The sequence below is a fragment of the Tursiops truncatus genome, chromosome 19 (genome assembly GCF_011762595.2).
Source record: "Tursiops truncatus isolate mTurTru1 chromosome 19, mTurTru1.mat.Y, whole genome shotgun sequence".
In the NCBI taxonomy this organism is placed as follows: Eukaryota; Metazoa; Chordata; class Mammalia; order Artiodactyla; family Delphinidae; genus Tursiops; species Tursiops truncatus.
In genome coordinates, this window is record NC_047052.1 from 24,547,531 (window position 1) to 24,619,619 (window position 72,089).

The window sequence follows — 72,089 nt, forward strand, 5'->3', positions numbered from 1 at the left end:
AGAGGAGAAGTAACAACTGACACTGCAGAAATACAAAGGATCATGAGAGATTGCTACAAGAAACTACATGCCAATAAAATGGACAACCTGGAAGAAATGGACAAATTCTTAGAAAAGCACAACCTTCTGAAACTGAAACAGGGAGAAATAGAAAATAAATATAGACCTATCACAAGCATTGAAATTGAAACTGTGATTAAAAATCTTCCAACAAACGAAAGCCCAGGACCAGATGGCTTCACAGGCGAATTCTATCAAACGTTTAGAGAAGAGCTGTCACCTATCCTCAAACTCTCCCAAAATACAGCAGAGGTAGGAACACTCCCAAACTCATTTTATGAGGCCACCATCATCACCCTGATACTAAAACCAGACAAAGATGTCAGAAAAAAAGAAAACTACAGTCCAATATCACTGATGGACATAGATGAAAATATCCTCAACCAAATACTAGCAAACAGAATCCAACAGCACATTAAAAGGATCATACACCATGATCATGTGGGTTTTATCCCAGAAATGCAAGGATACTTCAATATACGCAAATCAATCAATGGGATAAACCATATTAACAAACTGAAGGAGAAAAAACATATGATGATTTCAATAGATGCAGAAAAAGCTTTCAACAAAATTCAACACCCAATTATGACAGAAACCCACAAGTAACTGGACCTAGAGGGAACTTACCTCAACATAATAAAGGCCATATATGACAAACCCACAGCCAACATTATTCTCAGTGGTGAAAAACTGGAACCATTTTCACTATGATCAGGAACAAGACAAGGTTGCCACTCTCACCACTATTATTCAACATAGCTTTGGAAGTTTTAGCCACAGCAATCAGAGAAGGAAAAGTAATAAAAGGAATCCAAACTGGAAAAAAAAGAAGTAAAACTGTCACTCTTTGCAGAGGACATGATACTATACATAGAGAATCCTAAAGATTCTACCAGAAAACTGCTAGAACTGATCAATGAATTTGGTAAAGTAGCAAGATACAAAATTAATGCACAGAAATATCTTGCATTCCTATACACTAATGATGAAAAATCTGAGAGAGAAATTAAGGAAACAGTCCCATTTACCACTGCAAAAAAATGAGTAAAATACAGAGGAATAAACCTACCTAAGGAGACAAAAGACCTGTATGCAGAAAGCTATAAGACACTGATGAAAGAAATTAAAGATGATACAAACAGATGGAGAGATATACCGTGTTCCTGGATCGGAAGAATCAACATTGTAAAAATGACTACACTACCCAAAGCAATGTACAGATTCCAGAAATCCCTATGAAACTACCAATGGCATTTTTCACAGAACTAGAACAAAAAATTTCAAATTTGTATGGAAACACAAAAGACTCCCAATAGTCAAAGCAATCTAGAGAAAGAAAAACAGAGGTGGAGGAATCAGGTTCACTGACTTCCGACTACACTACAAAGCTACAGTAATCAAGACAGTATGGTACTGGCACAAAAACAGAAATATAGGTCAATGGAACAGGATAGAAAGCCCAGAGATAAACCCACGCACATATGGTCACCTTATCTTTGATAAAGGAAGCAAGACGATACAATGTAGAAAAGACAGCCTCTTCAATAAGTGGTGCTGGGGAAACTGGACAGCCACATGTGAAAGAATGAAATTAGAACACTCCATAACACCATCAACAAAAATAAACTCAAAATGGATCAAAGACCTAAATGTAAGGCCAGACACTATAATACTCTTAGAGGAAAACATAGGCAGAACACTCTATGACATACATCACAGCTAGATCCTTTTTGACCCAACTCCTAGAGAAATGGAAATAAAAACAAAAATAAACAAATGGGACCTAACGAAACTTAAAAGCTTTTGCACAGGAAAGGAAACCATAAACAAGATGAAAAGACAACCCTCAGAATGGGAGAGAATATTTGCAAATGACGCAACTGACAAAGGATTAATCTCCAAAATATACAAGCAGCTCATATAGCTCAATATCTAATAGACAAACAACCCAATCCAAAAATGGGCAGAAGACCTAAACAGACATTTCTGCAAAGAAGATACACAGATTGCCAACAAACACATGAAAGGATGTTCAACATCACTAATCATTAGAGAAATGCAAACCAAACTTCAATGAGGTATCACCTCACACCAGTCAGAATGGCCATCATCAAAAAATCTACAAACAATAAATGCTGGAGCGGGTGTGGAGAAAAGGGAACCCTTTTGCACTCTTGTTGGGGTGTAAATAGATACAACTAGTATGGAGAACAGTATGGAGGTTCCTTAAAAAACTAAAAATAGAACTACCATACGACCCAGCAATCCCACTACCGGGCATATACCCTGAGAAAACCATGATTCAAAAAGAGTCATGTACCACAATATTCAATGCAGCTCTATTTACAATAGCCCGGACATGGAAGCAACCTAAGTGTCCACTGGCAGATGAATGGATAAAGAAGATGTGGCACATATATACAATGGAATATTACTCAGCCATAAATAGAAACAAAATTGAGTTATTTGTAGTGAGGTGGATGGACCTAGGGACTGTCATACAGAGTGAAGTGAGTCAGAAAAAGAAAGACAAATACCATATTTGTAGTGAGGTGGATGGACCTAAAGACTGTCATACACAGTGAAGTAAGTCAGAAAGAGAAAGACAAATACCGTATATGGAGTTTTTTTTAAAAAATGGTTGTGAAGAATCTAGGGGTAGGACAGGAATAAATACGCAGACATAGAGAATGGACTTGAGGACACAGGGAGGGGGGAAGGGTAAGATGGGACAAAGTGATAGAGTAGCATTGACATATATACACTTCCAAATGTATAACAGATAGCTAGTGGGAAGCATCCACATAGCACAGGGAGATCAGCTCCGTGCTTTGTTTCTAACTAGAGGGGTGGGATAGGGAGAGTGGGAGGGAGATGCAAGAGGGAGGAGATATGGGAATACATGTATATGTATAGCTGATTCACTTTGTTATACATCAGAAACTAACACACAATTGTAAAGCAATTAAAGTCCAATAAAGATGTTAAAAAAAAAAAAGAAGTCAACCTCCCGGGGTGGGGGATTGGGGGGGGTGGGGAGTATGGCACTTTTAACCAATATAATAGCGAAAAAAATTAGTTTATCAAAAGATAAAGTTGGGTTTTGTTTGCATCTTAGCTCTTGCAGATAGGAAAGGGAAGCATGTCTCATTTCCAGAAAGAATGGTTAGACAACTGTTAAAATTCATAAGAAAGTAATACAAAGGTAAAAATTATTAATTATCATGCAGATACAACATGAATATAATGGTGATAGTTTGATAGAGCTCTATATTTATAGTATTTAAAATTTTTATATAGTCATTTTCATGTGAACTGAATTTCAAAAAGTATCATTTATTATAATAACTTGTGTTAATGCAATCTCTAAATAAATGTTGCTTTAGTTTTGACTTATTTTTAATTTACTTTTCCCACTGAATATTGTTTAACATAGTGGTTCAAACTCTTCCCAAGTATAGTTTTAATAAAAATAGAAAACACTGATGTCTATTTGCAAGTTGGAACAGCTTAAATAGTTTAATCGATTTCAAATACCATTTAAGAAAAAATTAATCAGAAACACGAGAATATTAAGCATAATTTAAAGTGCTTGGCAGGTAATAAAACTATATTTCCATATCATGTTATAGATAATAAACCAAAAATATTTGTAAATTAATACAAATTTTTAAGCTTCTCTTTTTCACCTTAATTGTCTGAAATTGTTGGAATGCTGCTCATTTTTAAACTATTACAATTTCCTTTCAAGATATATACTTAATGCGATAATCTTTTCCACCTACAAATGCAGTAAAATGGCATAAAGAATAAAAAGCACATATTAAGTCCAAATCATTAAGGACATTAAAAGAGGGATCATCTGGAGGGCTGAAAACTATAAGAAAGAGCTTAAATATGCAAAGAAGACAGAAGCAGCCCCAAAATTATTTCAGTATAATGCTGTGAACACTGGAAATGCCACCAAAAACACTTCATTGCTGGATAAGAGTAGGTACTCAAGAAAAAGCAAGCTAACCAACCAACCAACCAACATAACGTTTAGTTAAAGGGTATTGTTTGATAACTGGCTTCAGCAGAGCTCCACGACTCATCTTAGGGTCAGGTTTTAGGAATAGGAGTGTCTGCCCTCATGTGGTAACACTTAAGGATAAAACACAGATTTTAGAGATGGAATGTTAATTAAGGTGAACTGTCAAACTCTGAGCTACCAGAAGCACTTAAATTCAAAAGATTTTACCCTAGTGCCCTAAACCTTTCCCCAGATAACCTGCACAGTAGATACAGTAGAGTATCACAGGAAAAGCCAATAAATTATGTTTATATATATACATATATATATAAATGCAGGATCTTTACAGAGATAATGATAAAACTCTCTGAATGACGTCCATAATAAAAGTCTTGAATAATTGAAATATGTTCATGGATGAAAATCTCAATATGACACTTATGCCAAGTTTATTCAAATTAATCAATAAATTTAATGCAATCCCAATCAAAATTTCATCGAGGTTTCTTAAGGAAATAAATATTGTGATTTCATAATTAATAGAGAACTCTTAGTTTACAAAAACTGTGAAGAAATTTTGAAAAAAAGTGAACATATTCTATCAGATATTAAGACTTTTTTAGCTATAGTAATTAAAATACTGGCTGCATTGTAATGGCAGGTATATCAGGACTTGATATACTCGTGTAGTTAAAGAAATAGAATAATTAAATGTAACATTTCAAATGACTGGGGGGGGAATGCAATGAAAAATAAGAGATGTTGAAATAATTAACAATACATTTATGAAATATTAAAGACAGACCTGTATCTCCCATAGTTCAAAAACTCCAAAAAAACAAGTACAAATGGGAACACATTAAATAATTATATGTAAAATTATATAGAATCTATATTATTATTGTATATATAATATACACAAAATATATATACAATAATAAGGTATAGGCAGAACCACACTGAATTATATATAATACCTATAATACAATGTTATTAACTATATGTATAATTATTCATTGTGCTTCCATCTTCACCTTATTTTTGTGTATATGTATACATATATTCTATGTCTTTATAGGCAAAGAGATATAATCTTGGAGAGAGAGAGAGATACATATATATATATAGAAAGAGAGACAAAGAGACAGAGAGAGAAAAAAACATACTATATAATCTGGTTATACCTTTGTATTAAACAAGGCCTTATTAAACAATACATAAAAAGCGAACATCAAAAAGAGAAAACATATTAAGTTAACAGACTGAATGGTTATGGAGATATAAACAGACACACATGTGCAAACTAAACAGCAGAAAGCATTGGAATCAAAACTATTGAAACAGTCTTCTACAAATTCTTAAGAAACAGATAACCCATTAGAAAAAATTGCAAAGTACTTTAAGATATTCACATTGTTATTACATATAAAATATTTAAATAAAAAATGAACAAGATACTGTTTTTCACTCATTAGACTTGCAGACCTCACAATGGATAATAATATAAAGTTCTGGAAAGAAATGGATAGCCTCATACTCTTAATACAAGTGTAAAGTGGCACCAATTTGTGCAGGGGTATAAGCAATAGTATTAAATGTGTATACCATTTTATTCAGAAACTCTTTTCCAGGTGCATATCTTAAGAATATATTTACACATATATATTAAGAAACATATACAAGAAGGCTAATTAAAGCATTAGCCTAGCAATAAAAAACTTAGAAATAAGCCTCGATGTCCTTATTGCGGCAATAGTTAAATTTAAATTTATTTATATTATATTTAAATGTATATGCATATAGAGTAGTATAAAGCATGAGAATAATTAATATACATGGCTATGAAGTGGTATCCAGGAGATATTAAGAAAAAAACACAAATTGCAAAACAATATATTCTTGATTATATGATTTATGAAAAACAAATAAAACCTATTTTTGAATAAATACATATTTATTTCGAACACCAAATCAGCTGTGTTTAATTTTTGGCAAAAAGTGATGTTGGGAGCCGTGGACAGGAAGGCAAAGAATAAATTTCACTTTGTATTTTTTTTAATAACATAAACATGTTTAACTACCACTTGTGGAGAAAAACTATCCTGTAGCTAATAATCTGTCATTTCAGCCTTTCCTCCCTCCCTGTTAACACTTGACCGTTCCTCCTACTCCGCAAGGGGAAAAATGTCATCTCTGAAGTAGAATTTTGCCCCCCAAGAATAGTTCATGCCCTAGTTTCTGGAACTGTGAATATGATGAGGTATAACACCTGTGAATATGTTACCTTACATAGCAAAGAGACTCTGCAGATGTAATTAAGGTTGCTGATTAGTTGACCTTAAATTAAAGCGATAATCCTGGATTATCTGCATAGGCTAAATGTAATCCCATGAGCCTTAAAAGCAGAGGAGAAAACCAGGGAGATGTGATCCAGTGTGACTGCTGATCAGAGTCAGTGTCTACATGATCTCAAGTCAGACATAAAATGTCAGTCAGTTCAGGGCAATGAGTGCAGCATCTTAATAACTGAATTCTACTGGACTGGTGAAAGAGTATTTTATCAGTGTCAGCTCTCAGATCATTACTGTTCAAATAAACCTGGAGCTGCTCCATAGTTATGACGTGTGGACCTTGTCTGCCAGGTAGTTTTTCACTCTTTGTGGAGATAAGATGAACACAGGTTAAACAATTTAGGAGCAATATCTTATACTGCAAGAACCAGGATTTACATAGTGTGGTACTAGACAGCCTTCATTCAAGTGTGCCACTTTTCCTTGGCTGAATATTTTCCCACACCAACTTTGATTTCTGGTCCTTTATTAACTGCATCTTCTTTGATCCAGGCCTTCTACCTAACCCTATGTGCCTGGTTCACGGTCCTCATCCTGCTCCTGCTCATTACCTGTCAGTGGCTCCCAGTGACACAGAGGGAAAACTCAGTCCTAGGGAAGCCTGTCATCTGGGAGACTTTCTCATCTCTTTTCTGTTTTATTTAATCTCCAAAGAACTCTAGCTTTTGTGTAACCACTGTAGTAACAGTTCATTCTCTCACGAGGTCGTGCGTTCAATTGGTGGGCAGCTCGACCTCTTTTTTCACTCTTTTTTGAGCCTCAGCTATCATGAGACCATGCAATAGTGGCTTTCATAAAGTTATTTTCTGTTTATTTCCACTGTCGATTAGACCTTTGACAAAAATATACCTAAATTAACTTCTACCTCCGCATTTACATTGGATAACAGCATATAAAATATGTGAGGTTTTTATGCCAAAATATACATTAAATCTGTTTGTCTTGACTATTTCTCACTTTAAAAAAAATCACTGCTTCTTTTCTAAGGTCAAAAAATAGATATACATACAGAAATAAACTGAACAAAATAAGCTTTCAAATAAGCCATCAAATGCAAAGGTTTGCAACCTGCCTAATACCAATGTATCCTTTGACTTTTTATGGACAGGAAGAGTGTTATTATTTTTTTTCTCCCCATCCGTGTTTTAAAACTTACCCTATAAACTTAGTCTAGAGCACATGAGGCCTTAGCTTAAACATCACTTCATTGGTGAAGGCTTTTCTAAGCCCCGTAGACTTGCTTATGCTTTCCTTAACACTCACCCATAACACTCTGTTCTTTCCCATCTCAATCTCCAATTTTCATTATATTTTTTTTATTGAACATCTGTCCTCTATGCCGGATTTTCTCTATAACAGAACAATTATCGTATCTGCTTATAATTTCACTATTCCCAGTCCTATCAGGATCTAGTATCTAATAGCAACTCAATATATCTTTGATGAATGAATAAGAACTGGAACTTATTATGGTTTACATGGAAGAACCCATCAGGCATGAAAGCCAAGTTTTATTTTGAAAGCAAAACAGAGAAACAAACAAACATTAAAAAACAAACAAACAAAACCAAAAACCAAAAAAGAAAAAACCCTTGGTAATGTGATTCTCCAATTCTGCACATCAAATTTCATAAGTATTAAAATTAAGGGATTGGAAGAGAGCAGAACTTTCCAGCTCTTGCAACCACATACTTCTTTTTTTTTTTTTTTTTTGCTTTGCATAGAACTTATCAGCTCTAATCCACACAGAGCTTGAAAAAATTAAAATAAAACTATCTGTTTATCATTTTCTACTTTTATGCAAGTAGAAAAAATATCTCCTTACATCCATTGGAAAATTTGTAGGACATAATGGAGGAAGTTAAAGTTAAAAAATTTTCCCTGTTGAACTTCACACTCTCTCTAAATTATATAAATATGAACCTAACAAAAATAGAAAATAAGAAAAAAAAGAAAAAACTACATTATGTATTTTTTAAATATGACTGAGTTTAACATGATTTGAAATGTTAAGGGCATCATTGTTAAATTTTAAAATAAAATGATTTATTTTGTACTCCATATTTCACTCTAAGAAATAGATTTCCTCTTCTGGCTTTTAAGAATGACAATAATTAAAACATTTGTTTTAATAACATATCTTTTGTTAATGTAAAAATGTTCCCTTTAGAATGGTGAATGTGCTTTGTTGTACAATTCCACAGTTGCTATGGGAATCACCAAAATGTCATTTCCTTTTTGTTTATCTTAATCTTCTGAATTAATGTGTATATCTCACAAGCTGACACATTCATACCTGTCCTTAATCAATATTTTTAAGAGGAAGAATAGCTAATTCAAATAAGAGATGTAGAGGATGAAATTTTCCTGTAAGAAAATCAAAAGCCAATAATGCATTTATTAGTATCAATATATAATTAAATACAATAATGTTGTAAGAGAAATGGCCTTGTGTACTTTCTCAAGTGGAGCCAGAATAATTACATTTTCTAGCATTTAAAAAAAAATGAAAAAAAAATGGTATTAAATGATGGACAGATGGGAAAGTCTTGGGCCAGAGGTCATTTACTGTGACTTCTTCAAAATTGGCTACAAATCCATCATACTCTACAGTTGCAGAGCTGCTAATGAGTTCCTAATTAGGAATTAGTCACCCATATTTATAATATGTAACATCCCCCAAGTCTGTCAACAGGGGGGAAAAAACACTCACTATCCTGAATATTAGGGTTTTATTGATGTCTGCCCAAATAGGTGACCTTTGCTATAGTGGATACATTTTCCTTTTGGAAAAGTGGTTCCATTTCCTAAAATTATAGGGAATGATGCTCCAGAAAATCCTGAAAGAAATAAGTCCTAAAATACAGGCAAAGCATTTACTGCCAGTAAAATTTTCCTTTTAAATCTACCCCCTTTTAATTAATCAGTTTTTTATTCTTATTTTTTTTAAAAGATACCCAATGTCATTGGTTAGTGTAAATATGTGTGTATGTAATTATCTATATAATTAGAAAAGGGCAAAAAATTTTCTGATTATTTTGTTTCTGTGAAAGCCATTTCATTAAGTTTCAAATCTGAGATTTTAAGGGGTAAAGATATCACCTTTGGTATTAGTTTAGGATGTATGAACGCCTCAAAAATCAAACCAACGTTAAACAGCAGAACTTAAACATTAATGCTAAATTCAGTAATTGAAAAGAGAGAGATTAGTGTATTTTTCCTTAGCATAAACACATGAAAGAAGCTGAACATTGTGATTCCTATTCACTATTCTCACATTTCCCCAAGTGGAATATTTCACATAGCCTTTCTGAACAACACTGTTAATCATTACAATATAATTTAGACCAACACATATATGGCCAAAATGTTTTGGAGACATAGTCATAGAGTGGCCTCTCGATGACTAGTTATTGTAAAATTTCAAGACATCTGATGACAAAATAGCAAAGAAGTTTGGAAGAAAGAAAAGAAAAAAGGGAATTTGCTTTGATATCAGACAACCAGGAAAGACTGAGTGTATATATTGGATCTGTTCAGTTATTGGCTCAAAACATAAATAGATACAGTTAAAAACACAAGTAGCAAGAGATGTGTGTCTTGGAATGACTCGCCATTTCGAATTATTAAAGTGAACAGTATTCAATGAATATCTTCAGCGATCATTGACTTCTTTGATCAACTTTGAAAAACATGTTTTCAAAAGAATTAAGCTTTATAAGTTTATTTTTACCAAAATATTTTAAGTATTCACCCACACTCTACCTTGAAATTTGTTTTTTAATGAAAACTATGTCCTTAAATAAAACACACACACAATTTTATTAACCTAGCTAGTTTGGGTTTATTTTTTAAGATTTACTTTATATCCATCCAGCAAGTGAAATGATTTTAATGTCAGGCTTTGCAGAGGAAGCTTATAGTCACAAGTACAGTGCAAGAAAAACTATCTAACCATAGAATTTTATTTATGTTGTTTTCCTAGCAGCTGATTTAAAGCAAGCCTACAGGTCTTAGCAAATATCAGATGCTAAGGAGGTTCTAGACATTTCTATTAAGGAAAAGCGTAATTCACTTGTATCCACTCAATCAAAATGAGTTTTTTATGGGAAAAAAATAACAACCCAGCTGTCAGAAGTAAATGGGTAGACAAGCAAGAGGAGAATCTGGAGGAAGGTCTAATCAAATCATGAGCCTGATGATTAAATCCTCCCCTACTACCCTTTTAGGAAGAGGCTTTAGGACTCTCCATGAACTCTAGGAACTATCGCCTAAGATTCCCCAGTTCATTCCTATGGGACTTAGCTCTGCTTCTTACACTCATTCAGTGTAAGATGGTTTTGTCACAGTCGTGGAGGCTAATCTTTTAGTATCTGAACAAAACGTTCATCCTCTATTTTGCTTTCTGATCTTGACAAACCATGAAAGATAGACTGACCACATATTTGACACTTGCAGACAGAAGCTGTCTTCTATCTGCATTGTTGCATTTTCATTTAAAGAACAGCCTGAATTTGGACACTGTAATTAGGAATGAGATAAGAGAGAACTAGTTTTTAAAATTCTCTGCTTTACTTGAGAATTTCAGGGAAAGTTTATTTCACTTTCCTCAAGTATAAAATGAGAATAAGGACAGTCATGCTCAAAGTTGATGGCACATAGTAAGAGCTCAGTCAATAAAGGCATAAAAATATAGTAACATTATTTGTGTCATTCCTCTTTCAAGTGTGCCTTTTCTAAGTGTCCCCTCTAAGGATCAAGCTCCACTTGGGCCTTTCTTCCTTAACCAATTTATTTTAAGGTTTCCTTAGATCCTGATTCTTTCTCAACACTGGAAATTTGCTTTGTTCTCCTTTTTCTCCAAACCCACATATTCCTCAGGCAAACCCACTCTGATTCTTCACTTCTTAGGGATTAGGGGAAAAAAATCATAATAATGTGAAGAAAGGTTTTTCCACAGGAGACGATTCTTGGATCCTCTCCATACTGATTTCTCTCTCTCTCTCTCACACACACACGCGCACACACACACACACACACACAGGAAAGAGAGTGGATCTGAAGGAACAAAGAGATTAGTGAGCACAGTTCTAATTTTAGGTGAAAATATTTCTTCCAGAAATAAAGTTATTACTTTAAAACTTTAAGTGATTAGCAAAATCTGGTATTATCTTAAGGTGACAACAAGAAAAAAAACGTAAGCACTCCTTTGGGTGATGTTATGTTAGACTGTAACTATTAGTGATAATAAAATTAAAATATACATATATATAACCAGTTCATTGAACATGCTATGAAGGAAATTTAAAACAGCAATTGGAATATGTATTGAACATTAAATGTAGTTATGAAAATGTGCTGCATTTTTTAAAATTGTATATGAAGGAAGTTAAAACATGTGAACACAATTAGTGTGACACTATTTTGAATTGAATATTTCAATTGTTTAATTTTTCTTTTTTTTTTTTTTTGCTGTGTTGGGTCTTCGTTTCTGTGCAAGGGCTTTCTCTAGTTGCGGCAAGCGGGGGCCACTCCTCATCGTGGTGCGCGGGCCTCTCACTATCGCGGCCTCTCCTGTTGCAGAGCACAGGTTCCAGACACACAGGCTCAGTAGCTGTGGCTCACGGACCCAGCCGCTCCGTGGCATGTGGGATCCTCCCAGACCAGGGCTCGAACCCGTGTCCCCTGCATTAGCAGGCAGACTCTCAACCACTGCGCCACCAGGGAAGCCCTGTTTAATATTTTAATATCGAATAAATTCTAAGAAGACACCATCTTTTGGCTGTAATAGAACCCTGATCAACCCCTATCTTCTATGTCATTTGCGTTGGCTTCTTAATATTGGTGCACAGGTAGGTGAGGATGGGAATTAGATCAAATCCTAAATTTATTAAGCTATGGAAATACCACTTTTATTTTCTTTAAGAAATTCACTACCCAGGTTAATACTTCTCTAGGTTCAAATCATGAAATGTTTATACTAGACTCCAGTTTCGAGGGGCTATAATGCAAATTGCTTTTAGAAAATAAAAATTTTTCAATGATCATTATTGTTTCAATCAATATTCTCACCAAATATGTTATGTTAAAGTCACTAATCTTAGACTCTTGGATACCTTTAAGCAAGATCACAATACCTGCAGTTGATGGAAATGAATGAGCAACAGCCTATCTAATAACTGTCATACTAATTCCAAACACATGTTCTGATTAGAGATTCTGGGGTGTCATTGGATTTTTTCCTCCATTTTTTAAACATAACAATGAGGAATGAGGGCTTCCCTGGTGGTGCAGTGGTTGAGAGTCCACCTGCCGATGCAGGGGACACAGGTTCGTGCCCCGGTCCAGGAAGATCCCACATGTCGCGGAGCGGCTAGGCCCGTGAGCCATGGCTGCTGAGCCTGTGCGTCTGGAGCCTGTGCTCCGCAACGGGAGAGGCCACAACAGTAAGAGGCCCGCGTACCGCAAAAAAAAAAAAAAAAAAATGAGGAATGAATGCAAATGCCAAAGGAAAAATAAAATATAGTTTGGGTTCTTTAATATAAAAAGAGCAAAACATCAAAAAGGAAGTTGAGAGAATTTCACTGTTTATTATCCAAGCTATATATGAACTTTCCTGACACCCCATAACTGTTTATCTTGCACCAAGTGGAAAATAAATTACAAGCATCCAATATGTATGTATGTACGTATGTATGTACGTATGTATGTATGTATAAATAAATATTTTAAATAAATTTAAAAATAGAAAAAGGAAAAATAAAATATAGGAATTCATTATTAACAATAGAGATCATGTTTACTACAGTCAGGCTGCAGTGCTCTAACAAGAGAAGAGTTTATGATGCATTCCATTCCCCTTCCTCAAGAGAGGTTGCTCAGGGCTAATGGAATAACATGGTTACTGAATCTGGGAAACTCCCTACTATTTTACTCGGTAATAAATGTGTGGACCTTCTTTTCCCTAGTGCTTCCAAACACAGTAATTGACAGTGAGGGCCAACATAATTCTAAAAATGTAGAGGTTTCAAAGTATCTTATATAGGTCATTTTTCAAGAGGTGAGGAAACGTCGGGAGTATAAGAGAGTGGAGGAACACAAAAAGATGGACAAAGAAGCAAACACTTTTGTGATTATGTTGGCTTTGACAAAACTGTTTATACAAATAATATTAAAAACACAGTCAGAAAGGCCCCCAAGAACCATTTTGTTGCGAAGGTATACTTAAATTACACACAAAATAACAGTCAACCGTGACCAACACAAATATTGTCCATTTTATGTTCTCAATTATGTTGAATAGTGACAGTTTATCCTATCTGCAGATGACATACTATCTATAGAAAACCCTAAAGATGACATGAGAAAACTATTACAACTAAAAAATGATTTCAGTAAATTTGCAGGATACAAATTAATACATAGAACTCTGTTTTATTTCTATACACTAACAATGAACTATCAGAAAGAGCAATTAATAAACCAATCACATTTACAATCAAATCAAAAATAATTAAAATACTAAGGAATAAATCTAACTAAGGAGGTAAAAACCTGAACACCTGTACTCAGAGAAGTATAAGACACTGATGAAAGAAATTGAAGATGACACAAATGGAAATATATACCGTGTTCATGGATTGGAAGAATTAATATTGTTAAAATGACCATACTAGCCAAGGCAATCTATAAATTCAATGCAATCCTTATCAAAATACCAATGGCATTTTTTCACAAAACTAAAACAAATAACTCTAAAATTCATATGAAAACACAAAAGACCCAGAATAGCCAAAACAATCCTGAAAAAGAAGAACAATGCTAGAGGTATCACACGCCTTGATTTCAAAACTATGCTACAAAGCTACAGTAATTAAAACAGTATGGCACTGGCACAAAAACACACACACGTAGATCAATGAAACAGAATAGGGAGCTCAGAAATGAACCCACAGTTATATATATAGTCAATTAATCTGTGACAAAGGAGGCAAGAATATACAATGGGGAAAAGACAGCCTCTACAATAAGTTATGTTAGGAAAACTGGACAACTATGCAAAAGAGTCAAACTGGACTACTTTCCACATCTATATAAAAATAAATTCAATATGGATTAAAGACTTAAATGTAAAACCTGAAACCACAAAACTCCTAGAAGAAAATATAGGCAGTATGCTATTTGATATGGGTCCTAGCAATATTTTTTTTTCGATATCTCTCTTCAGACAAGGGAAACAAAAGCAAAGTTAAACAAATGGGACTACATCAAACTAAAAAGCTTTTGCACAGTGAAGAAAACTATCAACAAAATGAAAAAGCCAGCCCTTAAATGGGACAAGATATTTGTAGATGATATATCTATTAAGGGTTTAGTATCCAAAATATGCAAAGAACTTATACAACTCAACATCAAAAAAACAACCCAATTAAAAAATGGGCAGATAACCTGAACAGACATTTAATTTTCCAAAGAAGACATACAGATGGGCAACAGGAGCATGAAAAGATGCTCAACATCACTAGGCACCAGGGGTGATATATAAACCTAGGGAAATTGTATTCTTATCACAATACTCTGCTGCTTTAATTTATGAATTAATGAATGAAGATATTAATGACTAAAACAAGAGAAAACAAATATATGCGGTCTTCAGCACTGCTAAAGATTTGTTGAACAAGAATAACTTATATTCACTGATTTCTTTGGGTGATTGATAGGGTTAGTAAGAGTTGTAAATGTTGAGTAAGAAAGATAATACACTGTAACTTCTGAATAAATGAAGATAGTAGTCATTTATATTTTTAGCAGCCACTGTGCACTACACATTCTGCATATACTACATCAATCAGCTCTCTGTATTCACGAGTTCCCCATCTAGGGATTCAACCAAACTTGGACTCAACCATCCTTGTACTCCATCCACCATGGATCAAAAATATTTGGGAGGAAAAAAAAAAACTCCAGAAAGTTCCAAAAAGCAAAACTTGAATTTTCCATGTGGTGGCAACGATTTACACAGCATTTATACTTTAAGTATTATAAGTAATATAGAAGTGATTTAAAGTATATGGGAGGATGTGTGTAAGTTATATGCAAATACTAAGCCATTTTATATAAGGGACTTGAGAATCCGTAGATTTTGGTAAAGGCCAGGTTCTTGAAACAAAGTCCCTGTGGGTACCAAGAGACAACTGTACTGTGCTTCACCATCCCTTGGTTGTAAGCCATTTTCTGATTTTCCAGATGAAGAAACTGAGATACAGAGATGTGGAACAACTTGCCTCCAACCACAGAGTTTGATGGAGACAGATTTCTAGTCAAGCTTTAATAAATTCCAAAGCCTTTGTGCATTTCTTCTAAGATACATCTGATCCAATGCGCTGACGGTGTGTTACCTGAACACAAGCAGACAAGTCAAGTGGAATCACAGAGGAGGCATGTCTCCATGGCTCCCTTTCACCATTTCTCTGCCTCACTCACTGTTTCTTGTAAAGAAAGAAATAAGGTGATTGTTTAGTGGAGATCTAAAAATTCTCTTTTTGCAGTTACTGAACTAAAATCTCAATCATTCTAACTGGCGTTTAGAGATTTTCAGTTATCTGAGGATAAGGGATTTGGCAAAGTGTGTTCTTCTTTTTGCATTAAAACAAAGCATAAAAAAGTAAGTTGATATTGGCAACAAGTTGAAGAGAACAATTTCTCTTTCCTAACCAAGCTTAAAAAAGAATGTGAGACAATGTGTCCAATATTTTACTTAAGGTCCAAGTGCCTTTGTTGAGTACCAATCCTCTTCCTCTGATGGATGGGCTGCCGAGATGAGTGTGGTGAGGACTGTCTTCACAGACTGCAAGTTTGATCAAAGGGCATTCCTGTTCCACTTAAAAAGGTCTTATTCTCATGTCCATTCCCCATCAACATCCATCACTACATAAGCAGACTGCATGTTATTGTGTTCTATAACTCTCAAGGCACTAACAAGAATATATCAGAACTCTGTGTTAGGTACTCATGAGAGGCATAAAAAATTAAGGCCTCAAAAAATGTCAGTTATTTAAGAGTGGTAGTGTCAAACTTAAATATGACTAATAGATGGGACACATCAGTTAGTAATAAATAGTAATCACAGTGGTAGTAGTAACAGAAGTATAGTAGTAATAGCAATAGGAGTAATGATAAGTAATATTTGCTAAGTGCTTACATTGTGCTTTTGCATGCATTCACTTACTTAATGATCTGTCTATGAAGGGAATAGTGCACTGTGGTAGTCAAGAAACTGTGTCTCACAGACTTCCAACTGCAGGGAAGCTCCAGCTGCTGCACTTTGAAATTAATTGCCACCTTCGTGCTAGGGCTGCTCCCTGTCAATGACTGAGATCTATTCCCAGGAGACTCAGCACTCCTCTGACAGTCAACATTATCTTGAGAACACCCTCATGGCTTTGCTGACCCTTCTTGGACTGAATGGCAATCTGTAACACTTCCATCAAATCTCAATTCCCTCATTCTTTCATGTTGTGCATCACATCTTACAGTCTCTCGGCCTTTTCTTTCTTCTTCCCTGTTTTTCCTCACCTATGCATTTTCTGTAATAAAATCTTTGCCCATTTTATCCACTCTCGGCTTACACTTCTCAGAAGACCTGGACTATCAGATTCTTCTTCTTCTTTTATTAGAGAGAAAGAGACAGACAGACGCTGTAGTTCAACAATGCTTGCCCAAGCCACATATCCATGAAGCTACAGGAATGGGGTTTAATCATAGGTTTCTGATTTCAGAACCCATGTTAGTAACCACTGTAGGGGTTCAAAACAAGCCTCCCCAAGATGTGCCACTTTGGCATGTGGATTATTTTGAGCTAAAGGCAACTGAGACCCTGTGTGCTCAAGAGAAGATATTGCCCCTCCCTTAACTACAAAGAAGAATTTATATCGGGGATTTTTCTAAAAAAGAGTTATTATCAGAGATACATTTTAGCTAGGTGTCCCCACCTATACAGCAGGACAAACATCTAAATACCAAATAACTGCTCTTCTTATCATCCTGTGAATGACCCTCCTGTTCTTGGAAGTCCCTTAGCTATCCTTAGCTCAGGATGGCATACAGACCTCATTTTACCTTTCTGTCTCTGAACCACTCATGTACGTGGGTTCCTGTATGTACAAATCAAATTACATTTGATTTTCTCCTGTTAATCTAGCTCATGTCAATTTAATTCTTAGATGAGCCAGAAGATCCTAAAAGGACAGAGGAAATTCTGTCCTTCCTGACACCACTCCACGACCTGGGAAAGTTATAGTAGGAAGGGAAGCAGACAGAAGAACTATTCAAATCCTGTGTCAGCTACTTACAGGGACTATGGAAAAACCTTAGGCTTCATATTAATAAAAAGGTGGCATGTGGCTTTCATCCTACAATGGCTCCTTCCAAAACTGGGGATTACAGGTGATCCATATCTTTGCAGGTAGATAGATCCTCAAACTTTGTTTGCCTATCCACTATGAGCTCTGCCTCTATTTACATTCCCACGCTTGTATATCCTTTCCTTGGGAACAATACACTGAAAGTACTGAAATAAAGTGCATGCTTTGTTACAACAATGATTTAAAAGTTTACTATATACTAAACCAGTAAACTTATGCTTTGTAAGTCTAATAAACCATCTTTGCCTCATACCACCAAATGATTTATATTTTTTTATAGGAGAACTAGTTGAGATAGGTTATGTATTTGCAAAATCAGTGAAATGTAGAATCCTGAGTCAGCCACTTACCATGACACTTATAGTATTTTATATCTATTCCTCTAAATCCCTAAGCTTAATATTAACGTGGACTGAGTCAAATGAGAAAAGGCCCATCTTGCTTATTCTGTTTTCAGATAATTTTTCACCATTTTTACTAGAACTAACATCTTTCTTTCCTTTTTACCTCCCCCCCTCCTTCCTTCCTCTCTCTCACCCCCACCCCCACCTATAACAAGTATGAATATTATAGTCCTGTGCATGGGCATGACAGATATAGTGACCAAAGAATCTCAAAATAAGGTTATAGATAGCTTAGCATTTTAACATGCAATCAATTTTCACTAGTATTTTTAGTCTACCAAGTTTTGCAACTCTAAAAATACCCATTTTATCTTATAACCCTTCAGTTTTCCCTTTCAATGAGGCAAAGAAAGAGGTTTGGACCCTTAGGTAAGATATTGGATTTATTGTTTTTAAGTTATCTTCTGATACCTTCTTTTTATGAAAAACACTTCAGAAGATATAGTTCAGCACAATGATGGCATAGCTATGATAAAACCACTCCTGTGTTGAAAGTTGCCCCAATCATAGAATGCTATTCACTACTCAGTGAGAACGATAACCTAAAGAGATAAAAAAAAAAAAAAGTATTTAATTCTTCAAGGTCAAGATATATAAAATTTTCAAGCTTACTTTTCCTTTTTAAAGGTCAAGAGGTTAGGTGATTTGGTCACAATTTATCTCACTAATTAAGCCCAAATGCCCTAAACTTCTTAACAAACTGCCTTCCATTCTTCACCTCACTTTGGAGCTGGGACTGATATTTATCCAGATCTCTTTGTGAAGTTCTCACTCGGTTCCATCAATTATGTTCAAATGACTCTTCATTCCACTCCAAGCATACTGAGGGGAATGTCATTTTGGAGCAAGCAAGATCTTTTGATCTATTTGGAGTCATTTGTGCATTTCACCTTTCTGGTGACCCTACCCACATCTCATGTGCACCTTCTCTTTTTTCGTTGACAAAATCTTTACTATCATTTATTTGGGAAGAATAAATATGTTCACTGAGCTGTTTGAACTGCCAGATATTGCTTCTAACACTTGTAAAGATCTACGTTAGTATATTGATGGGAGAAAAAAGGATACTGTATGGTGGCTTGCTAGACAGTTTCAAAGAAGATTAAAAGTTTCATAGAAAAAAAAATCAGCTTTACTCCCCTGCAGTTTCCTTCTTACACATCTTATAACCCTTAATAAAAGGAGAATTGCAATGTTATTTGTCATCAACAATGTTTCACATAAAGAAATGCCCCCATAAAGCAATTACACTACAATAAAGATGTTAACAAAAAAAAAAAGAAATGCCCCAAATTCGAGTATCTGTCATATTACCATAATTACTTATATGACTACTGATTAAGCTGTTTACCGTATTAGTATAGTACGGGAGAGAATCTGCTGGCCTCTTTCAGAAAGTCACTGTTAATTTATTTAGAGTCTAATATACCTAAAGATAAAAACCAATGAGTATGTTGTAAGTCAATTTAGGGGGAAACATAAAAGACAGACTGATTTTTTTTGCAATAATTTTTATTTGTATGGAAATAGTCTTTCCTCTGAATTTTCAATCTACAATTTGCATTTTAAAGGTGTTATTTGAAATGGGCATATTTTAAGCTATACTAATTGGATCATATAAGTGAATAGTCTGTATTGAAGTGTTTTAGTCAAAGAGGTTTTCTGGGAGTAGCCTAAGAGGTTTTAGTTTCGTGCAGCTGAGGGGATGGAGGTAGTTATCGCCTTCCCTCAGATATACAAATTTAAGGGTGGTTAGAGCTCTGGAGACTGGAGTTGAGAACTAATTGCCCTAAAACCAGCCTGATTATCTCAAATGTATTGTGTGCTCTTTCCTCTATCATTAACGCTTGCCTTTTCCTTTTCCTCCCTTTTCTTGTTTCACTCTTAACTTCCCTTGGCTTCTCCTGTTTTCAGACAGTCCAACCTGAATTCTGGTGCCAAAAGACACAGCAGAGATGCACTGCCCACTGTGAACTGGCTCTTCGTATTAGCCAGCCAACTGTACAGAGAAGGATGGAAATCATGTGATATAAATATATTCACCTTGATCTGCTGCCTTTAACATGGGTTAAGATTCAGTAGAATTCTCACAGAATGGAGATAAAGAAAGGGACTGCTGAGCAAAACCAATTCTCACGTAAAAGTCATTTCACATGAAAACTTGTCAATTTTAATATCTGCTTTTATTTTCATGTCTTTTTATTTTTTAAATATTACAAAATAAAACATACAACATTTCCTGCATAATCCTATGGTTTCAGAAGTGAAACACTCAACTTCTAATTACTTTCAAATTTTTTGAAATCATCCCCTGGTATATTTTTTCCTTTCCACTTATTCCTCACCTTCAATTAGTGTTTTCTGCATCTATGCATCTTTCCCTTAAATAGTATAATAGGGAAGAAAATAATAAACTGTCATATGACTGATGCTATTAGGGTTACTTAAGACTGAATAGAGTCTGGTTTTCATAGCTCTATGAAGTAGAACTTCTACTTTCATAGGTGATTAGCTGTTTCAAACAATGTCTAGGTAGTTTAATAAGCTGGAATATGTTTAAAATATTTTATAAATTATAAAATTGTTTTGACTCAATTGAGCTGAGTTTCATAAAAGATAAAGAGTAAAAGAAGAATAATAACAACCAGTGATCTACTGGGAGAAGATCCTTGACAGAATCATAGAAAGTGCAATTTGCACAATAACTTGCCCCAGGAGGGTCTCATTGAATTTTAGACCCAAGGAGTCAATATGGACCAAAAATAACAATTTCTTGCATGCCAATGGTCTCCAGACCAGATTTTTAAGAGGCCTAATGGTCTCTGTATTGTCTTTCGGAAGCAAAATGGAAAGATAAACAATCAGGAAATCAGTGGACAAACACAAGCCAAGATCCAAGAGGTCTGAGAGAAGCTGAATCAGAATGCAGAGAGGCAAAAATTTAATATCACCTCACACCTGTCAGAATGACTATCATCAAGAAGAATACAAATAGCAAATGTTGGCAAGGATGTGGAGGAAAGGAACCCTCGTACAATGTTGGTGGGACTCTAAATTGGTGCAGTCACTGTGGAAAACAGTATGGAGGTTCCTCACAAAACTAAAAATAGAACTATCATATGATCCAGCAATTCCATTCCTGGGTGTATATCCAAAAAAAACAAAAAATACTAATTCAAAAAGATACATGCAACCCAAGGCTCATAGCAGCATTATTTAAAATTGCCAAGATATAAAAGCAACCTACATGTCCAAAGAGATGAATGGATAAAGAAAATGTGATATATATTTACACACACACACATACACACACACAATGGAATATTACTCAGCCTTAAAAAAGAATGAAATTTTGCCATTTGCAACAACACAGATGGACCTGGAGGATATTATGTTTAGTGAAATAGACAGAGAAAGACAAATATGATGTCACTTGTGATGTGAAATCTAAAAAATAAATCAAACTAGTAAATATAGTAAGAAAGAAACAGACTCACAGATTTGGAGAACAAACCAGTGGTTACCAGTGGGGAGGGGCAATATAGGGATAGGAGATTAAGAGGTACAAGCTACTATGTATAAAATAAGCTACAAAGATATACTGTAGAACACAGGGAACATAGCCAGTAGTACTTTATAATAACTATAAATGGAGTATAACCTTTAAAAACTGTGAGTCACTATATTGTACACTGTTAACATATAATATTCTACATCAAATATTTCAATTTAAAAAAGAAAAAAGTTTAAAAAGCATGAGCTAGCTAGGGTATCACTTTGAAATTTATTAATACTCCTACATTGTATAGTATTAATCTCATTTAGTCTTCAAAACCCTCTAATGTAGAAATTATTATCCCTGTTTTAAAAATGAAGAAATGTCTAACCAAAAAAAAAAAAAATAACAGGCTGAAATTTAAGCCCACATACCTAATTATGTAGATGAATTCTATCTTCTTTAAGCTGGAGAATTTGGTTAGATATTTGTGTTAATCTTATATACAGCCCTACACTTGGTAGGTGCTCTATAAATAATTGCAAAGTCATAGGGCTAATTTTAGTATATGAAAAAAATTGTGGTATGACTCAATCTGATGCCAGAACCTGTGTTATTTACCATTATGCTTTATTGTCTCCTGAAAAGATCTCCAACTCCAAGTCAATGGTTTTGGGGGGTTTTGTTTGTTTGCTTGTTTTTTCTTCTGTTACACTATGGTCTTTAAGCCTGCAGTATCCAACAAATACAATGTGAGTCACATATGGAATTTTATATTTTCTAGAAACCACATTAAAACGGTAAACAGAGAGGGCTAAAATACATTTTAATGATATATTTAACTTACATTTAAAATAAAATCATTTCTACATGTAACCAATATAAAATATTAATGAGATGTTACATATTCCTTGTTTTGGACTAAGTCTTTGAAATCCAATTTGTATTTTACACTTATATCCTCCATCCCATCTCAGTTGGGACTACCCATATTTGAAATGATCAGTGGTCACCTGTGATTAGTGGCTACCATATTAGACCATGTAGCTCTAAACTCTGTGTGTGTGTATTTGTGTGTGTGTGTGTGTGTGTGTGTGTGTGTGTGTGTGTGTGTGTGTGTGTGTGTGTGTGTGTGTTTGAGGAGTGAGTCAGTCCTCCCCTCATCTCAAGTATTAACTTGAAAATCCCAGGATTTGGTAAGTACTTATGTTTTTACAAGCATTCAAGGCAGCCAGAGTCAATAAGGCTTTTTTTTTTTTCCTGAGCATGAGTAGGTTTGCATGTACAAAATCTTGTAAACAGCCTTGTCTTGATACTCCATTTCTGCAGTGTTTTAACAGCATACAGACAGAGATGCTTCAAAGTGGTTCTCGTTGCCTGCTTTTACAGCGACGGCTTTTCTCTATGAACCCCCACGGTAGATTAAGGCTCAAAGAAGTTTGGTACCTGATGATAAACTTCACTAAGAATTATTCTCCATGCAGCTCCCTATCAAGCCAACTGCAAGTTTCCTGTTTTAAAATGACTTTGGTCTTCGAGAGGACATTTACTAAAATTTGTGAAATGATGACATTAGGGGTTACTGGATGAAGGCAACAGAGGAACACTGTCTTTGCAAAAAAGTGGACGTCTTATTTTTTCAAGAGAGAATCTATGGCTACTTCAGAATGATATAAGCTATGGTTGTTATGTCATCTGCCAAAATGAGCTAAGCAGGCAAATAAATGAAAACTGAGAAAAATTATTAAAATTATTCATAAAATCTGACTTTCAAAATTTGAATTAAATACCAATCTCAAATCTTTCTTAAACAAATTACTATGTAATGAACTTTTCTCATTACTAATATATTTACGTAAGTTTTTTAAATTAAGCACTGCTTATAGGGGTATAGCTCCTCTGGGGGGACGGAAAGCATGGAACATAGAAGTTGTTAAACCACATAGAGGTTTCCTGTACATCTCATATGCAGCCACCCAAGTAGCTGGGAGGTGTTTGTTTGTTTTTACTTTCTTCATTAGCACTTGGTTACTAAGTTATTTTTTCTTATTAACTACATACCATGTGAGGCAATGGATTTGCTATGGTCAGGGTAGAGCAACAGACTTTATTCTTACGGAATTTGGAATCTAGATGAAAAAAAAAACACTTTAAAATTATTACACAAAAGACTTCAAATGATTACACAAATAATTACAACCTGAGGTTAAGTGTTCTGAAGGGAAAATAATGCATTTTGAGAAGAGCTTATAACTATAATATCCAACCAAGAATAAAGAACCCAGGAAACTATCCCCAAATATCCTCTCTGACATTTGAGAGACATGCATAATGAATACATAGGAATTAACCAGGCAATAGAGAAAAGGATAATAGAGAGAGATAAGGGAGAAGCAATTCCAAGCAGAAGGGAGAGACCTGAGGGTTGAAGATATTTAAAAGTGTGAGAGAAGAAAAGTGAAAATGATGTGACACGAAGGCTGGAGAGTGAAGAGGATGTCAGACCATACATGGAGGCCTGGGAAAATATTAATATTTTTAATTTTATTGTAATACCAATAAATGTATTAAGATTTTCTTTCTTCTTTTCTATTTTTCATTTTTTTAAAAACCTTAAGTGCCTATGAATTTGATTATCTGTCCTGACAAAAAAAGGACTTTAAAAGTTAATCAGATGCATATCCTGATAAGGCTAAGGCAAGGGTTCATTTATTTATTCATCTATTTATCTTAAGTAGCAAATGCTAGAATGCAAGACATGATGCTGAGGACTGGGGAGGCAGGCTTGAAGAAGATGAAGTGCTGGAATTAGCTGAACTGACCTGTAAAAAGGGGCTCTCTGCTCCCTTTGAATGGTGTGTGGTTTGCAAAGCAATGCAGATTATGTTACCATAATACACAGGTGCCAAGTAATAGGCAGTCCATTTTCTCTTTCCTCCAAAATGAAGACAAAACCACTATGATGCACAAAAGGCAGATTTTCCCTTTGACTTTCCCCTATTTTAAAAAGTGTTCTTAAAGAATTACTACATGTATGTGCCTTTATTAAGTGTCAGGTGCTGTGCTACCTGCTTTAAATAGATGGTTTAAAATAAGCCAATTAGTATACAGAGCACTGGCCATTACATAAAGCAAAGCTGTAATATTTTCTAATATTTGACTCAATGATACCCATCGCTACAGTTCCAACTCAAAATTTTTTAAAACAAATCTTCCCCCAGCCTGAAGTCACAGCAAAATTTTGTATCTAGGTTTAAATGTTGCTGAAACCTATGCTGTTTTTTTTGTTGTAACCTGCCTAGGCTGAACCACAAATTGCAAGCAAAGGATAGTGAAAGTGGTAGCATGATATGGTTTAAACTCAAAAGTACACCTGTCAGATATTAACTTTGACATCCTTGGTGATGTTTGGAAAATTTAACTTTTACTCACTCAGACAATGAGGGGGCATCCATTTTGTCGCAAAACCCACTGAAGAATTCAAAGGCAAACAAGATAGTTTTCTGTTTTCCAGGGAAAGTGTGATAATGAAGAAAATTTTCATGAGTCAGTTAAGGAAAATGTCAGAGAAGTAGAATATTTCAGCAAATTCTTAAAGGATGAGGATGAATTTGAAATGAGTTCAGAGAATGGGAGTGGTAAAACAGGAAGGTGTTTCAGCCTCTGCAAACAGCATGGAAGGAAGCATAGGTGTGTGACAAGGCAAGGACTGTTCTTTATGCAAACAGGAGAGTGAGGTGCTACCCCTCAATCAAATAAAACATTTAGTTTTTCAGAAACATATCTTTTCTATGGAATGTGTAAGACTACAGTATGCTTTGAGAAGTTCTGGAGAACTAAAATCAATGTGAAATGTTCTAAATGGAGATTTTTCTACTCAAACCAAGGAAATGTGTCGTAGTTGAGCTGTCCAGCAAAGAGAAAACAGCTTTTAGAGATTTCAGATACTGACTATATTCAAGAAAAGGTGGGTGAAACACCTATGAGAAAACATTCGTACCTACGAAGGATTAGATAACCTAAGAATCCACCCCAGCCTGAAACTTACGCATTTTAATTTTTAAGGCAACTTTTTGGAGAGAGAGATTCTTAAAATATTGCATTGATTTTAAATATAAATGTGTTTTTCCATTGCTTAAATTTTTAATAATCTCCACCATCCAAAGTGTGTGGGAAGCCAGCTGAAGTGGAGAAGTTCTAGAAATAGATATCTGATGTTGCAACCCACTGTGAAAAACCTTGAAAACGGTGCACTTAAGAGTTTTAGAAGCATGCTGCCATATTCCATCATTAAAAGAACAGCACAGACCTGGTGAAATAAAGAGAAATTGTTTTTTGGAGGCTAGTAATGTACTAAAGAGTTTAATTTGATTTATTTTAGCTCAAATGGCTCAAAAATATAGTGGAAACAATGGTGAATGATATTTTCCCATAAGATTTAGTCATTTTACATATATACACTACCAAATGTAAAATAGATAGCTAGTGGGAAGCAGCTGCATAGCACAGGGAGATCATCTCCGTGTTTTGTGACCACCTAGAGGGGTGGGATAGGGAGGGTGGGAGGGAGATGCAAGAGGGAGGGGATATGGGGATATATGTATACATATAGCTGATTCACTTTGTTTTACAGCAGAAACTAATACAACATTGTACAGCAATTATACCCCAATAAAGATGTTAAAAAAAAACTGGATTAAAAAAAAGATTTAGTCATTTTAAATAATATATAATTTTAGATACTATAAATGACAATTTATTTGCACTTACATGCAAGATGTTGAAACATTATGCATTACAGTTAAAATTTAACCATTAAAATCAATCTCATGCTAATACTTGAATAGGGAAACTGCATTTCTCAAAAACTTGTCCTTTCTACATAAACATTAAAGTAATGTAAACAAATTATGAGTTATAGGCTGGAGGAGAAAGCCTATTCTATAACTTATTCCACATAAATATTATTGGGCAAACTGAAGACCAGAGAGGGAATGTGACTTTTCTAATGTCGCACAAGGATTTCACACAAAAGTGAAACAAGGATGGGAATATCAAAATTTGTAGCCCATATTTTTATCTCAACCTTAAAAATGATTACTGTATGTAGAGCCCCAGACTACACACAATTCACGGGAATGATGTTACCCTGCACTGGTTATATTTGATTGATGAAATATAGACTAAATGCTATGCAGTAACAAGAATATGCCATAAAATCCCATTAATTAAAATACCTGGAGTAATAATTCAACAACTACGTATCAAGGACAAATATGTACAAAATAATTTTCAAAGTGCCTTGAAATATAAAATTATGATTAATAACATGCTTCTATGTTTTCAAATATAAGCATCTCACATCAATCAAAAGTATGTATTATCATATATTCGTGAACTATCAAATATCAATTTCAATTACTTAAGATACATTTATGTCAAGGAAATGTTAATTGATATTTTGACAGAGCCTTAACAAAAATTCACAATTTTTGAATCAGTATTCAATTTCTGGGACCTTTTAGAAATGAAAAGGTCCACCATATTACTTATAATAGTGAAAAAATGAGAATAGTCTTTCTATTTAAAATGAGTTAATAGCTAAGTTAATTATAGCACACCTGATATATGCAATTGCATACAACATTTAAAATCATCTTTAGGAACAATTTAATGGCATGGAACGTAATTATTTTAAAATTTAACTTCAAACAAGCTAATTGTTAATAAAACAAATATTGAAATATAATATCGATATTCCATCTAGAAAGAGATGGATGTCATGTCAAATCATGTCAAAAATGGTTGTCTGACTATTCACCATAGCCAAGACACAGCAGCAACCTAAATGCCCATCGACAGATGAATGAATAAAGAAAATGTGGTACATATATACAATGGAATACTATGCAGCCATAAAAAGGAATGAAGTAATGCCATCTGCTGCAACAAGAATGGATTTAGAGATTATACTAAGTGAAGTAAGCCAGAAAGAGAAAGGCAAATACCATATAATATCACTTATTTGTGTAATCTAAAATATGACACAAATGAACCTATCTACAGAACAGAAACAGAATCACAGACATAGAGAGCAGGCTTGTGGTTGCCAAGGGGGAGAGGTGGTGGAGGAGGGGTTGATTGGGAATTTGGGGTTACCAGTTGCAAACTATTATATATAGAATTATATATAATATTATATATATATAACTGAATCACTTTGCTGCACAGCAGAAATTAACACAACATTGTAAATCAACTATACTTCAATTAAAAAAAATGGGTGCCTGAGTGATATAATCTTTATATTTTCTCCTTTTCTAATTTTATCTATTTCCAAAAATTTCAACAAATTATAAAATGAGTGTTTTCAATGTAACAGAGAAAAAAATGTGCTTAGTATATGTGTGTATATATATATATGTAATGTATGTATACATATATATGTATGTGTACACACACACACCATTCTCTTTCCCACAGAGAAAATAGTTTTTTATGGGCTAGGTTTAATGCATAAAGAGTTGGTAATCATTTTATATAGTATCTTATTGTAATTTGTGTTTTTCTTGCACTTAAGGTAGCCCAGAGAGTTTGTTCTTCTAAGCATTTAAAAAATTCTTCCATGCTTGTGAGTCAAAGAAACATGATACTAGACATTACCTGAATCATTAAAATTTATTTCTCAACTTAGTATAAAGTCTGAATTAGTGACAAGCCATTCAATGCTATCAAGTGTAATAAGTAAGGGGAAGAGTGGAGGACAATGGGATTGGACTTCATTGTATTCCATCAGTTACAGTGTAGTAATTGTCTTCATGTCAATAAATGTTTTTATATTTTCATCTAGAGAACATTCTTCAAGTATCTGTGATTAAGTATGTGTATTCCCAATATTTCCCAAAGACACAGAACCTTTAAGAGATATATCTAGATCTATATATAAAATCATGTGAGCCAATGCCTTGACATACATGATGATTAGGAAAGCTGAAATGTCACAAAATCTGTCATCTGCAAACTAGAGACCCAGGAAAGGCCGTGGGCCAGTGTGTAATTTCAGTTCATGCCCAAAGGCCTAAGAACCAAGGGAGCCAAAGGTATAAATCCTAGCCTAAGGGCAGGAGAAAACCAATGTCCCAGATCCAGTAGGCAGCCAAGAAGCAGAATAAAACCTCCTTTCTTGCACTCTTCGTGTTATCCAGGCCCTCAATGGGTTGGATGATGCCCACCCACATTGGGAAGGGAGATATACTTTACTGAGTCCACTGATTCAAATGCTGATCTCATTCAGAAATACTTTTAGAGACACACCCAGAAACAATGTTTAATCTGGACACCCCATGACCCAGTCAACTGGACACATAAAATTAACCATCACAATATGAAAATAAACTTTTTTTAATTCAAGGTTTTCATCCTCCATATAGAAAATAAATCCCAGTTTTAAAGATGGGATGGAAATAATAGTTGTCTCTTAATAAACAGTAGTGGCTATGTGTCCTACACTGTGCTAGGAATTCTCTCTATAGGAACTGAATATTTTCGGTAACACAAGGAGATCAACACAGGTTTCAGAAGGAGAACTGAATTTATATCTCAATGTCCATTCTTTATTCCATATGGTCTCCAAGAGACTTTATTTTCTTACCTGAGAGGTTATAATTGGGCTATGTAAACAAACCAGCTGTACTAATCACAATCAAAATTACTTTCAAAGTTATTTTATGAAATAACATAGTATAGTGAAGAGCAGTAAGTATATATAAAGGAGGTCAAATTGTGAGAGGCATCTATGTGAGGCTGAAGACATTGGCCTCACACAATTCCCACACCACATTGTTCTACTGAATGCTTATACTTTAGAAGATGTTATTAGGTGTTTACTTGTTTCATAGGAAGAAATGTGATTCATTCCATCTTCTCATCGTTCCCTGAGTTTCTTTGTCAAAATCAGTTCCCAAATTTAATCACAAAACAAAGTTGAATGCTTAATTAATATAATTCCATAAACAGTCATTTCTTAAAAGAATGGATACAGTAAATTTGGTGGTTGCCCTTTTCTGTAGGTCAAATTTGTCTGTTTTTCTGCAAATCCCAAGGAGACTATGTATAAATTAAGTGGTCTTAAGCAATCCAGGTAAATTCTTTAACAAAGTGGATTTCTATTTCTTCAGCTTTCAATATGATACAGTTACATATACCTTTAAGGTTTGTAAAAAATAAAAAAGCCTTGAAATAAGGTATAAGAAATGCCTATGATAGTTCCTAGCACACAGTAGGCATTCAAAATTGGTAGCTATGATAATGGTCTATAGACCGTTAAAACAACTAGTTGAAAAAGCCTTCTTACTCCTTATTTTTAATGGAGCAAATATTAATGCATGATTTGGGGAAGTACTTTAAGTTTGGGCATGTGTCAGTAACAGCAATGAACTTATGCATTGCTGATGGGTAAAATTAGTTATGTCTGTGTAATTAGGTTAAAAAAGCTGGTATCTATCAAAATATTTCCTCCATAGCAGCTGAGCATACTGCCCCTTTTTTGCAAACATATACAGTATATCTGCCACGGCAATTAGCATATTTTCAGTATCTAAAAGAAATAAAGACAGAATGTTAGAAAAGGAATCAGGCATCAGCCTTATAAAACAATTTTCAAAACGCTTGCCCTCTTTATTTTTGCTAGGCTTTCATCACAATTTGAATGTGTGACTTAAATAAGTGAAGTGATTATAGGTGTATAGTTGTGCATGAGTAGAAAGAACTTAGGCTTTAGGGAAATTAGCAAGAGTGGATAAATGTTAGGAAGAAAGTAAAACTAAGGAAGAAATATGAGAGAAGGAGAGAGAACGAATCATCCAGTCTAGAGGACAGAGGTTAAAATGAGTCATGACATAAGGTGAATATTGGAGGTAAATTAGGACACACACTGATTTGCTAGATGAAAAACTGACAACAAGGAAAAGAAGTGACTGCTCCAAGCTTATACAGTAAGTTCTGAGATCGGTGACTTAATGGTCAAAATACAAAGTGCTTGTCTGGTGCTCTGGGTACCAGATAATGTGTGGATCTTTTCATTGCCTCACATTCTTCAAGTCTTTAGTCACATATTTTCTTCTTAAGGTGACCATGGTGGTTCTCCATCCCTTTTCTAGATTTCTCTGTAACGCTCCTAACCACATGACATATATATATTTTTCTTATTCTAATTGCCTATCTCCCCTCACCAGGATATAAACTCCATAAAAAATGTATTTTTGTCTGTTCTTATTTTCATTGACGTGTCCTAACAGTCTAGAACAATGTATGGCCCATTGTAAGACCCTAATAAATACTTGTCAAAGGAATAAATAAAAGGCAAAGAATGAAAATAAAAAGGATCTGAGCAGTATAAATACTAATGTCTTTGACCAGCTGTAAAACATTAAGTGAATTACTACCCGCAGCATCTCAGTTGCCTTTCCTATAAAATATAGCTGATGCCATATGCTACAAAGATTGTTACGAAGAAGAAAGAGAGCCCCATTTACCAGCCAGACTGGTCAAATAAAGCAAAAAAATAGAGGCTGATTTTGCTTCTAACCACTTCCTTTGAAGGTAAAATATTGGAGATATATATATATATATATATATATATATATCTCCAACAATATTTCTCTACCTATTACAAGGTGTTTTGCAGAACGCCAAGGTCTACATAATAAAGTAGTAAATATACACAGGGGGAACAATAAGTTAAGGAGAAAATAAAAGACCCGAAGGGTAACAGATTTTACTCATTCAGGGATTATCCTAGGTCAATAAATTTAGAGAATAAATCTTTATGAGATGGCTATACCAAGAACGCTGTCCTTCTTGACATCATTCTCTCTTGTGGACAAAACATGGCTATTTTGTACATATATCAACAGAAAAATGGAAGGAAATCCCAATTAAGAAGGCAAACCATGATAAAGTCTCTATGTGTATGTGTATGTATACATGTGAATTTCTATTATTTTTCAAAAAAACATAAAATGATTCTCAGGACTTCCCTGGTGGTCCAGTGGTTAAGAATCCACCTTCCAATGCAAGGGACGTGGGTTCAATCCTTGGTCGGGGAACTAAGATCCCACATGCCAAGGGGCAACTAAGCCTGCGTGCCACAACTACTGAACTCGCGCGCCTCAACAAGAGAGCCTGGGTGCCACAAACTACAGAGCCCACACACCCTGGAGCCCCCCACAAGAAAGAGACCGTGCGCCGCAAAGAAAGATCCCGCATGTCTCAATGAAGATCCCGCATCCCGCAACTAAGACCCAACGCAGCCAAAAATATATATATATCCTCTGGTTGGAGATATACTTTCTTTGCACTTTATATATGCTACCTACCTCCACAAACAATTTTAGTCATAGATACACTGAAGTGAAAGTTCCATGAGGGTAGCAATAATATTTGCTTTCTCACTTATCATCTTAGTTCTGGAAACAAGACACGTCTTTAACAAAACTGATTGAATGTATAAATGAAATTAAAACTCTGGGTCCTGGAAAGGAAAAGGAAGCATGAACATTAAGATCTAGAGAAAAATAACCTACTGTGACTGAGAACTAAGTTTAGCTTTCAAAGTCTTTGTGTCCAGGCAAGAAAGGTAAAATAATGGATTACATAATTATATTTTTCCAATAGAAGGGAACATGTGTTTTAAATTAGCCTCAACAGTCATGCCTCATACACTGAACACACAGTAAATATTCCATGAGTGCCACAAAAATTCTATGCATCATTTGCGGATCACCTATATAGCTCATACAACCAACTGGATAGTACAGAGATCTTAGTATGTTATTCAAATAGACAACTAAGTCTCAGAGAGGGGGATATAGTTCTGTTAAAGTACCTACTGTCACTTTTTCTTACCATTCTCCCAGCTAACTCTCAGTCAAAATAAGACTCCTTGGTTTAATGTCTGAATTTAACATACAAGTTAGTTCTACTATACTGCCCAAAATGTTTTGTGATAATTGGTAATAGAGCTGGCATTATAAAAAACGGTATATTAGCTGTTTGACCTTGCTGCCTGATATTACATCTCTTTGGTGTTCATTCTATTAGGCTGAGCAATGTGATCGTGCTCTCTCCCCACCGCCCCCACCCAGTGCAAAGCGACACAAATTTTCATTACAAGCAAACAAAATCATCTCTAAATGCTTTTTGCTAAGCTCTTTAAACTTCTCTTTCATTCAATCTTTAGTGAAACAAAGTAAAACTTTTAAAAACATAAGGGGTATATATTGCCCCATTTGTCAGTTGAAAAAATGGGAGAGGAGCAGAAAAACTAAAACTTACCCTCAGTCAATAGGAATAAAAGTCTGAAGTAAATATTTGACTTCATGTATTCCTAACTCAAAGTTCATGTTTTTAAGCCATTCTGCTAAATTAGGAACATTTTCTTCTCAGCTAAAATCAAGGTAAAAGCAAACACAAAGTGGCAGGATGATCTTGGCTGGCAAATGATCATTACAACTCTGATGAGGCTGCTTGTTATAAGCCTGGACTGCACGTAACATGATGTGACAGGAAGCCTCAGAGTATACTGATGTTTTTGAACTGCTTTTCTGTACTGACCTCCAACCTTTTATCCTACTTGGTTTCTGGTACATTCTTTTCCTAATCATTTCTGTATTTTGCTTTTTCAATCTTTAATTAATTGCCTGGCCTCATTCCTGTATTGAAAAAACTCTTAGCACTCTTGTATAACATCTTAATTAGCTCTGTTCTGCATCAAGCCCACTAGGGTGCTATGTGTGTATTATATGTGTTTCAGGGTGGGGTAGGGAAGGTATTTTGCTCATGAGTGCTAACATAAACAAAAATGATTAGGAAGATAATTACAGAGCTATTAGGAAGATATTATGGAGATATTAGGAGGACATGTCTTTGGGATAATACAAGGTCAAATATTTCTGGTACCTTGACATATGCAGGAAAATATGCAGCAATATGCAACTGTAACAGACAATATACAGGGATACATTTTTTTGGAATGCATTATTGGAAAAGTCTAACCAGACATTTGTTAGTTTCTTACTATGTCCTAACCACTGGGTACATAGAGAATTATAAGATCTTGTCCTCAATCTCAAGTCTGGGCAGACAAGTAAGTATTTCATGATTTTTAAAACTAATATAGGGAAACATAAACTGCTAATGTAAATAGCAAGTATTTGGCTTGTGTTTCACCCAACTCCATCCTGTCCACAGCTCTCCTTTCTCCAAATTCAGATGAAGCCTCAGAATCCTTCTTATCATGATGCTCCAGGAAGCTGCTACCAATCAGAGTTGTCACAGAAGATAAAACCTACACTGAGTTAGAGCTATAAGAATACAGTTAATGAAGACTAATTTAAATGACTTAATTTTAAGTAATGGAACTGGTTTCTCTTTAATAAAATATTATATAAAGAGGCAACAGGGACACAGCTATAGGGACCCTGAACCAAGATGGTGAAGTAGAAGGATGTGCTCTCACTCCCTCTTGCAAGAACACCAGAATCACAACTAGCTGCTGGACAATCATTGACAGGAAGACACTAGAACTCACCAAAAAGATACTCCACATCCAAAGACAAAGGAGAAGCCACAATAAGACGGTAGGAGGGGCACAATCACAGTAAAATCAAATCCCATAACTGCTGGGTGTGTGACTCACAGACTGGAGAACACTTATACCACAGAAGTGCACCCACTGAAGTGAAGGTTCAGAGCCACACGTCAGGCTTCCCAAACTGGGGGTCTGGCAACCGGAGGAGGAATTCCTAGAGAATCAGACTTTGAAGGTAGTGGGATTTGATCGCAGGACTTCGACAAGAGAGGAGTAAACAGAGACTCCACTCTTGTAAGGCACACACAAAGTACTGTGCGCATCAGGACACAGGGGAAGGAGCAGTGACCCCATACAAGACTGAACCAGACCTACTTGCTAGTGTCGGAGGGTCTCCTGCAGAGGCGGGGGGTAGCTGTGGCTCACTGTGGGGACAAGGACACTGGCAGCAGAAGTTCTGAGAAGTACTCCTTGGCGTGAGCCCTCCCAGAGTCCACCATTAGCCCAACCAAAGAGCCCTGGTAGGCTCCAGTGCTGGGTTGCCTCAGGCCAAACAACCAACAGGGAAGGAACCCTGCCCCACCCATCAGCAGATAAGTGGATTAAACTTTTACTGAGCTCTGTCCACCAGAACAATAGTCAGCTCTACCCACCACCAGTTCCTCCCATCAGGAAACTTGCACAAGCCTCTTAGATAGCCTCATGCACCAGAGGGCAGACAGCAGAAGCAAGAAGAACTACAATCCTGCAGCCTGTGGAACAAAAACCACATTCACAGAAAGATAGATAAGATGAAAAGGCAGAGGGCTATGTACCAGATGAAGGAACAAGATAAAACCCAAGAAAAACAACTAAATGAAGTGGAGATAGGCAACCTTACAGAAAAAGAATTCAGAATAATGATAGTGAAGATGATCCAGGACCTCAGAAAAAGAATGGAGGCAAAGATTGAGAAGATGCAAGAAATGTTTAACAAACACCTAGAAAAATTAAAGAACAAACACCTAGAAGAATTAAAGAACAAACAAACAGAGATGAACAATACAATAACTGAAATGAAAACTACACTAGAAGGAATCAATAGCAGAATAACTGAGGCAGAACAACAGATAAGTGACCTGGAAGACAGAATGGTGGAATTCACTGTTGCAGAACAGAATAAAGAAAAAAGAATGAAAAGAAATGAAGACAGCCTAAGAGACCTCTGGGACAACATTGAACACAACAACATTCGCATCATAGGGGTCCCAGAAGGAGAAGAGAGAGAGCAAGGACCTGAGAAAATATTTGAAGAGATTATAGTCGAAAACTTCCATAACATGAAAAAGGAAATAGCCACCCAAGTCCAGGAAGCACAGAAGTCCCATACCGGATAAACCCACGGAGAAACACGCTGAGACACGTAGTAATCAAATTGGCAAAAATTAAAGACAAAGAAAAATTATTGAAAGGACCAAGGGAAAAATGACAAATAACATACAAGGCAACTCCCATAAGGTTAACAGCTGATTTCTCAGCAGAAACTCTACAAACCAGAAGGCAGTGGCACAATATACTTAAAGTGATGAAAGGGAAGAACGTACAACCAAGATTACTCTACCTGGCAAGGATCTCATTCAGATTTGATGGAGAAATCAAAAGCTTTACAGACAAGCAAAAGCTAAGAGAATTCAGCACCACCAAACCAGCTCTACAACAAATGCTAAAGGAACTTCTCTAAGTGGGAAACACAAGAGAAGAAAAGGACCTACAAAAACAAACCCAAAACAATTAAGAAAATGGTCATAGGAATATACATATCAATTATTACCTTAAACGTGAATGGATTAAATGCTCCAACGAAAAGACACAGGCTTGCTGAATGGATACAAAAACAAGACCCATATATATGCTGTCAACAAGAGACCCACTTCAGACTTAGGGACACATACATACTGAAAGTGAGAGGATGGAATAGATATTCCATGCAAATGGAAATCAAAAGAAAGCTGGAGTAGCAATACTCACATCAGATAAAATAGACTTTAAAATAAAGAGTGTTACAAGAGTCAAGGAAGGACACTACATAATGATCAAGGGATCAATCCAAGAAGAAGATATAACAATTATAAATATATATGCACCCAACATAGGAGCACCTCAATACATAAGGCAACTGCTAACAGCTCTAAAAGAGGAAATTGACAGTAACACAATAATAGTGGGGGACTTTAACACCTCACTTATACCAATGGACAGATTATCCAAAATGAAAATAAATAAGGAAACAGAAGCTTTAAATGACACAATAGACCAGACGGATTTAATTGATATTTATAGGATATTCCATCCAAAAACAGCAGATTACACTTTCTCCTCAAGTGCACACGGAACATTCTCCAGGATAGATCACATCTTGGGTCACAAATCAAGCCTCACTAAATTTAAGAAAATTGAAATCATATCTTTTCTGACCACAGAGCTATGAGATTAGTAATCAGTTATAGGGAACAAAACGTAAAAAACGCAAACACATGAAGGTTAAACAGTATGTTACTAAATAACCAAGAAATCACTGAAGAAATCAAATTGGAAATCAAAAAATACCTAGATACAAATGACAATGAAAACACGATGATCCAAAACCTATGGGATGCAGTAAAAGCAGTTATAAGAGGGAAGTTTATAGCTATACAAGCCTACCTCAAGAAACAAGAAAAATCTCAAAAAAAAAAATCCAAACTTACACCTAAATGCTCTAGAGAAAGAAGAACAAACAAAACCAAAAGTTAGCAGAAGAAAAGAAATCATAAAGATCAGAGCAGAAATAAATGAAATAGAAATGAAGAAAATAGCAAAGATCAATAAAACTAAAAGCTGGTTCTTTGAGAAGATAAACAAAGTTGATAAAACATTAGCCAGAATCATGAAGAAAAAGAGGGAGAGGACTCAAATCAATAAAATTAGAAATGAAGAAGGAGTTACAACAGACACCGCAGAAATACAAAGCATCCTAAGAGAAAACTACAAGCGACTCTATGCCAATAAAATGGACAACCTGGAAGAATCTGACAAATTCTTGGAAAGGTATAACCTTCCGAAACTGAACCAGGAAGAATTAGAAAATATGAACAGACCAATCGCAAGTAATGAAATTGAAACTATGATTAAAAATCGTCCAAAAAACACAAGCCCAGGACCAGAGGGCTTCACAGGTGAATTCTATCAAACATTTAGAGAAGAGCTAACACCCATCCTTCTCAAACTCTTCCAAAAAATTGCGGAGGAAGGAACACTCCGAAACCCATTCTATGAGGCCACTATCACCCTGATACCAAAACCAGACAAAGATACTACAAAAAAAGAAAATTACAGACCAATATCACTGATGAATACAGATGCAAAAATCCTCAACAAAATACTAGCAAACACAATCCAACAACACATTAAAAGGATCATACACCATGATCGAATGGGGTTTATCCCAGGGATGCAAGGATTCTTCAACATACGTGAATCATCCAATGTGACACACCACACCAACAAACTGAAGAATAAAAACCATATGATCATCTAAATAGATGCAGAAAAAGCTTTTGACAAAATTCAACATCAATTTATGATAAAAACTCTCCAGAAAGTGGGCACAGAGGGAAACTACCTCAACATAATAAAGGCCATATACGACAAACCCACAGCAAACGTCATTCTCAATGGTGAAAAAGTGAAAGCATTTCCTCTAAGATCAAGAACAAGACAAGGATGTCCACTCTCACCACTATTATTCAAAATAGTTTTGGAAGTCCTAGCCACGGAAATCAGAGAAGAAAAAGAAATAAAAGGAATACAAATTGGAAAAGAAGAAGTAAAACTGTCACTGTTTGCAGATGACATGATACTATGCATAGAGAATCCTAAAGGTGCCACCAGAAAACTACTAGAGCTAATCAATGAGTTTGGTAAAGTTGCAGGATACAAAATTAATGCACAGAAATCTCTTGCATTCCTATACACTAAAAATGAAAAATCTGAAAGAGAAATTAAGGAAACACTCCCATTTACCATTGTAACAAAAAGAGTAAAATACTTAGGAACAAACCTACCTAGGGAGACAAAAGACCTGTATGCAGAAAACTATAAGACACTGATGAAAGAAATTAAAGATGATACCAACAGATGGAGAGATATACCATGTTTTTGGACTGGAAAAATCAATATTGTGAAAATGACTAAACTACCCAAAGCAATCTATAGATTCAATGCAATCCCTATCAAATTACCAATGGCATTTTTTACGGAACTTGAACAAAAACTCTTAAAATGTGTATGGAGACACAAAAGACCCCAAGTAGCCTAAGCAGTCTTGAGGGACAAAAACGGATCTGGAGGAATCAGACTTCCTGACTTTAGACTATACTACAAAGCTACAGTAATCAAGACAATATGGTACTGGCACAAAAACAGAAACAGATCAATGGAACAAGATAGAAAGCCCAGAGATAAACCCATGCACCTATGGTCAACTAATCTATGACAAAGGAGGCAAGGATATACAATGGAGAAAAGACAGTCTCTTCAATAAGTGGTGCTGGGAAAACTGGACAGCTACATGTAAAAAAATGAAATCCAAACACTCCCTAACACCATACACAAAGATAGACTCAAAATGGATTAGAGACCTAAATGTAAGACCGGACACCATAAAACTCTTAGAGGAAAACACAGGAAGAACACTCTTTGACATAAATCATAGCAAGATCTTTTTTGATCCACCTCCTAGAGTAATGGAAATAAAAACAAAAATAAACAAATGGGACCTAATGAAACTTCAAAGCTTTTGCACAGCAGAGGAAACCATAAACAAGACGAAAAGACCACCCTCAGAATGGGAGAAAATATTTGCAAATGAATCAATGGACAATGGATTAATCTCCAAAATATATAAATAGCTCATGCAGCTCAATATTAAAAAAAGCAAACAACCCAATCCAAAAATGGGCAGAAGACCTAAATAGACATTTCTCCAAAGAAGACATACAGATGGCCAAGAAGCATATGAAAAGCTGCTCACAATCACTAATTATTAGTGAAATGCAAATCAAAACTACAATGAGGTATCACCTCACACCAGTGAGAATGGGCATCATCAGAAAATCTACAAGCAACAAATGCTGGAGAGGGTGTGGAGAAAAGGGAACCCTCTTGCACTGTTTTTGGGAATGTAAATTGATACAGCCACCATGGAGAACAGTATGGAGTTTCCTTAAGAAACTAAAAAGAGAATTACCATATGATCCAGCAATCCCACTACTGGGCATATACCCAGAGAAAACCATAATTCAAAGAGCCACATGTACCCCAATGTTCAATGCAGCACTATTTACAGTAGCCAGGACATGGAAGCAACCTAAATGCCCATTGACAGACGAATGGATAGAGAAGATATGGTACATATATACAATGGAATATTACTCAGCCATAAAAAGGAACGAAATTGCATCATTTGTTGAGACGTGGATGGATCCAGAGACTGTCATACAGAGTGAAGTAAGTCAGAAAGCGAAAAACAAATATCGTATATTAACGCATATATGTGGAACCTAGACAAATGGTACAGATGAACTGGGCTGCAGGGCAGAGACTGAGACACAGATGTAGAGAACAAACGTATGGACACCAAGGGGGGAAAGCAGCGGGGGGGTGGGGGGGTGTTGTCACAAATTGGGCGATTGGGATTGACATGTATACACTGATGTGGATAAAATTGATGAGTAATAAGAACCTGCTGTATAAAAAAATAAATAAAATAATATTCAAAAATTTAAAAAAAGAAAAAGTGGCAACAGGTATAAGAACACAGAGGATTAGTATGCAATGGAAATATATATTGGTGATACTGCTGAGCTATGGGAAAAGGTTTAAAAAAGAAAGAATGAAGGATCCACACCAAAACTGGAAGATACTATAGTTAACCATCATAGGTTTTATAGATACTTTTGGTGCACCATATACCTGGAACCTTACCACTAAAATTTCCTCCAGCTATTTCCAACTGTCAATACCTATTCTCTCTTTGCTGGAAGCCTTTCCAAATCATGGTAGGCAGGAGTGCCAATGTGCTGTTAAATTAACACTCCCTAGTGGTGGACAATGACAGAAATGAGTTCCTATACAAATATTTCATCTTCCTTACCTTTCAGTTAAGATAACTCTGAGTTAGGTAATTAATACAGTTTCCCAGAGTCTCCCCACAGAATTAAGTATCAGCCACCTGCAGCGTTAGCTAGCTTGATAATGAACCGTCCATTAGTTGTCTTTGCTTCTCTTTGTCATTTCCCACTCATCATTCAGTGTTTTCCTGCAGTTACCTCCAAAGTAAACTACATGAAGTTGAACTTTTGCATCTGAGTTAGCATCTGGAAGAACAGTTCTTCCAATGAACTCAAGTTTTAATCCTCCCTTTGCTTACCCTCTCCCCTACACACACATACATGTATACACAAACCCTATCAAGTCCACACAATTCCACGTCAGAATTAACTCTTAAGCCTCACTTCAGATCCCCTACCTTGCCTCATATCTCTCACAGATTAACTTCAATAAAACAGAGTTTATGATATTACTTACCTGCGTACAACTTTTAATCCTCTGCTTCCTATAAAGTGAAGCCTACTTATGCCTGGCACTAAACATTCATCATTTTTAATCTGGCTCTGAACTGGGACTTACAGCTTCACCTTCCATGAATACTGCTGTCTCATGGACAGATTAACCGTGCCTTGTACATGCCAGGAACTTTCAGGATTTACTGCAATTACTTCTCTCCACAGGGAATTCAATCCCCTCTCTTTGCCTTTCCTGGAAACTTCAAGGATTTCTTCAAAACTTATCTCCAACTTCCTCACATTGGTGTAGATAGGCACTTAGTGTCCCATGTTCTCACAGCTTTCTGTTCACATCCTTAAAATTGTATTTCCTGCATTGTAAGGCCATTTACAAGCTTTCGACCTTATCTGGTTCACTGGATTGTCATCTCTTGTGGGCAGTGACCATTTTCTATTGATTTTGAATCCACTGTATTAGTACCATCTCATCACAGAGGTGTTATCAAGAAATGCAAAAACTGCAGCATGAGTTTTGCTTCCCTAATACTTTTACATCCAAACATTTCTCAATAAAGAATTCTTGTGAGCATTATATATATATATATATATATATATATATATATATAAAATAGAATCCATAGGACGCATCTGTCACTGGTGGCCATTTCCCTTACATTTCCCCTAGCGAGTAAAGAGCCTTCTTTTTACAAAGGATTATCTCCAGCTTGAAAAATCCATCCTCCTACAATGACCCTCAGAGAAAGCTGAATACAGCTAAAAGCAGTTTAAACTACTTCACAATTTTGCCTCTGGCCAGCCCTGACTGGAAGTACTACCAAATGGGAAAGAATTTGACTTAAATCAATATGAAATCAGGATGTAAATCTGTAGTCTCTATGTTTAACTAAACGTTTGTTGGTTAACATATTAGCACCCACTTCTGAGCTATAAAAAGCTGATTTTATAGGACAATTAAGAGCTTTAGTATAGAGAAGAAAGTGTGAGCACCAAATGCTATAAGATCACAGAACATACTAAGATCAAAATAACCAACTAGATGAAAGTAGACTTGTCAGAAAAGGTGATGGTTATCTAGTTCCAAACTTGCAAAGCCTATTAAAGTATTTGCACATGTGATATCAGTATAAAATGTCATTCAGAGTTCAGAAACAATGTAATGTTTTTGTGTTACCCATTCTGTAGGACTGAAATTGGAATTATGGCAATAACAAAATAAAAGCCCTTCAGAAAGTTTCAATTCATTCCAAGTCAAACCTGGTCAAATTGCTGAAATTTCAAAGCTGAGAGACAAACCTGAACTCATGGCTTTAATTAATACCATGGACCTCTGTGGAGTGGAGATACTGCCACCTAATTAAAATGAGTCTTTATTCATTTTTTTCCTAGACAGCTGAGATTTAGATTTTAGAAGCAAATTCTGAAGACTCTCTGACCTTTGGCAAAACATTCATTCAGTTTTGAACTCTGAGCTTCCAGGTGAGCTGAAATGATTATGGGATTTTGAGGTCATCTACAAAGCAGGCTGACTGCCCAGTATAGTCTGCTTCACAGAGTTCACTTTTTAAGGAATTTCTCCCTGAGTGGCAGTATCACTGCATTCCAAACCTACAGGGCTGGGACAACTTTGCCATCATTACCCTCAACGGAAACTTTTGGAAAGTAACATGAAGAGTGAAACCAATTACCTACATTTTTACTCTTTGCTTACAGACAACTTTGCAAACAAGTATTTTCCTTAAATTAGCAATATCACAGTGAAGTGAAAGTACATATTCTATCTTAGGTAGCTTTCAGTTCATTCTTTGCACAGCAGACAATTAATGATTGTGTACTATATTGCAAATCCTGGGGTGGAAACACAAATAGTAACACTTCCTGATATCAAGGCGCTTCATTACAGTACAGGAGAGGACTATGCATGGGCTAAGGCCTGTAATAAAGTATATATGTAGGCTGCATGAGTATGTAAGGCATCCTGAGTTGTGTGTATGAATTCCTGAGACTGATTCAAGGGGAATGTTACAGTCAAACCTGGCTTTAGATCACAAGTTTACAGTTGGAGAAGGACAGTGGTGTAGACACACACAGGATGTTAATTTGTAAAAGAGAACAAGATGTTTTCAAAAATGGTTAGTGATTTTACTAAAGCTCTGAGGAAAGTGTTCGGAGCAAGAATGAGAAGAATCTGTCACAATAAGGCAAACAGTGACAATTCGGCAACAGTGAAGTGTTGTAACAATGAGGAACACTTGATTATATCAGTGTAAATTTACAAAGATTAATTCATTTCTGGAATGGGGAAATGGGAAGAATGGTAAGGAATCCAGAATAAAGCTAGTAATTTAGGAGGACATTGAAACACTCCAAGTGAAAGAAAGGTAAGCTTAAAAAGTTACAGAAACCTAAGGAAGGAAAGAGGAACAGTGTGAGAGAATTTGTAAAGCAGGATGAGTCTGAAGATATTCCTTTAAGGTAGATGGGAACATAAATAATAATTAAACCAGTTTCTTAAAAATGCAGTAGCCATGACCCCCAAAAAAGTGAGAGGCCCTTTGATTTATTTAGTTACAGGTCATGGTAAATATTTCATCTTTATTTATTGGTTAAAAATTTGATCAAATTGTCCAGCAGAGCCAGGATTAAAATTCAGGATTTTCTTACCTCAAATCTCACTCTCAAGCCACCACACTGCCTTCTGGTTTTAAAATAGGTTGATTTTAAAATCAACATGTGATAGTTTTGCCATTGGGTATTTAGGGCTCAAGATAATTAAATTAGCATAACTTTTCTCTCTACATCCAACAAGTCACTTCACTTGTCAGGCAGAGAATGTAGATTTTTAATAGAGCACTGCATTTCGCTTAGAAAAGTTTGCATCTTGACTCAAGTGACCTAGTAATTATCTCCAAATGTCTCCCAAATCTCTGAGCCTAGATAGTTCTTTCATGTAATAAGAAAATAACCTGGATCTCTTCTTACTCTATTTTTGACACTATTCAATGAAATGGCAAACAATGCCTTATGAATCTGTGGAAAATTAAAAGGCATTGAAATCAAGCTTCCCAATTTAAAACTCAAAAATGCACCTAGCAATTTGTGATATAAAGTATTACAAATACATGCAAGAAATGTTTGCATATGGTGGTACATAATTTCAAATACGGTTTCATAGAAATATATTAAAAATACAAGTACACACATTTTTGGATTTTTTAATAAAATAACTATTTTTCAGTTTTTCCCTGTCATCATACAAATATTTCCTGAGGATTAGCCAGCCTAGGCAATATTATTATTTTTAAATATGCTCCATTTCTTAAGATACTCCAATTTCATCCTTTTATTAAAAAAGAACCAGAGAATGCTATACCTAAACTCACCCACTCCTTTCATTCTGCCCCTATTTGCCATTCTGGGAAATGCCAGTTAAGGTTTTGGTTTGACATTATGTTTTGGGTGACCACAAAGATTAAGAAAATAATCTTTATATTTTGGGCAAATCTAGTAATCTAGGGGATCAATTATTACCTTGGTCAGTGATCCTTACATGAACATTCTCAGAACAAATTCTTTTTCTGAAAAGGAATGTTACTCTCCCTTGGTGAACTCATAAACTTCACTCTTAGTAGAAAATGGAAAACATAAAGATTGAATCTTGACTCTAAGATAACATATATCAGTTTCTAATTATTATTTAACCTGTTATCTTAAATTTCTCTCTTTTTCTATCTCTATTTCTCTCTATAATTATTTTCCTTTTCAACTCTACATATTGCTATTATTCAGAGGCCATATGACTGTGGTTCATGTTCCCTCAATTATTACCTGTAGCCTCTTTTGGGAAGCAAAAGTAATAAGAATTTCACTTCAATTTATAATAGGCTAAGAAAAGTAAGCTTTATAAAAAATAGCCTGAACTCTATATATCTTGTTTTATACTTACATCCAGTAGATATGTGGAAGCCTTTGTCTTAAGGATAGGAGACAATGTTTCAGAAAGTTTAAGACAACTCTTTGTCTTGGAGTTTTGCTGTGGTCATCAGTCAATGTCTAGGTATGGGTTTATCTTTATTCATGTTCCACAGAATAGGGTATAGTTCTTCAAGCTAAGTTTATATTTCTGTTCTTAAAATGTTGTAAAGTTCTTACCTATTTTCTTTTCTGTTATTGCCTCTCCTATATTACCTTTTCCCTATATATGAAGTCCTATGTAAGACTATGCAGGGGAGGAAGAATAATTTTCTTTCTACCCTTCTAGGTACTTGGCTGAGACCAGCCTTGTAATTAAAAGACAGATTAGCAAAGGAGAAACAAGCAGTGGCTTTAAAGCAGGTATACCTCCTGTATTCATGGGAGACACCCAGGATAACTGAATAGCTCTCTGAAATAGTCCCAGCCATCACCTTAAATACCATCTCCAGCTAAAGACAGCAGAAGATGTTGGGAGAATGTGAGGGAGTCAGTTACAGAAGGTTACCTACCAGGAAAAGCACAGTCAATAAGGGTAAGGTTGTTATGCAAATTTAAGTTGCTGCTTTCTCCTTAGGAGTTTCTAGGATTTAGTCATCCTGCTCTTCCTATTACAGAGAGGGAAGATTTCCCTTTTACATGTAAATGTCCCCTTACAAAAGAGTAACTTCTTCAGTTTTCAGAGCTTCTCTTATGTCTACTGTTTCTTAAAAATAACTAACCTAAAATAATCTTTATGCCAAAGAGGCTTATTTTGGTGTGGCAAATTCTGCTCCCCTTCAATTATTTCATTCTCTTTCCCATTTCCCAATTTCTATTTTATGATTCTACATTTCTATCTCTTTCCTTCTTTTGAGTGATTTCTTCAAGTCTAACAGACAACTCATTAACTCTCACTTTATTTATCTTTAATCTAGTGTTTAATGCTGCTCTTGATTTTTTCCAGTAGCCATTTCCATTTCTAAAAAAATTTCTACACATTAAAATGCATTTTATCCTTCAGAGAAATCTGTTCTTGCCTCAAGAATTCTGCTTCTTTTTAGGGAAAAAAAAAAAAGTTGAATATTCAAAAAAATAAAATCTCTTTCAGGTTGTTGAATCATCATTAATTTGGAGGTATGAATTTCACTTATTATTCCAGTAACTAGTCATTTTTGGCTATAAGTTTTCAGAACTACTTCCTTGGGAATCCATTTATCTGAGTTATTATGGATGCATTCCTATAGAGTGGTTTCACATTTGTCACTGTAAGAGTTTTCACATCCTAAAATAAATTTTATATTTATTTTCAACTTGAGATCCTCAATGCCACATTTCACTCCCAGTTAATGGGAATGAAAAATCCACAACCTCTTATGGAGCAAGCTTAGATTCTTTTTCCTAAACATTGATCTCTTTTTCCATCTACAGCACTAGGTAATATCTAGTTTCTTTGCCACAAGCATGACCAATGTGTGAGTTCTTCAGAAGTAGAAACCATATCATTGTTTCCTAAACAAGCCTTAATATTTTCAATAAGATAATGATATTTTACAATAAACCATCTTAATTATGAATGTGATTTGAAAACATGTCTATGTTTCTAACTTTAGATATTGGGGATATATGTGTCCCTTTGAAATAATCTTCTTTCATGACAATTAAAGTCTCTCTTCTAGATTTTTTCTCCACAATAGACTCTAACATAACTCCTATCTCATCACGTCTTCATATGCCATTTTCCAAAATAGTCATCTTTTCTTTTTTATATTATATATATTTATTTTAATATATATTATATATATTTATTTTAATATATATTTTATATTATATTATGTATATGAGAAAAATGGGCAAATGTTTTAAATTTGAATCTGATCAATATCAAATATGATCAAAAGATTAATTTCCTACTTTTGAATGCCATTTCACATTACTTTTACCTTCAAGGGTACCCAAAGAAACATCTGGTTTCTAAGTTCCTCCAACACCTGAAAATGTTATACTGCATCATACCATCATTGCTTTCCTCTATACATTCTGTGGATCCATTCTCTAAGTATATGCCCCAACCAGACTGAATTTCATGAATTCTTCAAAAGGCCATACAACTTATGTATCTTTAAATCAAGATTTGGAATGAGTCACACCATTTCTACCATTCATTAGTTCTTTGAACTGAGATATTCTTTACCTCTATAAGCTTAGTTTCATTTAGCTATGAAACAGAAATATTGCTATCTCCTTCATATGATTTTTTTTGTGAAAATATATGAGTAAGTTAAAATTCCTAGCTCAGTGCCTTATACCTGTTATGTATTCTATAAATTAGCTGTGTCCCTCCTTTACCCCTTTTATTCATGTTTTTCAACTGTTTGCCAGCTCTTCTAACTCAGGCCAGGCATGTTTGGAATAGTATCTTAAAGATTCCGTTGTTGCTCACAGACCCCATAGCAATGCCCCCAACAATCCATTCCACGTCCATGGCTGAATTATTGACTTCATATCCCAAATCATTTCAAGAATCCCAATCATGTATTTAACTGGGTAACTGTGTGGGATTTCTTTGTTGTCTATAAAAAGGAGAAGCATGTGAGGTGGGAATAATAATGGTAACGACAATGATAATAATATAATAATAGCTACCATTTTTAGGTTTAATACTTAAACCACCATATCAAGAAAGCACTATTCTTATTCCCATTTTAGAGACAGAACACTGAGCCTCTGAAAAGCTGACTTGCCTGGGGTTACAAGAGCTATTAAGAGATGGAACAAGGATTTCAAATTCAGGTCTGTTATACCCTAGGTGCTTTGCTTCTTAACCATTACTCCACACGGTAAAAATGAATGTAGTTATGAATTTTTCACTGATGTACTAACACTAAAGCTGTCACTAATCATATTTATGACTTTTTCAATAAAATCTTTAAAAATTTTTCTAGAGTTAAGTGATATTCCGACACATCAGAAAACACAAATTTGAGAGATGACTGTAGCCATCACTGGATCAGATATAAATTATGCCTAATTACTAGAGTCTAGAAGATGGAGATGCAGACCTGCAGGATGATAATGGGATTCAGTAGACATACGTTCTGGGCTCTAGAGAATGGGTGATAGGTGGCAATTATCATTAGTGACTTTTGAATAAAGATGTTAGAGTCTTCTCACTCATTAGACCAAACAGTTTGATGGTCATTAGAAGTGGCTGTAAAAGGCATTGAAATGCCATCAGAAAAGGGGTAATGCTTATTACTGTAGCAACCTATTATTTCCATAATGGCGGTGTGATTAAGAAATCAACATCAGACTTTTTATTTCATCAGCCGTGGCTTTTAAAAGCTGGTGGCAGTGGTCACAAATCAAACTTGGAACAGTTTCTATACCTTTGGTGGAACTCACATGGCAAATACCACATTCTTTTCTAACTGTGACATTAATTTGAATATTATCAGGGGCAGGTCAAAACAGATCTGCCATAAATCACTTCAAAAGTTTGGTCAGAGTTGGAGGCATACACACAGCTTTCACTATGAAAAGGAGACTGCTGTTTTACATTCACGGTTTGTTACAAATCTCTTAGGAACAAGAACACAGAGGCAGTTGTCACTTTTTTTTCCTATGCACTGGTTGTAAATACAAGATGTGGGGCTCTGTTGAAGAGTTATACAACACATCATGAGAAAATCACCACCCAGATTCTACGCTAGGAGAGGGAAGTGTATAGACTACACAGTAAATTAAAAGATGTAAAAACCATACTAGAGGACATTATGCTTAAGGAAACAAATTCTCATTATTTTGAATAAGACTTTGAATTCTTAAAGTCTGACCTAAATGACAATAATAATTGGATATTTACAATGAAAAATATGTAGAAAACCTACAAGCAATAAGTCAATGATTATACACTTGCTAAAAACATGTGTTCGGCATTTTTTTAATTCCCTAATTAAATCCTAATTAGAATGAGCACTGGAGTGTTCATTTTTGCTATACCTCTGGGGCATTTTTTACACCTTCAGGAGCCTAGGCTTATTCAGATATGTAAGAGATAATTATCAATAAAAAGGACCAAAGCGTTGTTGGCTCAGAGAGTTGCTTATGTGTGGTTTTTGCCTCTGTCTAAACAGCCCAGGGGACCTGTGTGTGACTGTGAACTGTAACAGTTTCCTCACCTGCCCAATAGGTAAAGTATGATTTTTTCTACATCCTCCAGCCATGGCTTGTCTTCCAAAAAAAGAGAAGTCTGTGTAGATGCTCAAAAAATCTGAATACAAGGTGAATAGACAAATAGGAGTATTCAAACGCTGGTCCCACTTAACAACTTAGAGTGCTAACATTAAATCAGTTGATTCAGTCTCAGAATCCATGAAGTCCACTTTAACTTGATGTTCTATGCATTAAAATTAAATGATGAGTTCTGTGTTGAGAGTTGGGCATTATCCTTCTTAACTGATCTCCTAAGATTCTCTTGGAAAAGCTTTCCAACACCCTTTTTTTTTCTTTATTGTCAACTCATATTTAGACTTTCTTTCCTAACTATCATCCAAGCTGTGAAAATTTTTGGTCACCTTATATATTAAGATCCTACATAAGGTACTGAGTGAGACAGGCATAAAAACATGCATAAAGAAAATCAATGCTCCATGCTCAAGATGTCTGCAGTCTAGAAAGAGAAACAGTCACAATCAGAATAATGATAATATTATACTATTAATAACATTGGCAATAACAGTAATAACCAGCAATTATTTCATTCTTGCTGTATTCTAGACATTCTATGGTCTTACATATAGGCTCTCATACCATCCCCTCCAATAACTTTCAGATCCAAAGTAGGCAATTTCTATAGAGTTTATTTATATGGAAATGAAAATCAGGAAAGTGAAGGAAACTATGTCTAGAAGTAGCAGAGTCAGGATACCTCATTCCTTGTTCTTTTTTTGGACAAAGACAGGTGTATGACCTGAATGAGGAGACATCTAATAGCCATAATATGTGTAAGTGGTTGAGAGAATTTGAAGTAAGAAGCCTGGGTGGGAGAGGATTATGAGTATGGGGCAGGTAGTGGTGGTGGTGATGAAGAAGGACATAGAATAGGGTATCTAAAAAGCTGCCATATGAAAGAGGAAGAAAGAAACAAGAATGATGGGCTCATGGTCCACGCAGGTAATTTCTAGCTAAGGAAGATTTTACCAGTAACAACTTTTCATTAACATTTATGGATTTTTTTTTTGAATCTTGACTTTTTCTGCCTAAAAATTTTGAGTATGAGACTAGACAATTATTTGCAGAGATTAGAAGTTCATCCTTCCTCGTGGTTTGCTATCCATATCTCATTCATTCGTTTTAAACCGTGGCCATCATGCATAGACTTTCTAACACTACTTGATTGATTTAATTCCTTACTACTTGTCTCTTTCTTTTGCCTTCAAAAATCATGTTCTATTTGTAATACTGGGCTCCTTTCAAAATGTTTCAAGTACATCTACTTTGTTCAAGTTCACTTTTGCCTACCCCAAATCCCGAGCTTAGTTACCTTAAATCTGTTTGCCAAGTTTTGCTCTAAGCTAGAATATGTGCTGTTTGAGATGGCATGCAGCACAATTCTGGGATTCAGAGAATGAATAAATAACCTCTCCTTATAAGCACCAGAAGCAATGTTATATACCATAAGGATTTCAGAGTCTTTGGTCTTGATAGACAAGCCTTTACTGTGGACCTGGCTTTGGAAAATTGCAATACTGACTGCTCAAAAGTGAATACTCAGGACTTCTCTGGTGGCACAGGGGTTAAGAATCGGCCTGCCAATGCAGGGGACACGGGTTCGATCCCTGGTGTGGGATGATTCCCACATGCTGCGGAGCAACTAAGCCCATGTGCCACAACTACTGAGCCCATGCATCACAAATACTGAAGCCCGGGTGCCACAACTACTGAGCCCGTGCATCACAAATACTGAAGCCCATGTGCCTAGAGCCCGTGCTCCGCAACAAGAGAAGCCACCGCAATGAGAAGCCCACACACCGCAACGAAGAGTAGCCCCCACTCTCTGCAACTAAAGAAAGCCCACAGGCAGCAATAAGGACCCAAAGGCAGCCAAGAATAAATAAATAAATACATTAAAAAAATGCTTTCAAAAAAAAGTGAATACTCAAGGAATCTCTGAATTAGGTAGATCATTTTGTTCCACCCTCTCAATGACTTGGCTCAGGACTTAACTAGTGTTGGAAATCTTTGGGAACAGTCACCTTCGCTGACTTAACCTGGAGCCAGTCTGATTTTGGATAATGTTCTTAATAATGTGGTAGGTGGCAATCTGTCAAAGACAATACTCTCTAATTATGAAGCATATGAAGATGCCAAGATGGGAAGCATTCTGAGATGTGTTTTCCCAAACATTGGGGCATATGACAAAAAAGTAACTCATATACCTATTCAGTTGAAGCATTTTTATAGTAATTCTCTTTGACTTTTCAACAAAAATCAGTGAGTAGTTATATCTCAATTTTATAGATGGGGATTCTTAAGCTCATAGATGTTAAGGGACTTACCCAAGGACCCTTAGCTAGTAACTAATAGAGCCAGGATTTTAATTTAATTATGAATCTGAATCATGTTCTTGAAAAATCTAAATCCATTTTTACCAATCTCATTTATCCAATGTAAAAGATAGTAAGAGAGTACTTCGCAGATGATACTTTATACTTTTATGCATTTCATGTCTATTCATAATTTTAATAAATCCTTCAGTATACTCATTTTAAAAATCATACTCTCTTCTCATTTTGCTCTCTGTGATAACAGGGTAAAACAACTGTCAACAGATGTGATAGTTTACAGATCATTAAATTCTCCTCTACAACACATCCTCAGAAATGCTCTGGTGTCAAAGGACCTCCTCTTTCCCATCTGAATAGATTGGTTTTAAAACAGTTTTGCTCAAAAATACTAACTTAGTCAATTTCCTCCAATGTGCAATTAACCTGAACAATTCTGGAGATGGGGGGGGGGGGGCACTTTGCAATGAATTACACCTGGGTTCCTCTTTGCATCTGTATCCTATCTTTCCATCTACTGGGCTATCTGCCTTCCCTTATAGACCTTCAGTGGGTCACCTCAAGTCTGTGGGACAGATGGTTCTTCAACAAACTGCATAAGAGAACACATTTTGTTTGGGAAAAATCAAGGGGAAAAATTCCTGCCAGTCCAAATATCTGCCTGTCCCTCGCTCTCTGCTTCACACACACACATGCACACGCGCACACACACACTTTTACAACATGTTATTTGCTCTGTGTGAAATGCACTTCTCTCCATTATTTCTAATTCCAGTGATGGAAAATAATGAATCATCATCCTTAAATCCCTAGATAGTTACCATATTCAAAAGAAATTTCTTCCTGACTTACCCAACAAAATAATCACATTCTATTTGTATTCCATCTGTACCTTATGCATTCCACAAGAGCTACAGGTTAGCACTTTTTATTGTATGGCTTTAATTTTTACACTTCTCTATCCCTTACTTTACTATATGCTCTAAAAAGCAGGGACTGTACAATTACAACCTAAGTATCCCCAACACGTATAGAACAGCGCCTGACACATAGCTGTTGATCAATATTGCTTATTCACTTATTTATCTTTTCAAAAATATATTCAGCATTTACTATGAACCTATAATGGGAAGACTTCTACGATGACCCCCAATGATCCCTGCCTCTTGGAATTTATGTCCTTGTGTTATTCCTTGCTATACCTAGAGATTAACAAATAGAATACAGCAGAAGTGATTAGATGCCTCTTCCATGATTAGATTACACAATACTGAGATTTCCATCTTATTGGCTTCCTCTCTCTCTCTCGCTCTCCCTTTTTTTTTCCCCCTGGCTTTGAGAAAGCAAGGTGCCATGTTGGAGAGACCCATAGAGCAAAGAACTGTTGGCCACATGGCCAAAGGTCTGCAAGGAACTGAATCCTGCCAACAACCATGTGAGTAACCTTGGATCTGGATCTTTCCCCAGTTGAGCCTTCAGGCAAAACCATAACCTTCCTTAATACCTTGATTGCAGCCTTGTGACACTCTGAAACATAAGATCCAGATAAGCTATGCCAGAATTCCTAAATCAAAACAGCTGTGAGACAATAAATGTCAGTTGTATTAAACCACTCAATTAGGAGGTAATTCATTACAGTAATACATAACAAACGCAGCGCTGACATTGTATTAAGTGGTAGCAATGTAGTGATGAGTAACATAGATAAGATCCCTTTGCTAATAGTGTTCACATTCTAATAATCAAGTAAAAATTGTCTCATCTAATTTTAGCTATAGCTCAGTATTCTATTAATGTGAATAGAATACCTTTTCAAATGGTGTCAGTTATCTATTTCCCTGTAACAAACTACTCTAAAACTTAGTTTCTTAAAAATAATAATTGCTGATTATTTCCCATGATATTCTCAGTATGCTTGGTGGTTCCTCTGTTGGTTTTGTCTGATCTTACTTGTGTAGCTACACTCATGTAGCTGGAAGGTCCAAGATGACCTCAGTCAAATGTCTGGCAGTTGATCCTGGCTATCAGCTGGGGTCCCTTGGTTCCTTACACATAAGTCTCTTGTCCCACAGTAAGCTGGACTGGATTTCTTTTTTTTTTTTTTTTTTTTTGCGGTATGCAGGCCTCTCACTGTTGTGGTCTCTCCCGTTGCGGAGCACAGGCTCCAGACGCGCAGGCTCAGCGGCCATGGCTCACTGGGCCCAGCTGCTCCGCAGCATGTGGGATCTTCCCGGACTGGGGCACGAACCCGTGTCCCCTGCATTGGCAGGCGGACTCTCAACCACTGCGCCACCAGGGAAGCCCTGGATTTCTTTTTTTTATTAACTTTTTTTTTTTAATGAAAGAGTCTTTAAATTCTGTATTTTCAAAAGTCTCACACACATGAGTTCATATAATCCCATAATAACCTTTTTTTTAATTCCCTACTCCTATATTGCCCCTCCCCCTTCCCTCTCCCTGCTGGTAACCACTAGTTTATTCTCAATATTTGTGAGTCTCCTTTTTTGTTTTATTCACTAGTTTATTGTACATATAAATCACATCATATAGTATTTGTCTTTCTCTGTCTGACTTATTTCACTTAGCATAATGCCCTCCAGGTCCATCTATGTTGCTGCAAATGGCAAATTTTCATTCTTTTTTTATGGCTGAGTAGTATTTCATTGTGTATATATACCACATCTTCTTTATCCATTCATCTGTTGATGGACACTTAGGTAACACGGCTATGAACATTGGGGCGCATGTATCTTTTCAAACTAGGGTCTGGGGGTACATATACCCAGGAGTTGAACTGCTGGGTCATATGGTACTTCTATTTTTAGTTTTTTTGAGAAATCTCCATACTGCTTTCTACAGTGGCTGCACCCATTTGCATTCCCACCAACAGTGTAGAAGGGTTCCCTTTTCTCCCCATCCTCGCCAACATTTGTTATTTGTGTTTTGTTTGCTTTTTGATGACAGCCACTCTGACAGGTATGAGGTGACACATAAATGCGGCAGCTCTAAGTCAGTGCTCCAAGAAGGCAAGACACATTGCACAACTAACTTTTAAGCCTCTGCTTTCACCATGTTTGCTGACATCCCATTGGCCAAAGAAAGTAATGTGGCCAAGCCTGGAGTGAATGTGAGAGAAGACTATACAAGATTATGGTTACTTGAAGTCATGATTTATTGGAAGACACTGCTAAAAGAATCTACAACAAATGGCACTGGCATTTAGGTTAATAAAGGTGGTCATTAATATCTTAGCTTAAAGGAACCTTAGGAGACATGTAGTTTAATTTCCTCATCATAGAAATAAGAAAACAGATATAATTAGACCAAAACAATTCCCTAAGAACAGAATCAACATTAAAATTCAGATTCTTTTTAATCCGATTCTCTTTGCCCTGCAATGCACATTACTTGATTGCCAGTCTCAAATCAAAGAATCTTACAAAGCATAAGGTCACATCATGCCACTCTGGGTTGCAGAACACAACTTCAAAATACCAGATCCTTCTTTCTTTTGCCAGAGGTTTTTCAGCACAGAAATGTATTAGCACTCTAATATTTAGAAACTCAGTCTATCTCAAACCATACCATAATGTGCCAGGTGTTGGGAGATCATAATGAGTTATCTCCCACTAGAAATCAGAATCTAGCAATTTAAACCATTGTTTTTATACTACTCCACTTTCAATGTAGTTAGCAAAACACTAGTGAGACCATATTCAACTAAACACCTGATTTTTAATCTTCTCCAGGATTATCTGTATTGGGTGAAACTATTATTGCACTGTACTTTCTATGATAAAACAAACCTAGCCAGGCTGGGTGCAGATCAGCACAAAGAATTTTGTTATGCAGGTAAATGTTTCTGGTTTTTTAAGCCTGGATTACTATAATTCTTGTTTTTTGGAGCTTTTGCTCATGATGATCTTGTGGATCCAGCTCCTAGACAATGCAGAAGTTGAAAATCAGGAGAATACACCTGTCTTGGTAGCTTATTCCCATTTTGATATCCATCCACATGATCTTATCTAGTCTCTAAAAATAGGACTCATGTTTAAGAAATAGAGGGAAAGCAGCTTTCTGCTTTTAGCTAATGCTATTCTTTTTTTTTTTATATAGTCTGAATCATCACATCATCCTAGTTGCTGCCTGAGTTTCAGATTTTACTTTCTTAGCTAGAAAAGTCATATCATCATTGAAGAAATTCACCTGACATCTCTATTTGACATTATTTTAAAGAAGCTCACTAATCAACTGCTATTTGTTACTATTAATTCATTTCATTTTAGGACAAACATTTGCTCTGTAAATCACATTCATTCCTGTCTACTCTGTAACACATTTTGTAAATCTTGCAAATTTTCTTTTGAAATATAATATGCTCTTGCAAATCTTTAGTAAGGGAGTATGAGGGATTTAGTCAGAATTATTTTTAAGTACTAATTTATCAGGTCTTTGATTTTGAGCAAACCCTTTTACTTTTTTGAGGCTATACTTGCCTACTTATAGGTAAAATGGGAAATTTACCCAATGGAAAACTCTTTAAAAAAAGGATTAATTTCTCTACATTAAGTAGCTTGCAAATGATAAAATCTCCATCCATGATAGTTGCTTGACATAATATTCCTTTCTAATACTATTTATTGCTCTCTTTTCTGACATTGTTGATTGTCTTCTAAGATTGTCTGTGACATGCTCTCTCATAAGGACTAAATCTTATTAACCCTTGTATTCCTGATAGAGGACATGATATTAAAAGTTTACTAATCTTATGTACATTTTTTTAATTTGATACTTAAGAGAAAATTCTGATGAGATAGACAAACATTATTACTTTTCTCAAATTAAGAAACTAGATCTCAGAAAAGTGAGGAATCCAAGATTGTAAAGTGAGTAAATCTTTAAAAGAGGAGTTGAAGCCATGTCATCAACTCTCAGACTATTTTTCACCACAGTACTTCTTGGTATTTACTTCTGCCAAAGTATCCCTACCAGAGAGGGGTGAGACATACATCCACAAAAGTTACGAAGGGTGAAGTCTGAAATGTCTTGGTCAGGTAAGAAAACTGATGATTATCCTTTAAATATGTAAAACTGCTAGACCAAAATGTAGATTGGGGACATATACCTGATTTATCTGAAATACTAATAAAACAGTGATAAACATAGTTTTAATGGCTTAATACTCAAAAATGATGAGAACAAAGTGGGGTGGGTTCTAAAGGCATACTGGATGGCTTCTTGCCTCCTTAACCTAATGGAATATCTTTCTGTTGACTAGCTTGTCTCAAATAACAGGTACTATGTTCTGTTCTCACCCCTAAACATCAAAAAACTTCCCCAGGGCTTGCCAGACATTTATTGCAGAGTAACAATATTTTTTTATAAAAGTCAAGATCTATATACAAACGAGTCTCTATGTTGTAGCCTCAAAATTTTTTTTTCCTCCCTATTTTGGTACGGTATTACCTATGTCTTTAATATAATGCATCTATAAAGTAAGAATAAAATGTTATGAAAAGTAACAAAGAAGTCTTAAAAATTAAAATTACTAAAAATTAAGATAAAAGTAAAGTTGAAAGACAAAGGCAGTAAAATCTTTTGATTTCATCATAGAGATAAAAATTCTGAGAACAAAAAACAGAGGTATAATTCAAGATATACAACACCTTATAATCATCCCAAAAGGAAAGAAAAAGGAAAACAATGGATTCAAAAGAATTTTTTTAAGACAGAAGGGATTTAAACTCTCACAGTTAAAGAACATCAGTCATCAGTAAAAGGCCTGCCTAGTAACTGAAATGCTTCATGCCTAGACACCACTGCATAATTTCAGAATAACAGGGAATAAAGTGAATGTTTTGAAGTGACGGTCAATGTGGAGTGGAACAGTATTAGGTCACTTACAAATAAACTAGAATACTAGAACAGACGAGAAAAGGTGTCAAATGTTTTGGGGATTAAGTGATGCTCAACTTAGAACTGTATACTGAGTTAAACTGTCAAACATATAAGAAAAAATACATCTTCGTATATACGAGGACTTATGCACTCAGCTATCTCCACTAATATACCATTCCTTAGGAGGTAATTTGAGAATATAGTCTAGTAAATAAAAAAGAGAGAAAGACTATATGGAATCTAAGAAATAATAGCTCCAGCCACAAAAATCAATGAAAAAACTCCCAGAATGAAGACTGTAGGGCATACATAAAGAGTTATCAAGCCAGAGTAAAGCAGAAGTTTGTAGAGACTTAACAAGAATTTATACTGGATGGTATTTAAAATAAGACTGCATATATTTGATAGTATTATTTATTAATTTTCAACTTACCTATAAGCAAGTTGCTCAGGGATTAAATATGTTACAGAAGAGTCTATAAATATAACATGTAATGTTATATACAGTGAAGTAAATTAAATTATAAAAGTAGACATGCAAAGGCAGAAGATGGAATGTAAAAAGAATAGAGGAGAATTGTGGGAGATGGTAGGCGGGTCCTGATATCTTCAACTTATAAAGAGAACTTTCAAAACATACTACCCATAGAAGACAAATAGGATGTGTATTATTTAAAATATTCAAGGCTAAGCAACACAGGGACAAATATTATGATGAATTTTTGAAGCACAAGAAAATAATTGGAGGCTATGACATGAGTTCAATCCTTATTTTGAGGGCAGAATAATCAATTATGAAAAATATTGAACATCAAGATATTTAGTATAAATGTACTGGAGTGGACATTGCCAGCACCTTTGCTATATCCCTTTGGACTTTACTGTTTCCCTGTGCTCCAGATAACTGCCACCGGCAAGCCTGTGCCTCAGGACTTTTTCCAGAAGGTGGCTCTGCTTGCTGCTGGGGTAGGTCAGAAGTGTGAAGAAATTAACAACCACCCAGAGCAGAACTTGACCACTGCCTGATGGAAAAGGTATATAAATATCCCAGCTCTTTCCACCAACAAGTGGGATATTTTTGAGTTACGTGTTGTATACGTTTTCCTAGATTTTTTTCTGTAGGATTAATCTCTACTCACTCATCATGGTGAACTGATTTATCAATATACCCTAGATTAGCTGCCTTTCCTTCCCTGTGTCTCTTCCTTACGCCCTGCACCTTTCAAATAAACTACCTGCATCTCACACCATGTCTCAGGATCTGCTTCTGGGAGAAATCTAAATCAAGACATATTTGCAGATAAGAAATCAACCAACAGATATTAAAATGGTTTAGCCACTGAGGATGAGAAGTAAAGGTAAGAAAGAAAAAACCTTTGCATTGTTAAGTCCTTACTATTTGATTAATAAATGTTCCTATTTTGATATATAGACATATTGATAGATGATACAGATATATCAATCAATAGATGATAGATAGACAGATAGATAAACAGCTCTGTTGTCCCAGTTGTTAATCTAGCCAATTTAATATAAAAGTCATAGTTTTTAAAATTTTTTTAATTTTTGGAGGTTTCATATAATTTACTGTAAACCACAAAAGAGGCATTTTAAAAGTGAAAGTATACACTGAAAAGGTACATTTATATAACAAAGCACTGACCACATAATAGCTGCAAATATATTTGCTGGAATGTGTACATCTACCCTAAATATTAAACCCAAACTAATTTTTGTATCTAAACAAAAACACAGAAATATTAACCTCCTATCAGTAGTGATAGATATTTTGTACATTTTCCAAAAAAAGAAGCCCACAGTTGACCAATACAATGTTTCCTCCAAATACCAATGCCAGAGCAGATGAGACTATCCATTCACTATGTTTAGTTTTCCTATACTTGTGGTGCCCATGCCAGTGGGAGGAATAACAGCAGAAATGACGCTAAACAAATTTTTGAGCTCACAACCCAGTTTATCCTGTAGATCTACCCTTCAAAGTGTTTCTTATTAACGAGCAGTTATGTTCTCAGTACAGGCTCCTGCCAAAATCCAGCTCAGTTCCTCTAACTTACATGTGGTGCCAAGAAAATCAAAACCGTAGAGTCTTCCCCTATCATACTTACACTTCTAAATTTCTTGCTGACCGAGACATGCACAGCTTGCTGACTGAGTCATATTTGCCTAATTCTACTGATTTAGTGTATTTCACTTGTACTAATGTAATGCGAAGTATTTCCAAACGCACAGAACTGCATGATGGTATATTTTCCTCTGGAAACACTTTAACCAAGCACGTTTTATGTACTGATACTTCTCACTTAACCTAATATATTTCTATACTTCAGAACAAGTTTTCTCTTCTAATCAATATAAAAACTATATTTTTCCCATATCACAGGTTAAAAGTGATTCTCCAAGAAGATGAGCCAGCTCTTAGGGTCCTTTGCGGCTCTCATACCTGTAGTATGCAACAATATATCTCCATAGGGGCACTGTAACCCAGTTTGAAAACTATAGATCATACTGTCCTTATGCAAAAATAGCCCCTGTTCTTTTGAGTAAGACTTGAGATGTTGTAAACCTTATGCCTTATACTGGTTCAAGTTGTTAGAAATACATGGAACTTTCCAGAGATTGATGAAGGCAATGTATTTTGGTGTCCCCTGAATGAATGTTCTGTTGGTCCATAAAGACTGAATTTTTCCATGAGATCATCTTTAGGGTAAGCCTTTTAACTTTTTACTCAACTTACTTTTTGAGTGACACAGCAAAGAGATGACCCCATCAGTAGCCTAGCTTGGGATCAAAAATGATATCCCTAACTTGATTATAGACTCATTTGATGATAAATTCTAGAAAGGGGAATGTTTTCTGCTTACGGAACATATGTTTCTTAATGCCATGCCCCCCCAATTTTTTTTATAGTGTTTATTTATTTTTACTTGTTGACAGTTTTGATTTATTTATTTATTTATGGCTGTGTTGGGTCTTCGTTTCTGTGCGAGGGTTTTCTCTAGTTGTGGCAAGCGGGGGCCACTCTTCATCGCGATGCACGGGCCTCTCACTATTACGGTCTCTCTCGTTGCGGAGCACAGGCTCCAGAAGCTCAGGCTCAGTAATTGTGGTTCACGGGCCCAGTCACTCCGCGGCATGTGGGATCCTCCCAGACCAGGGCTCGAACCCATGTCCCCTGCATTGGCAGGCAGATTCTCAACCACTGCGCCACCAGGGAAGCCCCCCCAAATTTTTACTGAAGCTGAGAAGAAGACATTAGGGTTGGTGATCAGGACAGACATAGATCCAGTCTTGAGCTTACAGAACTAAGCACATAGACTAAAAATAATTAATAAGAAAAAAATATGATCCTGACATGTATGTGTATACAATTATGGCATGCAACAATATTGGTCTAGAAGATCAGGGAAAGTTTTCCTGAGACATGAAGCATGAATAGGAACTACCGAACTGAAGTGGAGGGTGCTGCTGATGGTAGGAACAATATTTCAAACGAGAAAAACATGGGCAAAGGTCCTGAGACAGAGACCAGATGCCTCTAGAAAAGAGATAATAAACCAGAGAGTGAAGACTACAACCAGCAAGCAAACATATTTTGTTTTTACAGCACAGTATTTTGATGCTTTTTCTTTTCTATTAGCCATTAGCCAACATTTAAATGCCAGGAGACAACACAGAAGACTCTGCACATCTTTCAAATGGACAATAAGAAGAAGGGGCAATATTAGAGCCACATCCCTGCATGCACAGATTAGCTGAATAGTACCAATCTCCTTGAGGTGGGTTATTGTTTCTCCCTCTTGCCACAGTCTGCATATCTATTGTATATTCATTTTATGAACTTACTTGCCTAGGCAACTGCACTGGTAACCACTGCTCTAGTATATGAGTGCTCTAAAAGTGGGATCTTTAGTAATCCTTTCTCCACTGTGTTGCCATTAGAGAACCTGGAACACGGTATGAGCTCAAAAACTATACTCAAATTTGAGAGACAAACGTAGGCTCGTGTGGCTAGATACAGAAGGCAAGAGGGAAGAACCACAGGAGAAGAGACTGAGGATAAATCGGGCGTAAAGGATGTTTACTTCATCTTAGGGAAAGAGAAAAACCATGAAAATACGTTAAGCTAGGGAATGAAGATGAGATTTCCAAAGTAAGGATTCCAATCTACTGGAGGGGAACGAGATATTACCTTTGGTGTACACTTCATAGTTTATAAAGTAATTCCCCACGTATCTTTTTTTAGTTTTTAATAAAAAACGGTATCAGTTGAGATATCTCATTTCTATCCAGATGGAGAAACTGAGACTCTAGAATAGTGTCCTTCCCTCAACCACAGGTCTGATACATTTAAGAGTTAAACAAAATTTTTATCCCTTGACTACCTATGCCCTCCCCACAACAGAGAGTATGGAGATAAGCTCTTTTCACAGTCACTCTATTTATTTAAGATAAGACCTGCACTTATGCATTTGCATAAGAATGACTAATAAGGTCTAACAGAATCTCAATAAACACTTGTTCATCATAGTTGAGTAGGAAGATAAAAAGACCTTGATATCTGTTTCCTTTTGGTGAATATGTGCTGATCAATATTTAAACAGACATCTTTAAGAAAAGCATGACAGTCTCTGCCACTAGAACCTTAAAAGCCTTATTTGAAAATTAAATCCAAAGCTCTACCTACAGATACGTGCATTTTCACGTGTGCGACTCTGCACACCTTTTTAACATGGTCAAAATGAGGTTTTCTACTCTAAAAATACTGCATTTTAAAGAAAAATGTGGTAGAACAAAAAGCAATGAGTTACCACTAAATAAGCATCAAAATAAATGTTTGTTTTTATCTTTCCAGTAATAACAAAGACCAAAAAATCTTTGTATGTGTTTTAAAGTATGATTCTTAAAGATATGTCAATGATCCATTTGATCTTGGGATCAAATAGATTCTTTGATCTGCTGAAATCATGGACTTATTTATAATATTTGCAAAATATATCCTGCTTTGAAAATAAATCATAAAATAACAATTGTATGGTACACCAATTTATTAACTATGGAGGAAAAATGAAATGCCTATATTACATACATAAAACTTATAAAGTACTTCCAAATCATAGAAACGTTATGCTTTTCCATTCACATTTTAAAATAAAACTATAACTACATTACTTCAACCATATTTTTGAATAAATTAATTTGCTGTAAAGTATATTAACAAATGCTAATATTAAATTTTATATAACCTATAGTTATTCCTATTTTGTGTGTCTTTGGTCATCTTTTTCTGTGCAGCTGGAGTAATATTTTCAAAACAATCACCAGAATTTGTTATTCTCCTGGTAAAGCCTTTTCAATAAACACCTGTCACTCTTAGAACAAGTCTGGACACTCCATCATGGCCATAATACTCTGGTTGCAGTCTGTTTACAGCCTCTCCCTAAGCACACACCCACATCCCCCTACAAACTGCTCCAGCTACATTGGGTACCTTTCAGCTCATCACATGCATCTGGTCTTTTTCTGACACCTGGAGTCTGTACTTGCTGTTTCCTCAACCTGCAATGTTTTTGAAAGGTGTTCACAAGTCTAGTTTGTTATTATCTTTAATATCTCAGCTAAAATGTCATCTCTAGGTTTCAGGAATGCAACTCAAACTGAATGACAATATGAATTCTCTGGGTCACTGTGCCAAACGCTGGCATGTCTGCTATGAGAAGCCCTGCTTTTTTCCTGCCTTGCTACATGTCACAGGGAGGTATAGTTTTGATGGCTGTGTTTTCCGACTTCCCAGGTCAACTGGCTCTGACTGGGTTTGGGTAATAGAAGGTAATGATAGAATTGGATGGCAAAGGAAAGAGATGACACGCATACCACTTCTGGACAGCACCTTCAGACATGCCTACAAGGCTTCAGCTTCCACGCAGTTCCTCTTTTGTGTGTCCTTAGTCACCCTTTATTCTTGTTTCTGGTAACAAAGCCTACGTTCCTCTGTCTCTCCCAAAACCCAATTTCTTAACTGTCAAACCTGCTCAATTTTAATTTGTTGCTTGTTTTAAATTCTCCACCTTTGAAGGTGGTGAGCTTGTGTCCCAAGAATCTTCTCTTCTGAAATTTCTAATTAATAATTACTCTTGTCTTGTTAAGGCAGAAAAGTAAATGCATTGCATTTTCCACTGATGGCTTTTCAAAATATTTGAAGACCACAGCTGTGTAACCAGAGTGCTCTTTTCTTCCACCTAAACTGGTCTATTTCCTAAAAGAAAGGTTCTTCACAGGTTATTTCTAAGATCATTTCCGGTATTAAGAATCATACGAGGCTTCCCTGGTGGCACAGTGATTGAGAATCTGCCTGCCAATGCAGGGGACACAGGTTCGAGCCCTGGTCTGGGAAGATCCCACATGCCGCGGAGCAACTAGGCCCGTGTGCCGCAACTACTGAGCCTGTGCGTCTGGAGCCTGTGCTCCGCAACAAGAGAGGCCACGACAGTGAGAGGCCTGCACACCGCGATGAAGAGTGGCCCCTGCTCGCCGCAACTAGAGAAAGCCCACGCACAGAAACGAAGACCCAACACAGCCAAAAATAAATAAATAAATAAATAAATAAAATTAAAGAAGAAATGAATCATACAGTTAAAGCATCTAACTTTGGCTTTTGTTCAAAAATGTGATTAAGAACTAGCTAATTGATATCTTCATCCTGTGGTTATCCTTAGGAAATAAAAACTTCAGGAGCAAATTGTGCACATGTTAAAAAAAAAGAACTCATTTTCCTAATGATTTTTTTGGGATATGTCCAACTCTGGTGCACTGCTCAGTCTTCCTCTATCAAGATTTGGATTTCAAATATTGAGGCTTCGTTAATTTGTTTTGATTGTTTACTCCATGTCCTGATCCTAATTGTCCAGAGACATTTGTAATGTAGTTACAACCTTTAGATTAATTTGCAAACATTTCGTTACCTTCTAGATTCTTGGCATCTGTAATACTAAATGCCAATATTTTGACAGCTACTGTTGAATAAAGGCTTAATTTAAGAATTTAGTGGGAGCAGTTAATATAAAAGTATAAAGTATCTTATAATTTTGATAGAGGGATATCTTTAATATGCAAAATATATAAGGTGAAAATACTTTTGAAATTAATTTGGAGAGTGACGGGAGATACAGCTCAATGTGAGTTGAGGGAAAAGCCTCCTCCCTTTTCTTTCTTTGCTTCTATATTTTGCTTTACTGAAATCACAATTTACTTTGGTTCTGTCTTAAACAAATTCCTGACCTGCTCCAGCCCAGAGTCCAAGACTAATTACAGCATCTGTCTAGACTTTTGGGTCACTACTAGAATTGTCCACACCTCTTCAAGAAAGGAGTCAGATACTGAATATAGGTAGAACCATACTTTTCTGCAAAACCAGAGTGCAGGAGGGAATGGAAGTTTTCAGATACCACTGGAGGAGGCTCAACATCACTTCCTGAAATCCTATAGCACATCAAGACTTCCTGAGTACAAGCTGGTGCCAACCAGTGGGCACTGAGCCAAATGTATATACGTATGTACGTCATGGTAAATTATATTTTCCAAAAATGTCCATACCAATATATATATCACATCCCATATACTCTTTACAGTGTAATGTTGACTTTCTTTCATTGACAAATGGGGGTTATAGTCTGTTCTCCTTGAACTGAGTAGACCTTTGTGAAACTGCCTCAACCCACAGAGTGTGGTAGAAGTGATCCTGAGTGACTTCCAAGGCTAGTTCATAAAAGGTGATATGGCTTCTACCAGCTCTGTTGATACACTTGCTTTGAGCTGTCCTGGGCTGACAGGTAAGAAGGCTGGCTGCCCTGAGCCACCTTGCTTGTGGGACCACGTAGGAAGACCACGTAGAGATAGACAGAGATGCCACAAGGAATCATATTGTGAGAGCCTCCAGCTGATTGAACCTGCCCAGCTCACTCATGAGATATAAGTAGACATACCGGCAGGTGATTCCAGCCCCCAGCTTCCTGGCCACCCTGTGAAAGTAGAACAGAAAGGAGCTGGCCCTACTGAGCCTTACCTAAATTGCTTTTTCATAAGCATAATGAACATTGTTGCTGAAAACTACTAAATGTGGAGTTGGTTTGTTATTAAGTCATATTATCTTGGAGAAGAAAGTTCTTTGGTGATCTCAATGAGGCTACATTTTCAAGTTTTCCACATTCCCCACCACTACCCAACAACTTAATCACCTATATTTTCTTCCTAGTCATGTTGGCATTTATTTTCTTAATTATTTTATTTTATTGAAGTATAGTTGATTTATAATGTTGTGTTTAATTTCTGCTGTACAGAAAAGTGACTCAGTTATACATATTCTTTTTCATATTCTTTTCTATTATGGTTTATCACAGGATACTGAAATATAGTTCCCTGTGCCATACAGTAGGACCTTGTTGTTTATGCATTCTATTTATAATAGTTTGCATCTGCTAACCCCCAAATTCCCAATCCTTCCCTCCCCTAACTCCACCTCCCCCTTGGCAACCACAAGTCTGTTCTCTATATGTGTGAGTCTGGTTTTGTTTCATAGATATGTTCATTTGTGTAGTATTTTGGATTCCACACATAAGTGACATCGTATGGTATTTGTCTTTCTTTTTCTGAGTTACTTTGCTTAGTACGATAATCTCTAGGTCCATCCATGTTGTTGCAAATGGCATTGTTTCATTCTTTTTAATGGCTGAGTAATATTCCATTGTATATATATATACCACATCTTCTTTATCCATTTATCTGTCCATGGACATTTAGGTTGTTTCCATGCCTTGCCTATTGTAAATAGTGCTGCTATGAAATGCTGGCATTTAAAATTGGAGCTCTGAAATGGGGTAATCCTCCTTCTTCCACTTCTCATAAAAATTAAAGGCAACAATATAGGCAATTATCCTAGGACACAGATGCAGATACTGGACAATGACATAATTAAATGTTTAACCTACAGGGGGTGCTTAGCTAGTACTGAAATTTACATTTAAAGAGGGATTTTGGTTTAAGTCTGTTCATTTTTGTAGCCACAACAAGCTAGTAGTAAGTAGGCAGTTAAAAAATAGCTATGTTTAGTAAACCGAGGCTACCAGAAGCTGCAGGGATAATAAGCCTCCCAGCCTTGTTATATACAAGGAGTACTATATTTACTATATGTCTCATTAATTCCTCCTGTATTTCCTGGTGCTGTGTATATGCCCCTCTGTGGCTACCATGTATATTAATTTTATTTCATTAATCTGATTGACTAGGTTTGGCCAAAGTCCCTTCTTCCCTTCACGATGGTTTCAGGCATAAGTTATCAGTTTGTCTGATTTCTACTCTTCTAGAAAAGTAGATTCTTAGAACAGCTCTGGCCTGGGGAAATGTCTCAGTAATCTAGGTCACAGTAGCACTGGGAAATGGAAGGGCCACGTGCCATCTGAGAAAATATCGCAGAGAGAAGAAAAACGTTTGAAAAAGAAGAAAGAAGAAAGAAAAGAAACAGCCACACAGTCCAGTCCACTTGATCATTGTTCCACAGATGGAAAGGGAGACTAGTAAGACATTAGAAAGAAGCAGTCCCACCAGGTTCGTCTGAAGAACTAAGCAGGAGGCAGATCTGGAGAAACACCTGGGAGATGAGAGATAATCCTATATGATGTTTCTACACATCTTGGAACAGTTTATGTCTTCAATTACCTTTTCTATGATATTTGTATGCGACAACCTTGGAAGATAAAGGTGTTATCAGAGCAGAGGGAAGATCTGATTCCTAACCAACACAATTAAGATGTCTCCCTCTACGTCAAAAGTTGAGCAGGTTTAGCAGAGCCCCCTTACAAGACTGGGGGTTTCTAAAGCTTCAGTTACTTCCGCTGTGCACAAGCTGTGCACAAGTATACACTACCCAAGCACATACTTGGATACTCCCAAGTATGTGCTACCCAAGCCACTCCACATCACCCCCACAGGACTTGTAGGAAAAGGGGAACTGATATGAACACGAAGCTCATGCAGCCAGCTGTGCTGTGAGTGATAAAGGTCTTGATCTCTGACCCAGGAGTCTTATTTCTTCTGCCAGTATCTACGAAACTGTGGTAGGTTCACTTGTTAGCTTGCAAGTAGGGGAGATCACAGCAGCAGCATGCAAGAGTATTTCCTGTGGTCATAAAAGCATAATCCAGGATATTGCCCCACTCTAAAGGGATATTTTTTGAGAAAGAGCTAATAAGAGTTGGTACAACTTTTATCTCTTACAACAGGAGAAGCAAAGGGTTTCTGGGTGGCTACAGTCCTCTTTAGTATCTACTCCACACCCCACCACAAATCACACTCTCAGGTGCACTGACTGTATGTCAACACGCTGAGGTCTGCATTTTGGATTCAAAGCTGAATGTGGACTCTTTTTTTGCCTCCACTGGCTTCAAATCTAGTGCACAAGAATATAACATTTGCATATCCTCATTGCAAGCAATGAAACATACTACAGCGTGGTGCAGAGAGGAGAAGAAATTTGAGTGGAGGTCTCTGGAAAGTGTATTGGAAGGAAGACTGTTCTGGGCATCAGAAAATGAAGCAGGTGTTTGACAGTCAGGTGTCTGAGGGAATTCTAGGCAGAGGAAATAGCTTAAGGCAAGTCCAAGAGGCTTGAGACCAAAAGGTGACTTTTTCATGAAAGTCAATTGAGAAATGAAGTTCTTCACAAAATCCGTGAAGGCAAGAATGGCAGAAGCTCCTCAGATCTTATCCAAAGGTTCTCAGCTGTGCTTCATAGAATTCTGGCTCCTTGGTGGGGAAAGGAGGGTAGGAGGCTAGTTTCCAGATCCTTTCCAAATTAATTTCAGTAGAAACGTGTTTCTGTTCCAGCTGTAGTCAGGCCCCTTTATTTATATCGGAGAAAACAGAGATGCAAAGAGAGAGACCAATACCTTTCTGAAGATTACATGGCCAATAAATGGCAGAACTAGTTTTCAAACTGGGTGTTACGGACCCCCCTTCTTAAATCCATATATTAAAGCCCTAATCCCCAGTGTGACTGTAATACACTGGGGTTTCCATTTCTATGCTCACAGCTTTTCACTACACCAAACTGCCTTTCCTGATGATGCCAAGATGTCTTCAAATATAACGACATTCAAATCCATCAAAAAGTCACTCTCGTCTGCATTTGAGTTTTGCAGGGAAAAGGATACAAGTCACCCATGGACTTTTTTTTTGCAGGTTATTTTCCTTATTTACTGCTGGATAATGAAATGATAAAAGTGCTCAAAGCACTTTTTAGTTGGTTATGAAGAGAAATCAATACTGCTTTGTGTTTCAAAAAGGAAAGGCATGTAAGAGGTATTAAACACAAATGGATTGAACACTTATTTGTGAGGGGTTGCTAACAATTGAATTACTATTTTAATGTCATAACATGGTAGCACTCAAGATTACCTTTCACATCTAATCATACCATTTACATGGAAGTGGGAAAATGCTTCTGAAGCGGCCAAATGCTGTTCACTGAATGGATCACAATAACACTAGAAATTGCTCCGGAGGAAAAATAATCAGATTCTTCGCCAAGCTCTGGGGAAAGGTTAATGTCTCTTCATTTGAAAACACATACACACACACACACACATATATGCACACATACACATGCACACAAAGAACTTAAAAAAAAAAAGGGCAACTTATGGCAAAAAAACCCCAACACCATGGATTTGGGCATTGGTTCTTGGCTCCAATCCTGACTTTAACACTTGAGGGTTACCTGTCCTTGGTTTCATCACTGGTAAGACTGGAGTTATATTCAAAATCATATACAGAAGAACACTGTGCCCCCAAAATTTACATGAATTTTTATGCTATTACATCTTCACAAAACCCTTTGAATTAGGTGCTATCTTCACCATCCTCATTTTATAGGTGACAGTTTTGAGACAGAAAGAGTGTGTAATTTGCCCACAGTTGAGAAGTGGCAGAACAAGAATTCAAGAACAAGTCTAGCTGTATGGAAAGGTAATACGCTGCTGTCACCAAGAATACTACGTACCTCAAAGAAACTTCATGAGAGACGGAGGGTATATCTCTAGTGGGGCAACTGTCTCCTTGCTCAGGCCCCAGGCTACTTCCGTGGCCTACATTCACCACTCCCAAGCCCTCCTCCAATTCCTCTAATTATATCAAATGTACATTCATCAAACACACTAGACTTTTTTTGATGTCTTTTTCCCTTTGATTTTCTTAGAATGCCTTTTTATTTGTTCCACTCTTGCGACACACGTAGCTCATATGTTACACCCTCCAGGATTCCTTTCTGAACTCCCTCAAAGAGTCTGCTCTTTCTCCTTCACTCCCAATAACATTCTGCTGAATCTCTCTCAGGGAATGTGCATTGGGACATGATTATCTGTTTACTCATCCGCCTTTCCTGCTCAAATGTAAACCATTGGAAGGTTCTTTATTTCAATATGCTTGGCACCTAAATACAAAAATGTTTATTTTTTCATATGTATTCTTATATTTATGTTTTAATGTCTATACATCAGCAAATACATGAAATTAAGATGCTCTAGGACTGCTGAGACTTAATAATAGTGAACATGTATTGGGCACTTGCTACCTGTCAGGTATTATTGTGAGCATTTTGTGGATAATGACACATGTCATCCTCCCATTGGCCTATGATGTTGGTACCACTAACTCACCCATTTTCTAGATGAGGGCACTGAGGCACCAAAAAGTTCACGTATCTTGTCCAAGTGGACACAGTTCTAATGTGGGGAATCTGAGCTTTAAACCTAAAAATATGACTCCACATCCCACATTATCCATCAAGTTTTACTGAAAAACCGAGACCCAAATATGATAGAGTAAGGGAGAGTTTCAGGGTTCCTGGGTGACTAAACTGTTAAGTGTGCCAAACAGAAGTATTACACAACCCTTGTCTACATAAAATAATCCCTCCTTTTTTTTCTGTAAAGACTGAATACTTGTAGTTGCACTTAGCAATGGCCCTCTAGTATTGCCCATTACAAAAATAAGCACCTATCCTTTTAGAGCACCCATTTTAAGATGTTGGTACTTGTATCAAGTGTTTAAAAATGTACAATTCTAATAAGCACTCATGGAATGAGTGGCCTGGAGCACCTGCCATGTGACTGATTCTCTCAGAACTCCATGGTGAGCTATGTTTTTAAAGAGAGAGGAACTTCTCTTGGAAAGGCATACTAGGAAAGACAGAGCCACCTGTCAGTAAGGTTATCATCCATCTTTCTCAGATGAAAGGACAAGCCAACCTAGACCTTGATCTGCTGTGATGAGACAACTATTCATTTTATTGCATAATCTTGTGTCACTCTGATCCTGTTTCCAGATCTGTATCAAGAGGGGATTAGACTAGTTGATTCTCCCCGCAAAGTCTTGGGTGTCTAACATTTGGATGCAATTCAAGGTCATTGTTACGATCACAAGATTTATTTGGACTAAGACAGTCTATGGTTTGGATCCTTCTGTTTATTAGATGTGTGGCACTGAGAAACTTGCAAAACCACTTTGAGCCTCAGCTTTCACATCTCTAAAATGGGGAAAGCAGCAATGCCTACCTCAGATGGTTGATGATTAAATGACAGAATGAATGCAAAGCACTTAATCTAACTCTAAGCACCAACGTTCATTATTTCATTTAATCCTCCCTACAAATCAATAATGGGGTAGGGCTATTATGATCCTCATTTTACAGATACGGAGAATAAGGCAAATGAAAGAGGAGGAAATTTCCCTTTAGCAGACCAGAGATGCTACTTTATTTCGCTAAATTATATTGCCTCTATTTGCTCTATCCCTGGTGCTTAGAACTTCTACTACCATGTAACTTTTTTTTTTTTTTTTTTTTTTTTTTTTTGCGGTACGCGGGCCTCTCACTGTTGTGGCCTCTCCCATTGCGGAGCACAGGCTCCGGACGCGCAGGCTCAGCGGCCATGGCTCACTGGCCTAGCCGCTCCGCGGCATGTGGCATCTTCCCAGACCAGGGCACGAACCCGTGTCCCCTGCATTGGCAGGCGGACTCTCAACCACTGTGCCACCAGGGAAGCCCCCATGTAACATTTCTGACTGTACTGACCGGTGATTAGGTAGACATAGTATGTAGTCATAGCCATGTCTGAAAAAGACCAGTGCCCCAAAATATGTAAGCCATTAATTTCTCAAAGTAATAATTAAAGTTATCCTTACTGAGCACCCACACTGTACACTAGTTATGTACCAGGCATCAATTAAAATGCTTTATGTAGATTAACTCCTTTAAGCTTCACAAGCTACATGCAATGATACCCTATTTGACAAATAATGCACATATATGTAAAAATATACGTACAGAAAGGCTGACCAACTAGCAGTGTCACACAGCTAGTAACTGGTGGAAGCCTGAATTTAAACCTAGTCATGCAAACTTAACCAAGGTGTCTCCTTGCTTCTCCCCACACTCCATATGTCCCCAAATATGAAGCAGCAGATTGTATGCACATATTTCCCAGTGTCAATCGCCTACTGATTAATTTCAAGTTAAAAAATGTAAGGGTGAATATCCTTCATCAACTAATTAGCAATTCTTTATGGTGACTTATTTTGTGTGAAAAAAGATCTGTTTAAACAGTAATGCTGAGATAAATAGCCCGCAGCTCCTGTCCGCCCCCCACCCCCGCAAAAAAATACTGAA

The 72,089-nt window shown here is 36.1% G+C and overlaps 2 long non-coding RNA genes across 3 annotated transcripts; one reads left to right on the top strand and one right to left on the bottom strand.

Moving 5' to 3' along the window:
- Window positions 1–22,417: 22,417 nt before the first annotated feature.
- Window positions 22,418–44,516, bottom strand: LOC141277116 (uncharacterized). Its single transcript, XR_012327877.1, has 3 exons — window positions 44,472–44,516; window positions 23,811–23,878; window positions 22,418–22,478 (listed from the first exon to the last, which is right to left on the bottom strand). It is a non-coding gene; the product is annotated as an uncharacterized lncRNA (long non-coding RNA).
- Window positions 44,517–47,647: 3,131 nt separating this feature from the next.
- On the top strand, window positions 47,648–54,509 carry LOC141277119 (uncharacterized). Of its 2 annotated transcripts, XR_012327880.1 has the most exons (4): window positions 47,648–47,684; window positions 49,028–49,083; window positions 52,802–52,892; window positions 54,422–54,509. It is a non-coding gene; the product is annotated as an uncharacterized lncRNA (long non-coding RNA). The 2 variants fall into 2 exon arrangements; XR_012327879.1 differs by lacking the exon at window positions 54,422–54,509 and having other exon boundaries at window positions 52,802–53,036.
- The last annotated feature ends 17,580 nt before the right edge of the window (window positions 54,510–72,089 follow it).